The following is a 72,089-nucleotide window of genomic DNA, read 5'->3' as shown; positions in this document are numbered from 1 at the left end:
TTTTACTTAGAATCATCGTATCTGAATCCACTCGTTATGCTGCTACGGGCCTGATGACATAGATTTCATTGCTGAGTGATATTACATTGTAGGTAAGTACCACAACTTCTTTATCCATTTTTCGCTTTCTGCGATATTGAACTTGTACCGTAAACGAGGTTCTTGTAAACAGAGCCGTCCCAAACTTTGGGGTGGCTGTGTCTTTTTGTTTTAATTTCCCTAAGCTATAGGACCATAAGTGGAAGTGCCCTAGGCTCTGTTGCTTTGTTTTTTAGATGTTTCAGGAAACACCATACATTTCTCCAGAGTGGCTGTTGGCAATTTACATCCCGCCCATCAGCATAACAAGGCTCCCAGTTCTCCATGGCCTGTCCTGCCTTTCTGGATTTTACACTTTTTTCAGATGGCCCATTTGACCGGGGGGCAATGAGACTTCATTGTAGTGCAGATTTCCTTTGCAAGCTTGCTTGGTTGGCCAAAAAGTGCGTATGCGTTTTTTCCTCAATATATTCAGGAAAAAACGCATACGCCCTTTTTGGCCAAGTGCATCATTGTGGACGTTCTGCCTCTTTTGCTATGCTTTACATGCAATTCCAGTCTACCTCCTGAAATCGGTTTCCTGCAATTCTGCCCCGCTTTCAAGTCCTCTTGGCAGCCTTACTTCAATATATTTTTGGACGATAGCTGTCATTTATAACTCTGCAGGTTTGTGCATTACAGTGCCCCTGAGCTCCTTTCTTCAACTCGCTTTCTTGTGAGCTGGCCGCAACACTGCAGCCTTGCTTCAGGCCCTAGGGTGGTTCCGGCATGGCACGCTGAGCCTTTGGTTAATTCCTCTTCCTGGTGGGAAATGAGAGTTAAATTTGCCCGTCCAGACACCTCCAGCTAGTCTCTCATTGGTTCTCCCTATTCCTGTTCATTTTCCGCAGAAATTGCAAACTTGGCCAAACAGGAGGTTAAAGGCACTGACTCTCCAAGTGGGGAGAGTGTTAGTAAAGCGTCTGGAATGTTGCACCCGAGTACCAGGGGATGAAAATTGACACATTTGAACACGTTTCCCGATCACATGGTGGATCATACTCTGGGTTCCACATGCATGTTTTAGCTGAAGGAAGAATCCCTTAAACCTGGAGAGTTGAGACCCATGGAATGGGTACCATGCAATATGACTTCAAAGGGTCTGCATTTGCTCACCGATTCTCACCAATCCTATCACTGCTGCGTTTATGCCACTGTACACACGCTTGATTCTCTTTCGGAGACATATAAATCCATAGGTTTTAAGATTCTTACTAGTCAGGTATATTCTTAGGCATTTAATATGGCGCGTTGAGTCCACTTCATTGAGCAAGGTGTGGCTCTGGTCTATTATATATTTGGCTTATGGAATGGTATCTGTGCTAATTTCAAACGCTGGTTTTATGCAGCACCCCAACTCACCTTTCCCCTTAAGCAAGCATAAGTTCGTTTTCTACATTTGAGACCCTGTTCTGTTTTGTAATTCAGTTCCTGGGTAGCCAAGTTTACATTCCGTGTAGTAGTGATAATTTATGATGTTTCTTTTTCTGTTTGAATTATTTCACTTAGAATCATCGTACCTGAATCCACTCATTATGCTACTATGGGCCTGATGACATCGATTTCATTGCTGAGTGATATTGCATTGTAGGTAAGTACCACAACTTCTTTATCCATTTTTCACTTTCTGTGATATTGAACTTGAACCGTAAACGAAGTTCTTGTAAACAGAGCCGTCCCAAACTTTGGGGTGGCTGTGTCTTTTTGATTTTAATTTCCCTAAGCTATAGGACCATAAGTAGAAGTGCCCTAGGCTCTGTTGCTTCGTTTTTTATATGTTTCAGGAAACACCATACACTTCTCCAGAGTGGCTGTTGGCAATTTACATCCCGCCCATCAGCATAACAAGGCTCCCAGTTCTCCATGGCCTGTCCTGCCTTTCTGGATTTTACACTTTTTTCAGATGGCCCTTTTGACCGCGGGGCAGTGAGACTTCATTGTAGTGCAGATTTCCTTTGCAAGCTTGCTTGGTTGGCCAAAAAGGGCGTATGCGTTTTTTCCTGAATATATTCAGGAAAAAACGCATACGCCCTTTTTGGCCAAGTGCATCATTGTGGACGTTCTGCCTCTTTTCCTATGCTTTACATGCAATTCCAGTCTACCTCCTGAAATCGGTTTCCTGCAATTCTGCCCCACTTTCACGTCCTCTTGGCAGCCTTACTTCAATATATTTTTGGACGATAGCTGTCATTTATAACTCTGCAGGTTTGTGAATGACAGTGCCCCTGAGCTCCTTTCTTCAACTCGCTTTCTTGTGAGCTGGCCACAACACCGCAGGATTGCTTCAGGCCCTAGTGTGGTTCCGGCATGGCAAGCTGAGCCTTTGGTTAATTCCTCTTCCTGATGGGAAATGAGAGTTAAATTTGCCCGTCCAGACACCTCCAGCTAGTCTCCCATTGGTTCTCCCTATTCCTGTTCATTTTCCACAGAAATTGCAAACTGGGTCAACAGGAGTTTAAAGGCACTGACTCTCCAATTGGGGAGAGTGTTAGTAAAGCGTCTGGAATGTTGCACCCGAGTACCAGGGCACGAAATCTGAGTCATATTTTAACACGTTTCCCGATCACACGGTGGATCATACTCTGGGTTCCACATGCATGTTTTAGCTGAAGGAAGAATCCCTTAAACCTGGACAGTTGAGACCCATGGAATGGGTACCATGCAATATGACTTCAAAGGGTCTGCATTTGCTCACTGATCCTCACCAATCCTATCACTGCTGCGTTTATGCCACTGTACACATGTTTGATTCTCTTTCGGAGACATATAAATCCATAGGTTTTAAGATTCTTTCTAGTCAGGTATATTCTTACGCGTTTAATATGGGGTGTTGAGTCAACTTCGTTGAGCAAGGTGTAGCTCTTTTCTATTACATATTTGGCTTATGGAACGGTATCTGTGCTAATTTCAATGTCTGGTTTTATGCAGCACCCCAACTCACCTTTCCCCTTAAGGAAGCATAAGTTGGTTTTCTACATTTGAGACCCTGTTCTGTTTTGTAATTCAGTTCCTGTGTAGCCAAGTTTACATTCCGTGTAGTAGTGATATCTTATGATGTTTCTTTTTCTGTGTGACTTATTTCACTTAGAATCATCGTACCTGAATCCACTCGTTATGCTGCTATGGGCCTGATGACATAGATTTCATTGCTGAGTGATATTACATTGTAGGTAAGTACCACAACTTCTTTATCCATTTTTCACTTTCTGTGATATTAAACTTGTACCGTAAACTAGGTTCTTGTAAACAGAGCTGTCCCAAACTTTGGGGTGGCTGTGTCTTTTTGATTTTAATTTCCCTAAGCTATAGGACCATAAGTGGAAGTGCCCTAGGCTCTGTTGCTTTGTTTTTTAGATGTTTCAGGAAACACCATACACTTCTCCAGAGTGGCTGTTGGCAATTTACATCCCGCCCATCAGCATAACAAGGCTCCCAGTTCTCCATGGCCTGTCCTGTCTTTCTGGATTTTATACATTTTTCAGATGGCCCTTTTGACCGGGGGGTAGTGAGACTTCATTGTAGTGCAGATTTCCTTTGCAAGCTTGCTTGGTTAGCCAAAAACGGCGTATGCGTTTTTTCCTGAATATATTCAGGAAAAAACGCATACGCCCTTTTTGGCCAAGTGCATCATTGTGGACGTTCTGCCTCTTTTCCTATGCTTTACATGCAATTCCAGTCTACCTCCTGAAATCGGTTTCCTGCAATTCTTCCCCGCTTTCAAATCCTCTTGGCAGCCTTACTTCAATATATTTTTGGACGATAGCTGTCATTTATAACTCTGCATGTTTGTGAATTACAGTGCCCCTGAGCTCCTTTCTTCAACTCATTTTCTTGTGAGCTGGCCGCAACACCGCAGGATTGCTTCAGGCCCAAGTGTGGTTCCAGAATGGCACGCTGAGCCTTTGGTTAATTCCTCTTCCTGGTGGGAAATGAGAGTTAAATTTGCCCGTCCAGACACCTCCAGCTAGTCTCTCATTGGTTCTCCCTATTCCTGTTCATTTTCCACAGAAATTGCAAACTGGGCCAAACAGGAGGTTAAAGGCACTGACTCTCCAAGTGGGGAGAGTGGAGAGTGTTAGTAAAGCGTCTGGAATGTTGCACCCGAGTACCGGGGGATGAAAACTGAGACACATTTGAACACGTTTCCCGATCACACGGTGGATCATACTCTGGTTTCCACATGCATGTTTTAGCTGAAGGAAGAATCCCTTAAACCTGGAGAGTTGAGACCCATGGAATGGGTACCATGCAATATGACTTCAAAGGGTCTGCATTTGCTCACCGATTCTCACCAATCCTATCACTGCTGCGTTTATGCCACTGTACACACGCTTGATTCTCTTTCGGAGACATATAAATCCATAGGTTTTAAGATTCTTACTAGTCAGGTATATTCTTAGGCATTTAATATGGGGCGTTGAGTCCACTTCATTGAGCAAGGTGTGGCTCTGGTCTATTATATATTTGGCTTATGGAATGGTATCTGTGCTAATTTCAAACGCTGGTTTTATGCAGCACCCCAACTCACCTTTCCCCTTAAGCAAGCATAAGTTCGTTTTCTACATTTGAGACCCTGTTCTGTTTTGTAATTCAGTTCCTGGGTAGCCAAGTTTACATTCCGTGTAGTAGTGATAATTTATGATGTTTCTTTTTCTGTTTGAATTATTTCACTTAGAATCATCGTACCTGAATCCACTCATTATGCTACTATGGGCCTGATGACATCGATTTCATTGCTGAGTGATATTGCATTGTAGGTAAGTACCACAACTTCTTTATCCATTTTTCACTTTCTGTGATATTGAACTTGAACCGTAAACGAAGTTCTTATAAACAGAGCCGTCCCAAACTTTGGGGTGGCTGTGTCTTTTTGATTTTAATTTCCCTAAGCTATAGGACCATAAGTAGAAGTGCCCTAGGCTCTGTTGCTTCGTTTTTTATATGTTTCAGGAAACACCATACACTTCTCCAGAGTGGCTGTTGGCAATTTACATCCCGCCCATCAGCATAACAAGGCTCCCAGTTCTCCATGGCCTGTCCTGCCTTTCTGGATTTTACACTTTTTTCAGATGGCCCTTTTGACCGCGGGGCAGTGAGACTTCATTGTAGTGCAGATTTCCTTTGCAAGCTTGCTTGGTTGGCCAAAAAGGGCGTATGCGTTTTTTCCTGAATATATTCAGGAAAAAACGCATACGCCCTTTTTGGCCAAGTGCATCATTGTGGACGTTCTGCCTCTTTTCCTATGCTTTACATGCAATTCCAGTCTACCTCCTGAAATCGGTTTCCTGCAATTCTGCCCCACTTTCACGTCCTCTTGGCAGCCTTACTTCAATATATTTTTGGACGATAGCTGTCATTTATAACTCTGCAGGTTTGTGAATGACAGTGCCCCTGAGCTCCTTTCTTCAACTCGCTTTCTTGTGAGCTGGCCACAACACTGCAGGATTGCTTCAGGCCCTAGTGTGGTTCCGGCATGGCAGGCTGAGCCTTTGGTTAATTCCTCTTCCTGATGGGAAATGAGAGTTAAATTTGCCCGTCCAGACACCTCCAGCTAGTCTCTCATTGGTTCTCCCTATTCCTGTTCATTTTCCACAGAAATTGCAAACTGGGTCAACAGGAGTTTAAAGGCACTGACTCTCCAATTGGGGAGAGTGTTAGTAAAGCGTCTGGAATGTTGCACCCGAGTACCAGGGCACGAAATCTGAGTCATATTTTAACACGTTTCCCGATCACACGGTGGATCATACTCTGGGTTCCACATGCATGTTTTAGCTGAAGGAAGAATCCCTTAAACCTGGACAGTTGAGACCCATGGAATGGGTACCATGCAATATGACTTCAAAGGGTCTGCATTTGCTCACTGATCCTCACCAATCCTATCACTGCTGCGTTTATGCCACTGTACACATGTTTGATTCTCTTTCGGAGACATATAAATCCATAGGTTTTAAGATTCTTTCTAGTCAGGTATATTCTTACGCGTTTAATATGGGGTGTTGAGTCAACTTCGTTGAGCAAGGTGTAGCTCTTTTCTATTACATATTTGGCTTATGGAACGGTATCTGTGCTAATTTCAATGTCTGGTTTTATGCAGCACCCCAACTCACCTTTCCCCTTAAGGAAGCATAAGTTGGTTTTCTACATTTGAGACCCTGTTCTGTTTTGTAATTCAGTTCCTGTGTAGCCAAGTTTACATTCCGTGTAGTAGTGATATCTTATGATGTTTCTTTTTCTGTGTGACTTATTTCACTTAGAATCATCGTACCTGAATCCACTCGTTATGCTGCTATGGGCCTGATGACATAGATTTCATTGCTGAGTGATATTACATTGTAGGTAAGTACCACAACTTCTTTATCCATTTTTCACTTTCTGTGATATTAAACTTGTACCGTAAACTAGGTTCTTGTAAACAGAGCTGTCCCAAACTTTGGGGTGGCTGTGTCTTTTTGATTTTAATTTCCCTAAGCTATAGGACCATAAGTGGAAGTGCCCTAGGCTCTGTTGCTTTGTTTTTTAGATGTTTCAGGAAACACCATACACTTCTCCAGAGTGGCTGTTGGCAATTTACATCCCGCCCATCAGCATAACAAGGCTCCCAGTTCTCCATGGCCTGTCCTGTCTTTCTGGATTTTATACTTTTTTCAGATGGCCCTTTTGACCGGGGGGTAGTGAGACTTCATTGTAGTGCAGATTTCCTTTGCAAGCTTGCTTGGTTAGCCAAAAACGGCGTATGCGTTTTTTCCTGAATATATTCAGGAAAAAACGCATACGCCCTTTTTGGCCAAGTGCATCATTGTGGACGTTCTGCCTCTTTTCCTATGCTTTACATGCAATTCCAGTCTACCTCCTGAAATCGGTTTCCTGCAATTCTTCCCCGCTTTCAAATCCTCTTGGCAGCCTTACTTCAATATATTTTTGGACGATAGCTGTCATTTATAACTCTGCATGTTTGTGAATTACAGTGCCCCTGAGCTCCTTTCTTCAACTCATTTTCTTGTGAGCTGGCCGCAACACCGCAGGATTGCTTCAGGCCCAAGTGTGGTTCCAGAATGGCACGCTGAGCCTTTGGTTAATTCCTCTTCCTGGTGGGAAATGAGAGTTAAATTTGCCCGTCCAGACACCTCCAGCTAGTCTCTCATTGGTTCTCCCTATTCCTGTTCATTTTCCACAGAAATTGCAAACTGGGCCAAACAGGAGGTTAAAGGCACTGACTCTCCAAGTGGGGAGAGTGGAGAGTGTTAGTAAAGCGTCTGGAATGTTGCACCCGAGTACCGGGGGATGAAAACTGAGACACATTTGAACACGTTTCCCGATCACACGGTGGATCATACTCTGGTTTCCACATGCATGTTTTAGCTGAAGGAAGAATCCCTTAAACCTGGAGAGTTGAGACCCATGGAATGGGTACCATGTAATATGACTTCAAAGGGTCTGCATTTGCTCACCGATCCTCACGAATCCTATCACTGCTGCATTTATGCCGCTGTACACATGCTTGATTCTCTTTCGGAGACATATAAATCCATAGGTTTTAAGATTCTTACTTGTCAGGTATATTCTTAGGCGTTTAATATGGGGTGTGAGTCCACTTCGTTGAGCAAGGAGTAGCTCTTGTCTATTACATATTTGGCTTATGGAACGGTATCTGTGCTAATTTCAATCTCTGGTTTTATGCAGCACCCCAACTCACCTTTCCCCTTAAGCAAGCATAAGTTGGTTTTCTACATTTGAGACCCTGTTCTGTTTTGTAATTCAGTTCCTGTGTAGCCAAGTTTACATTCCGTGTAGTAGTGATATCTTATGATGTTTCTTTCTCTCAGTGACTTATTTAACTTAGAATCATCGTATCTGAATCCACTCGTTATGCTGCTACGGGCCTGATGACATAGATTTCATTGCTGAGTGATATTACATTGTAGGTAAGTACCACAACTTCTTTATCCATTTTTCGCTTTCTGCGATATTGAACTTGTACCGTAAACGAGGTTCTTGTAAACAGAGCCGTCCCAAACTTTGGGGTGGCTGTGTCTTCTTGTTTTAATTTCCCTAAGCTATAGGACCATAAGTGGAAGTGCCCTAGGCTCTGTTGCTTTGTTTTTTAGATGTTTCAGGAAACACCATACATTTCTCCAGAGTGGCTGTTGGCAATTTACATCCCGCCCATCAGCATAACAAGGCTCCCAGTTCTCCATGGCCTGTCCTGCCTTTCTGGATTTTACACTTTTTTCAGATGGCCCATTTGACCGGGGGGCAATGAGACTTCATTGTAGTGCAGATTTCCTTTGCAAGCTTGCTTGGTTGGCCAAAAAGCGCGTATGCGTTTTTTCCTCAATATATTCAGGAAAAAACGCATACGCCCTTTTTGGCCAAGTGCATCATTGTGGACGTTCTGCCTCTTTTGCTATGCTTTACATGCAATTCCAGTCTACCTCCTGAAATCGGTTTCCTGCAATTCTGCCCCGCTTTCAAGTCCTCTTGGCAGCCTTACTTCAATATATTTTTGGACGATAGCTGTCATTTATTACTCTGCAGGTTTGTGCATTACAGTGCCCCTGAGCTCCTTTCTTCAACTCGCTTTCTTGTGAGCTGGCCGCAACACTGCAGCCTTGCTTCAGGCCCTAGTGTGGTTCCGGCATGGCACGCTGAGCCTTTGGTTAATTCCTCTTCCTGGTGGGAAATGAGAGTTAAATTTGCCCGTCCAGACACCTCCAGCTAGTCTCTCATTGGTTCTCCCTATTCCTGTTCATTTTCCGCAGAAATTGCAAACTTGGCCAAACAGGAGGTTAAAGGCACTGACTCTCCAAGTGGGGAGAGTGTTAGTAAAGCGTCTGGAATGTTGCACCCGAGTACCAGGGGACGAAAATTGACACATTTGAACACGTTTCCCGATCACATGGTGGATCATACTCTGGGTTCCACATGCATGTTTTAGCTGAAGGAAGAATCCCTTAAACCTGGAGAGTTGAGACCCATGGAATGGGTACCATGCAATATGACTTCAAAGGGTCTGCATTTGCTCACCGATTCTCACCAATCCTATCACTGCTGCGTTTATGCCACTGTACACACGCTTGATTCTCTTTCGGAGACATATAAATCCATAGGTTTTAAGATTCTTACTAGTCAGGTATATTCTTAGGCATTTAATATGGGGCGTTGAGTCCACTTCATTGAGCAAGGTGTGGCTCTGGTCTATTATATATTTGGCTTATGGAATGGTATCTGTGGTAAATTAATCGCTGGTTTTATGCAGAACCCCAACTCACCTTTCGCCTTAAGCAAGCATAATTTGGTTTTCTACATTTGAGACCCTGTTCTGTGTTGTAATTCAGTTCCTGGGTAGCCAAGTTTACATTCCGTGTAGTAGTGATATCTTATTATGTTTGTTTTTCTGTGCGACTTATTTCACTTAGAATCATCGTACCTGAATCCACTCATTATGCTGCTACGGGCCTGATGACATAGATTTCATTGCTGAGTGATATTGCATTGTACGTAGGTACCACAACTTCTTTATCCATTTTTCACTTTCTGTGATATTGAACTTGTACTGTAAACGAGGTTCTTGTAAACAGAGCTGTCCCAAACTTTGGGGTGGCTGTGTCTTTTTGATTTTAATTTCCCTAAGCTATAGGACCATAAGTGGAAGTGCCCTAGGCTCTGTTGCTTTGTTTTTTAGATGTTTCAGGAAACACCATACACTTCTCCAGAGTGGCTGTTGGCAATTTACATCCCGCCCATCAGCATAACAAGGCTCCCAGTTCTCCATGGCCTGTCCTGCCTTTCTGGATTTTATACTTTTTTCAGATGGCCCTTTTGACCGGGGGGGCAGTGAGACTTCATTGTAGTACAGATTTCCTTTGCAAGCTTGCTTGGTTGGCCAAAAAGGGCGTATGATTTTTTCCTGAAGAAAAAACGCATATGCCCTTTTTGGCCAAGTGCATCATTGTGGACGTTCTGCCTCTTTTCCTGTGGTTTACATGCAAATCCCGTCTACCTCCTGAAATCGGTTCCCTGCAATTCTGCCCCGCTTTCAAGTCCTCTTGGCAGCCTTACTTCAATATATTTTTGGACGATAGCTGTCATTTATAACTCTGCAGGTTTGTGAATGACAGTGCCCCTGAGCTCCTTTCTTCAACTCGCTTTCTTGTGAGCTGGCCGCAACACCGCAGCATTGCTTCAGGCCCTAGTGTGGTTCCGGCATGGCACGCTGAGCCTTTGGTTAATTCCTCTTCCTGGTGGGAAATGAGAGTTAAATTTGCCCGTCCAGACACCTCCAGCTAGTCTCTCATTGGTTCTCCCTATTCCTGTTCAGTTTTCCGCAGAAATTGCAAACTGGGCCAAACAGGAGGTTAAAGGCACTGACTCTCCAAGTGGGGAGAGTGTTAGTAAAGCGTCTGGAATGTTGCACCCGAGTACCAGAGGACAAAAACTGACACATTTGAACATGTTTACAGATCACACGGTGGATCATACTCTGCGTTCCACATGCATGTTTTAGCTGAAGGAAGAATCCCTTAAACCTGGAGAGTTGAGACCCATGGAATGGGTACCATGGAATATGACTTCAAAGGGTCTGCATTTGTCCACCGAACCTCACCAATCCTATCACTGCTGCGTTTATGCCGCTGTACACACGCTTGATTCTCTTTCGGAGACATATAAATCCATAGGTTTTAAGATTCTTCCTAGTCAGGTATATTCTTAGGCGTTTAATATGGGGTGTAGAGTCCACTTCGTTGATCAAGGAGTAGCTCTTGTCTATTACATATTTGGCTTATGGAACGGTATCTGTGCTAATTTCAATCTCTGGTTTTATGCAGCACCCCAACTCACCTTTCCCCTTAAGCAAGCATAAGTTGGTTTTCTACATTTGAGACCCTGTTCTGTTTTGTAATTCAGTTCCTGTGTAGCCAAGTTTACATTCCGTGTAGTAGTGATATCTTATGATGTTTCTTTTTCTGTGTGACTTATTTCACTTAGAATCATCGTACCTGAATCCACTCATTATGCTACTATGGGCCTGATAACATCGATTTCATTGCTGAGTGATATTTCATTGTAGGTAAGTACCACAACTTCTTTATCCATTTTTCACTTTCTGTGATATTGAACTTGTACCGTAAACGAGGTATTGTAAACAGAGCCGTCCCAAACTTTGGGGTGGCTGTGTCTTTTTGATTTTAATTTCCCTAAGCTATAGGACCATAAGTGGAAGTGTCCTAGGCTCTGTTGCTTCGTTTTTTAGATGTTTCAGGAAACACCATACACTTGTCCAGAGTGGCTGTTGGCAATTTACATCCCACCCATCAGCATAACAAGGCTCCCAGTTCTCCATAGCCTGTCCTGCCTTTCTGGGTTTTACACATTTTTCAGATGGCCCTTTTGACCGGGGGGCAGTGAGACTTCATTGTAGTGCAGATTTCCTTTGCAAGCTTGCTTGGTTGGCCAAAAAGTGCGTATGCGTTTTTTCCTGAATATATTCAGGAAAAAACGCATACGCCCTTTTTGGCCAAGTGCATCATTGTGGACGTTCTGCCTCTTTTCCTATGCTTTACATGCAATTCCAGTCTACCTCCTGAAATCGGATTCCTGCAATTCTGCCCCGCTTTCAAGTCCTCTTGGCAGCCTTACTTCAATATATTTTTGGACAATAGCTGTCATTTATAACTCTGCAGGTTTGTGAATTACAGTGCCCCTGAGCTCCTTTCTTCAACTCGCTTTCTTGTGAGCTGGCCGCAACACCGCAGCATTGCTTCAGGCCCTAGTGTGGTTCTGGCATGGCACGCTGAGCCTTTGGTTAATTCCTCTTCCTGGTGGGAAATGAGAGTTAAATTTGCCCGTCCAGACACCTCCAGCTAGTCTCTCATTGGTTCTCCCTATTCCTGTTCATTTTCCGCAGAAATTGCAAACTGGGCCAAACAGGAGGTTAAAGGCACTGACTCTCCAAGTGGGGAGAGTGTTAGTAAAGCGTCTGGAATGTTGCACCCGAGTACCAGGGGACGAAACCTGAGACACATTTGAACACGTTTCCCGATCACACGGTGGATCATACTCTGGGTACCACATGCATGTTTTAGCTGAAGGAAGAATCCCTTAAACCTGGAGAGTTGAGACCCATGGAATGGGTACCATGAAATATGACTTCAAAGGGTCTGTATTGGCTCAGCGCACCTCACCAATCCTATCACTGCTGCGTTTATGCCACTGTACACACACTTGATTCCCTTTCGGAGACATATAAATCCATAAGATTTAAGATTCTTACTAGTCAGGTATATTCTCAGGCGTTTAATATGGGGTGTTGAGTCCACTTCGTTGAGCAAGGAGTAGCTCTTGTGTATTACATGTTTGGCTTATGGAACGGTATCTGTGCTAATTTCAATCTTTGGTTTTATGCAGCACGCCAACTCACCTTTCCTCTTAATCAAGCATAAGTTGGTTTTCTACATTTGAGACCCTGTTCTGTTTTGTAATTCAGTTCCTGTGTAGCCAAGTTTACATTCCGTGTAGTAGTGATATCCTATGATGTTTCTTTTTCTGTGTGACTTATTTCACTTAGAATCATTGTACCTGAATCCACTCATTATGCTGCTATGGGCCTGATGACATAGATTTCATTGCTGAGTGATATTGCATTGTACGTAAGTACCACAACTTCTTTATCCATTTTTCGCTTTCAGTGATATTGAACTTTTACCGTAAACTAGGTTCTTGTAAACAGAGCCATCCCAAACTTTGGGGTGGCTGTGTCTTTTTGATTTTAATTTCCCTAAGCTATAGGACCATAAGTGGAAGTGCCCTAGGCTCTGTTGCTTTGTTTTTTAGATGTTTCAGGAAACACCATACACTTCTCCAGAGTGGCTGTTGGCAATTTACATCCCGCCCATCAGCATAACAAGGCTCCCAGTTCTCCATGGCTTGTCCTGCCTTTCTGGATTTTACACTTTTTTCAGATGGCCCTTTTGACCGGGGGGCAGTGAGACTTCATTGTAGTGCAGATTTCCTTTGCATGCTTTCTTGGTTGGCCAAAAAGTGCGTATGCGTTTTTTCCTCAATATATTCAGGAAAAAACGCATACGCCCTTTTTGGCCAAGTGCATCATTGTGGACGTTCTGCCTCTTTTCCTGTGGTTTACATGCAAATCCCGTCTACCTCCTGAAATCGGTTCCCTGCAATTCTGCCCCGCTTTCAAGTCCTCTTGGCAGCCTTACTTCAATATATTTTTGGACGATAGCTGTCATTTATAACTCTGCAGGTATGTGAATGACAGTGCCCCTGAGCTCCTTTCTTCAACTCGCTTTCTTGTGAGCTGGCCGCAACACCGCTGCATTGCTTTAGTCCCTAGTGTGGTTCAGGCATGGCACGCTGAGCCTTTGGTTAATTCCTCTTCCTGGTGGGAAATGAGAGTTAAATTTGCCCGTCCAGACACCTCCAGCTAGTCTCTCATTGGTTCTCCCTATTCCTGTTCAGTTTTCCGCAGAAATTGCAAACTGGGCCAAACAGGAGGTTAAAGGCACTGACTCTCCAAGTGGGGAGAGTGTTAGTAAAGCGTCTGGAATGTTGCACCCGAGTACCAGAGGACAAAAACTGACACATTTGAACATGTTTACCGATCACACGGTGGATCATACTCTGTGTTCCACATGCATGTTTTAGCTGAAGGAAGAATCCCTTAAACCTGGAGAGTTGAGACCCATGGAATGGGTACCATGGAATATGACTTCAAAGGGTCTGCATTTGTCCACCGAACCTCACCAATCCTATCACTGCTGCGTTTATGCCGCTGTACACACGCTTGATTCTCTTTCGGAGACATATAAATCCATAGGTTTTAAGATTCTTACTAGTCAGGTATATTCTTAGGCGTTTAATATGGGGTGTAGAGTCCACTTCGTTGATCAAGGAGTAGCTCTTGTCTATTACATATTTGGCTTATGGAACGGTATCTGTGCTAATTTCAATCTCTGGTTTTATGCAGCACCCCAACTCACCTTTCCCCTTAAGCAAGCATAAGTTGGTTTTCTACATTTGAGACCCTGTTCTGTTTTGTAATTCAGTTCCTGTGTAGCCAAGTTTACATTCCGTGTAGTAGTGATATCTTATGATGTTTCTTTTTCTGTGTGACTTATTTCACTTAGAATCATCGTACCTGAATCCACTCATTATGCTACTATGGGCCTGATAACATCGATTTCATTGCTGAGTGATATTTCATTGTAGGTAAGTACCACAACTTCTTTATCCATTTTTCACTTTCTGTGATATTGAACTTGTACCGTAAACGAAGTTCTTGTAAACAGAGCCGTCCCAAACTTTGGGGTGGCTGTGTCTTTTTGATTTTAATTTCCCTAAGCTATAGGACCATAAGTGGAAGTGTCCTAGGCTCTGTTGCTTCGTTTTTTAGATGTTTCAGGAAACACCATACACTTCTCCAGAGTGCCTGTTGGCAATTTACATCCCGCCCATGAGCATAACAAGGCTCCCAGTTCACCATGCTCTGTCCTGCCTTTCTGGATTTTACACTTTTTTCAGATGGCCCTTTTGACCACGGGACAGTGAGACTTCATTGTAGTGCAGATTTCATTGCAAGCTTGCTTGGTTGGCCAAAAAGGGCGTATGCGTTTTTTCCTGAATATATTCAGGAAAAAACGCATACGCCCTTTTTGGCTAAGTGCATCATTGTGGACGTTCTGCCTCTTTTCCTATGCTTTACATGCAATTCCAGTCTACCTCCTGAAATCGGTTTCCTGCAATTCTGCCCCGCTTTCAAGTCCTCTTGGCAGCCTTACTTCAATATATTTTTGGATGATAGCTGTCATTTATAACTCTGCAGGTATGTGAATGACAGTGCCCCTGAGCTCCTTTCTTCAACTCGCTTTCTTGTGAGCTGGCCGCAACACCGCAGCATTGCTTCAGGCCCTAGTGTGGTTCCGGCATGGCACGCTGAGACTTTGGTTAATTCCTCTTCCTGGTGGGAAATGAGAGTTAAATTTGCCCGTCCAGACACCTCCAGCTAGTCTCTCATTGGTTCTCCCTATTCCTGTTCATTTTCCGCAGAAATTGCAAACTGGGCCAAACAGGAGGTTAAAGGCACTGACTCTCCAAGTGGGGAGAGTGTTAGTAAAGCGTCTGGAATGTTGCACCCGAGTACCAGGGGACGAAAACTGACACAATTGAACACGTTTCCCTATCACACGGTGGATCATACTCTGGGTTCCACATGCATGTTTTAGCTGAAGGAAGAATCCCTTAAACCTGGAGAGTTGAGACCCATGGAATGGGTACCATGCAATATGACTTCAAAGGGTCTGCATTTGTCCACTGAACCTCACCAATAATATCACTGCTCTGTTTATGCCGCTGTACACACGCTTGATTCTCTTTCGGAGACATATAAATCCATAGGTTTTAAGATTCTTACTAGTCAGGTATATTCTTAGGAGTTTAATATGGGGCGTTGAGTCCACTTCGTTGAGCAAGGAGTAGCTCTTGTCTATTACATATTTGGCTTATGGAACGGTATCTGTGCTAATTTCAATCTCTGGTTTTATGCAGCACCCCAACTCACCTTTCCCCTTAAGCAAGCATAAGTTGGTTTTCTACATTTGAGACCCTGTTCTGTTTTGTAATTCAGTTCCTGTGTAGCCAAGTTTACATTCCGTGTTGTAGTGATAACTTATGATGTTTCTTTTTCTGTGTGACTTATTTCACTTAGAATCATCGTACCTGAATCCACTCATTATGCTGCTATGGGCCTGATGACATAGATTTCATTGCTGAGTGATATTGCATTGTACGTAAGTACCACAACTTCTTTATCCATTTTTCACTTTCTGTGATTTTGAACTTGTACTGTAAACGAGGTTCTTGTAAACAGAGCCGTCCCAAACTTTGGGGTGGCTGTGTCTTTTTGATTTTAATTTCCCTAAGCTATAGGACCATAAATGGAAGTGCCCTAGGCTCTGTTGCTTTGTTTTTTAGATGTTTCAGGAAACACCATACACTTCTCCAGAGTGCCTGTTGGCAATTTTCATCTCGCCCATCAGCATAACAAGGCTCCCAATTCTCCATGGCTTGTCCTGCCTTTCTGGATTTTACACTTTTTTCAGATGGCCCTTTTGTCCGGGGGGCAGTGAGACTTCATTGTAGTGCAGATTTCCTTTGCAAGCTTGCTTGGTTGGCCAAAAAGGGCGTATGCGTTTTTTCCTGAATGTATTCAGGAAAAAACGCATACGCCCTTTTTGGCCAAGTGCATCATTGTGGACGTTCTGCCTCTTTTCCTATGCTTTACATGCAATTCCAGTCTACCTCCTGAAATCGGTTTCCTGCAATTCTGCCCCGCTTTCAAGTCCTCTTGGCAGCCTTACTTCAATATATTTTTGGACGATAGCTGTCATTTATAACTCTGCAGGTATGTGAATGACAGTGCCCCTGAGCTCCTTTCTTCAACTCGCTTTCTTGTGAGCTGGCCGCAACACCGCAGCCTTGCTTCAGGCCCTAGTGTGGTTCCGGCATGGCACGGTGAGCCTTTGGTTAATTCCTCTTCCTGGTGGGAAATGAGAGTTAAATTTGCCCGTCCAGACACCTCCAGCTAGTCTCTCATTGGTTCTCCCTATTCCTGTTCATTTTCCGCAGAAATTGCAAACTGGGCCAAACAGGAGGTTAAAGGCACTGACTCTCCAAGTGGGGAGAGTGTTAGTAAAGCATCTGGAATGTTGCACCCGAGTACCAGGGGACGAAAACTGACACAATTGAACACGTTTCCCGATCACACGGTGGATCATACTCTGGGTTCCACATGCATGTTTTAGCTGAAGGAAGAATCCCTTAAACCTGGAGAGTTGAGACCCATGGAATGGGTACCATGGAATATGACTTCAAAGGGTCTGCATTTGTCCACCGAACCTCACCAATCCTATCACTGCTGCGTTTATGCCGCTGTACACACGCTTGATTCTCTTTCGGAGACATATAAATCCATAGGTTTTAAGATTCTTCCTAGTCAGGTATATTCTTAGGCGTTTAATATGGGGTGTAGAGTCCACTTCGTTGATCAAGGAGTAACTCTTGTCTATTACATATTTGGCTTATGGAACGGTATCTGTGCTAATTTCAATCTCTGGTTTTATGCAGCACCCCAACTCACCTTTCCCCTTAAGCAAGCATAAGTCGGTTTTCTACATTTGAGACCCTGTTCTGTTTTGTAATTCAGTTCCTGTGTAGCCAAGTTTACATTCCATGTGGTAGAGATATCTTATGATGTTTCTTTTTCTGTGTGACTTATTTCACTTAGAATCATCGTACCTGAATCCACTCATTATGCTGCTATGGGCCTGATGACATAGATTTCATTGCTGAGTGATATTGCATTGTACGTAAGTACCACAACTTCTTTATCCATTTTGCGCTTTCTGTGATATTGAACTTGTACCGTAAACGAGGTTCTTATAAACAGAGCTGTCCCAAACATTTGGGTGGTTGTGTCTTTTTGATTTTAATTTCCCTAAGCTATAGGACCATAAGTGGAAGTGCCCTAGGCTCTGTTGCTTTGTTTTTTAGATGTTTCAGGAAACACCATACACTTCTCCAGAGTGCCTGTTGGCAATTTACATCCCGCCCATGAGCATAACAAGGCTCCCAGTTCTCCATGGCCTGTCCTGCCTGTCTGGATTTTACACTTTTTTCAGATGGCCCTTTTGACCAGGGGACAGTGAGACTTCATTGTAGTGCAGATTTCCTTTGCAAGCTTGCTTGGTTGGCCAAAAAGGGCGTATGCGTTTTTTCCTGAATGTATTCAGGAAAAAACGCATACGCCCTTTTTGGCCAAGTGCATCATTGTGGACGTTCTGCCTCTTTTCCTATGCTTTACATGCAATTCCAGTCTACCTCCTGAAATCGGTTTCCTGCAATTCTGCCCCGCTTTCAAGTCCTCTTGGCAGCCTTACTTCAATATATTTTTGGACGATAGCTGTCATTTATAACTCTGCAGGTTTGTGAATGACAGTGCCCCTGAGCTCCTTTCTTCAACTCGCTTTCTTGTGAGCTGGCCGCAACACCGCAGCCTTGCTTCAGGCCCTAGTGTGGTTCCGGCATGGCACGCTGAGCCTTTGGTTAATTCCTCTTCCTGGTGGGAAATGAGAGTTAAATTTGCCCGTCCAGACACCTCCAGCTAGTCTCTCATTGGTTCTCCCTATTCCTGTTCATTTTCCGCAGAAATTGCAAACTGGGCCAAACAGGAGGTTAAAGGCACTGACTCTCCAAGTGGGGAGAGTGTTAGTAAAGCATCTGGAATGTTGCACCCGAGTACCAGGGGACGAAAACTGACACAATTGAACACGTTTCCCGATCACACGGTGGATCATACTCTGGGTTCCACATGCATGTTTTAGCTGAAGGAAGAATCCCTTAAACCTGGAGAGTTGAGACCCATGGAATGGGTACCATGGAATATGACTTCAAAGGGTCTGCATTTGTCCACCGAACCTCACCAATCCTATCACTGCTGCGTTTATGCCGCTGTACACACGCTTGATTCTCTTTCGGAGACATATAAATCCATAGGTTTTAAGATTCTTCCTAGTCAGGTATATTCTTAGGCGTTTAATATGGGGTGTAGAGTCCACTTCGTTGATCAAGGAGTAGCTCTTGTCTATTACATATTTGGCTTATGGAACGGTATCTGTGCTAATTTCAATCTCTGGTTTTATGCAGCACCCCAACTCACCTTTCCCCTTAAGCAAGCATAAGTCGGTTTTCTACATTTGAGACCCTGTTCTGTTTTGTAATTCAGTTCCTGTGTAGCCAAGTTTACATTCCATGTGGTAGAGATATCTTATGATGTTTCTTTTTCTGTGTGACTTATTTCACTTAGAATCATCGTACCTGAATCCATTCATTATGCTGCTACGGGCCTGATGACATACATTTCATTGCTGAGTGATATTGCATTGTACGTATGTACCACAAATTCTTTATCCATTTTGCGCTTTCTGTGATATTGAACTTGTACCATAAACGAGGTTCTTGTAAACAGAGCTGTCCCAAATATTTGGGTGGTTGTGTCTTTTTGATTTTAATTTCCCTAAGCTATAGGACCATAAGTGGAAGTGCCCTAGGCTCTGTTGCTTTGTTTTTTAGATGTTTCAGGAAACACCATACACTTCTCCAGAGTGCCTGTTGGCAATTTACATCCCGCCCATGAGCATAACAAGGCTCCCAGTTCACCATGGCCTGTCCTGCCTTTCTGGATTTTACACTTTTTTCAGATGGCCCTTTTGACCAGGGGACAGTGAGACTTCATTGTAGTGCAGATTTCATTGCAAGCTTGCTTGGTTGGCCAAAAAGGGCATATGCGTTTTTTCCTGAATGTATTCAGGAAAAAACGCATACGCCCTTTTTGGCCAAGTGCATCATTGTGGACGTTCTGCCTCTTTTCCTATGCTTTACATGCAATTCCAGTCTACCTCCTGAAATCGGTTTCCTGCAATTCTGCCCCGCTTTCAAGTCCTCTTGGCAGCCTTACTTCAATATATTTTTGGACGATAGCTGTCATTTATAACTCTGCAGGTTTGTGAATGACAGTGCCCCTGAGCTCCTTTCTTCAACTCGCTTTCTTGTGAGCTGGCCGCAACACCGCAGCATTGCTTCAGGCCCTAGTGTGGTTCCGGCATGGCACGCTGAGCCTTTGGTTAATTCCTCTTCCTGGTGGGAAATGAGAGTTAAATTTGCCCGTCCAGACACCTCCAGGTAGTCTCTCATTGGTTCTCCCTATTCCTGTTCATTTTCCGCAGAAATTGCAAACTGGGCCAAACAGGAGGTTAAAGGCACTGACTCTCCAAGTGGGGAGAGTGTTAGTAAAGCATCTGGAATGTTGCACCCGAGTACCAGGGGGCGAAAACTGACACAATTGAACACGTTTCCCGATCACATGGTGGATCATACTCTGGGTTCCACATGCATGTTTTAGCTGAAGGAAGAATCCCTTAAACCTGGAGAGTTGAGACCCATGGAGTGGGTACCATGCAATATGACTTCAAAGGGTCTGCATTTGTCCACCGAACCTCACCAATAATATCACTGCTGCGTTTATGCCGCTGTACACACGCTTGATTCTCTTTCAGAGACATATAAATCCATAGGTTTTAAGATTCTTCCTAGTCAGGTATATTCTTAGGCGTTTAATATGGGGTGTAGAGTCCACTTCGTTGATCAAGGAGTAGCTCTTTTCTATTACATATTTGGCTTATGGAACGGTATCTGTGCTAATTTCAATCTCTGGTTTTATGCAGCACCCCAACTCACCTTTCCCCTTAAGCAAGCATAAGTCGGTTTTCTACATTTGAGACCCTGTTCTGTTTTGTAATTCAGTTCCTGTGTAGCCAAGTTTACATTCCATGTGGTAGAGATATCTTATGATGTTTCTTTTTCTGTGTGACTTATTTCACTTAGAATCATCGTACCTGAATCCACTCATTATGCTGCTACGGGCCTGATGACATAGATTTCATTGCTGAGTGATATTGCATTGTACGTAAGTACCACAACTTCTTTATCCATTTTGCGCTTTCTGTGATATTGAACTTGTACCGTAAACGAGGTTCTTGTAAACAGAGCTGTCCCAAACATTTGGGTGGTTGTGTCTTTTTGATTTTAATTTCCCTAAGCTATAGGACCATAAGTGGAAGTGCCCTAGGCTCTGTTGCTTTGTTTTTTAGATGTTTCAGGAAACACCATACACTTCTCCAGAGTGCCTGTTGGCAATTTACATCCCGCCCATGAGCATAACAAGGCTCCCAGTTCTCCATGGCCTGTCCTGCCTTTCTGGATTTTACACTTTTTTCAGATGGCCCTTTTGACCAGGGGACAGTGAGACTTCATTGTAGTGCAGATTTCCTTTGCAAGCTTGCTTGGTTGGCCAAAAAGGGCGTATGCGTTTTTTCCTGAATGTATTCAGGAAAAAACGCATATGCCCTTTTTGGCCAAGTGCATCATTGTGGACGTTCTGCCTCTTTTCCTATGCTTTACATGCAATTCCAGTCTATCTCCTGAAATCGGTTTCCTGCAATTCTGCCCCGCTTTCAAGTCCTCTTGGCAGCCTTACTTCAATATATTTTTGGACGATAGCTGTCATTTATAACTCTGCAGGTTTGTGAATTACAGTGCCCCTGAGCTCCTTTCTTCAACTCGCTTTCTTGTGAGCTGGCCGCAACACCGCAGCCTTGCTTCAGGCCCTAGTGTGGTTCCGGCATGGCACGCTGAGCCTTTGGTTAATTCCTCTTCCTGGTGGGAAATGAGAGTTAAATATGCCCGTCCAGACACCTCCAGCTAGTCTCTCATTGGTTCTCCCTATTCCTGTTCATTTTCCGCAGAAATTGCAAACTGGGCCAAACAGGAGGTTAAAGGCACTGACTCTCCAAGTGGGGAGAGTGTTAGTAAAGCATCTGGAATGTTGCACCCGAGTACCAGGGGACGAAAACTGACACAATTGAACACGTTTCCCGATCACACGGTGGATCATACTCTGGGTTCCACATGCATGTTTTAGCTGAAGGAAGAATCCCTTAAACCTGGATAGTTGAGACCCATGGAATGGGTACCATGGAATATGACTTCAAAGGGTCTGCATTTGTCCACCGAACCTCACCAAGCCTATCACTGCTGCGTTTATGCCGCTGTACACACGCTTGATTCTCTTTCGGAGACATATAAATCCATAGGTTTTAAGATTCTTCCTAGTCAGGTATATTCTTAGGCGTTTAATATGGGGTGTAGAGTCCACTTCGTTGATCAAGGAGTAGCTCTTGTCTATTACATATTTGGCTTATGGAACGGTATCTGTGCTAATTTCAATCTCTGGTTTTATGCAGCACCCCAACTCACCTTTCCCCTTAAGCAAGCATAAGTCGGTTTTCTACATTTGAGACCCTGTTCTGTTTTGTAATTCAGTTCCTGTGTAGCCAAGTTTACATTCCATGTGGTAGAGATATCTTATGATGTTTCTTTTTCTGTGTGACTTATTTCACTTAGAATCATCGTACCTGAATCCACTCATTATGCTGCTACGGGCCTGATGACATAGATTTCATTGCTGAGTGGTATTGCATTGTACGTAAGTACCACAACTTCTTTATCCATTTTGCGCTTTCTGTGATATTGAACTTGTACCGTAAACGAGGTTCTTGTAAACAGAGCTGTCCCAAACATTTGGGTGGTTGTGTCTTTTTGATTTTAATTTCCCTAAGCTATAGGACCATAAGTGGAAGTGCCCTAGGCTCTGTTGCTTTGTTTTGTAGATGTTTCAGGAAACACCATACACTTCTCCAGAGTGCCTGTTGGCAATTTACATCCCGCCCATCAGCATAACAAGGTTCCCAGTTCTCCATGGCCTGTCCTGCCTTTCTGGATTTTACACTTTTTTCAGATGGCCCTTTTGACCAGGGGACAGTGAGACTTCATTGTAGTGCAGATTTCCTTTGCAAGCTTGCTTGGTTGGCCAAAAAGGGCGTATGCGTTTTTTCCTGAATGTATTCAGGAAAAAACGCATACGCCCTTTTTGGCCAAGTGCATCATTGTGGACGTTCTGCCTCTTTTCCTATGCTTTACATGCAATTCCAGTCTACCTCCTGAAATCGGTTTCCTGCAATTCTGCCCCGCTTTCAAGTCCTCTTGGCAGCCTTACTTCAATATATTTTTGGACGATAGCTGTCATTTATAACTCTGCAGGTTTGTGAATGACAGTGCCCCTGAGCTCCTTTCTTCAACTCGCTTTCTTGTGAGCTGGCCGCAACACCGCAGCCTTGCTTCAGGCCCTAGTGTGGTTCCGGCATGGCACGCTGAGCCTTTGGTTAATTCCTCTTCCTGGTGGGAAATGAGAGTTAAATTTGCCCGTCCAGACACCTCCAGCTAGTCTCTCATTGGTTCTCCCTATTCCTGTTCATTTTCCGCAGAAATTGCAAACTGGGCCAAACAGGAGGTTAAAGGCACTGACTCTCCACGTGAGGAGAGTGTTAGTAAAGCATCTGGAATGTTGCACCCGAGTACCAGGGGACGAAAACTGACACAATTGAACACGTTTCCTGATCACACGGTGGATCATACTCTGGGTTCCACATGCATGTTTTAGCTGAAGGAAGAATCCCTTAAACCTGGAGAGTTGAGACCCATGGAATGGGTACCATGGAATATGACTTCAAAGGGTCTGCATTTGCTCACTGAACCTCACCAATCTTAGCACTGCTGCATTTATGCCACTGTGCACACGCTTGATTCTCTTTCGGAGACATATAAATCCATAGGTTTTAAGATTCTTCCTAGTCAGGTATATTCTTAGGCGTTTAATATGGGGTGTTGAGTCCACTTCGTTGAGCAAGGAGTAGCTCTTGTCTATTACATATTTGGCTTATGGAACGGTATCTGTGCTAATTTCAATCTTTGGTTTTATGCAGCACCCCAACTCACCTTTACTCTTAAGCAAGCATAAGTCGGTTTTCTACATTTGAGACCCTGTTCTGTTTTGTAATTCAGTTCCTGTGTAGCCAAGTTTACATTCCATGTGGTAGAGATATCTTATGATGTTTCTTTTTCTGTGTGACTTATTTCACTTAGAATCATCGTACCTGAATCCACTCATTATGCTGCTACGGGCCTGATGACATAGATTTCATTGCTGAGTGATATTGCATTGTACGTAAGTACCACAACTTCTTTATCCATTTTGCGCTTTCTGTGATATTGAACTTGTACCGTAAACGAGGTTCTTGTAAACAGAGCTGTTCCAAAGATTGTGGTGGTTGTGTCTTTTTGATTTTAATTTCCCTAAGCTATAGGACCATAAGTGGAAGTGCCCTAGGCTCTGTTGCTTTGTTTTTTAGATGTTTCAGGAAACACCATACACTTCTCCAGAGTGCCTGTTGGCAATTTACATCCCGCCCATGAGCATAACAAGGCTCCCAGTTCTCCATGGCCTGTCCTGCCTTTCTGGATTTTACACTTTTTTCAGATGGCCCTTTTGACCGGGGGGCAGTGAGACTTCATTGTAGTGCAGATTTCCTTTGCAAGCTTGCTTGGTTGGCCAAAAAGGGCATATGCGTTTATTCCTGAATATATTCAGGAAAAAACGCATATGCCCTTTTTGGCCAAGTGCATCATTGTGAACGTTCTGCCTCTTTTCCTATGCTTTACATGCAATTCCAGTCTACCTCCTGAAATCGGTTTCCTGCAATTCTGCCCCGCTTTCAAGTCCTCTTGGCAGCCTTACTTCAATATATTTTTGGACGATAGCTGTCATTTATAACTCTGCAGGTTTGTGAATGACAGTGCCCCTGAGCTCCTTTCTTCAACTGGCTTTCTTGTGAGCTGGCCGCAACACCGCAGCCTTGCTTCAGGCCCTAGTGTGGTTCCGGCATGGCACGCTGAGCCTTTGGTTAATTCCTCTTCCTGGTGGGAAATGAGAGTTAAATTTGCCCGTCCAGACACCTCCAGCTAGTCTCTCATTGGTTCTCCCTATTCCTGTTCATTTTCCGCAGAAATTGCAAACTGGGCCAAACAGGAGGTTAAAGGCACTGACTCTCCAAGTGGGGAGAGTGTTAGTAAAGCATCTGGAATGTTGCACCCGAGTACCAGGGGACGAAAACTGACACAATTGAACACGTTTCCCGATCACACGGTGGATCATACTCTGGGTTCCACATGCATGTTTTAGCTGAAGGAAGAATCCCTTAAACCTGGAGAGTTGAGACCCATGGAATGGGTACCATGGAATATGACTTCAAAGGGTCTGCATTTGTCCACCGAACCTCACCAATCCTATCACTGCTGCGTTTATGCCGCTGTACACACGCTTGATTCTCTTTCGGAGACATATAAATCCATAGGTTTTAAGATTCTTCCTAGTCAGGTATATTCTTAGGCGTTTAATAAGGGGTGTAGAGTCCACTTCGTTGATCAAGGAGTAGCTCTTGTCTATTACATATTTGGCTTATGGAACGGTATCTGTGCTAATTTCAATCTCTGGTTTTATGCAGCACCCCAACTCACCTTTCCCCTTAAGCAAGCATAAGTCGGTTTTCTACATTTGAGACCCTGTTCTGTTTTGTAATTCAGTTCCTGTGTAGCCAAGTTTACATTCCGTGTAGTAGTGATATCTTATGATGTTTCTTTTTCTGTGTGACTTATTTCACTTAGAATCATCGTACCTGAATCCACTCATTATGCTGCTATGGGCCTGATGACATAGATTTCATTGCTGAGTGATATTGCATTGTACGTAAGTACCACAACTTCTTTATCCATTTTTCACTTTCTGTGATTTTGAACTTGTACTGTAAACGAGGTTCTTGTAAACAGAGCCTTCCCAAACTTTGGGGTGGCTGTGTCTTTTTGAATTTAATTTCCCTAAGCTATAGGACCATAAGTGGAAGTGCCCTAGGCTCTGTTGCTTTGTTTTTTAGATGTTTCAGGAAACACCATACACTTCTCCAGAGTGGCTGTTGGCAATTTACATCCCGCCCATCAGCATAACAAGGCTCCCAGTTCTCCATGGCCTGTCCTGCCTTTCTGGATTTTACACTTTTTTCAGATGGCCCTTTTGACCGGGGGGCAGTGAGACTTCATTTTCGTGCAGATTTCCTTTGTAAGCTTGCTTGGTTGACCAAAAAGGGCGTATGCGTTTTTTCCTGAATATATTCAGGAAAAAACGCATACGCCCTTTTTGGCCAAGTGCATCATTGTGGACGTTCTGCCTCTTTTCCTATGCTTTACATGCAATTCCAGTCTACCTCCTGAAATCGGTTTCCTGCAATTCTGCCCCGCTTTCAAGTCCTCTTGGCAGCCTTACTTCAATATATTTTTGGACGGTAGCTGTCATTTATAACTCTGCAGGTACGTGAATGACAGTGCCCCTGAGCTCCTTTCTTCAACTCGCATTCTTGTGAGGTGGCCGCAACACCGCAGCATTGCTTTAGGCCCTAGTGTGGTTCAGGCATGGCACGCTGAGCCTTTGGTTAATTCCTCTTCCTGGTGGGAAATGAGAGTTAAATTTGCCCGTCCAGACACCTCCAGCTAGTCTCTCATTGGTTCTCCCTATTCCTGTTCATTTTCCGCAGAAATTGCAAACTGGGCCAAAGAGGAGGTTAAAGGCACTGACTCTCCAAGTTGGGGGAGTGTTAGTAAAGCGTCTGGAATGTTGCACCCGAGTACCAGGAGACGAAAACTGACACATTTGAACAAGTTTCCCGATCACACGGTGGATCATACTCTGGGTTCCACATGCATGTTTTAGCTGAAGGAAGAATCCCTTAAACCTGGAGAGTTGAGACCCATGGAATGGGTACCATGGAATATGACTTCAAAGGGTCTGCATTTGGCCACCGAACCTCACCAATCCTATCACTGCTGCGTTTATGCCGCTGTACACACGCTTGATTCTCTTTCGGAGACATATAAATCCATAGGTTTTAAGATTCTTCCTAGTCAGGTATATTCTTAGGCGTTTAATATGGGGTGTAGAGTCCACTTCGTTGAGCAAGGAGTAGCTCTTGTCTATTACATATTTGGCTTATGGAACGGTATCTGTGCTAATTTCAATCTCTGGTTTTATGCAGCACCCCAACTCAGCTTTCGCCTTAAGCAAGCATAAGTTGGTTTTCTACATTTGAGACCCTGTTCTGTTTTGTAATTCAGTTCCTGTGTAGCCAAGTTTACATTCCGTGTAGTAGTGATATCTTATGATGTTTCTTTTTCTGTGTGACTTATTTCACTTAGAATCATCGTACCTGAATCCACTCATTATGCTGCTATGGGCCTGATGACATAGATTTCATTGCTGAGTGATATTGCATTGTACGTAAGTACCACAACTTCTTTATCCATTTTTCACTTTCTGTGATTTTGAACTTATACTGTAAACGAGGTTCTTGTAAACAGAGCCTTCCCAAACTTTGGGGTGGCTGTGTCTTTTTGAATTTAATTTCCCTAAGCTATAGGACCATAAGTGGAAGTGCCCTAGGCTCTGTTGCTTTGTTTTTTAGATGTTTCAGGAAACACCATACACTTCTCCAGAGTGGCTGTTGGCAATTTACATCCCGCCCATCAGCATAACAAGGCTCCCAGTTCTCCATGGCCTGTCCTGCCTTTCTGGATTTTACACTTTTTTCAGATGGCCCTTTTGACCGGGGGGCAGTGAGACTTCATTGTAGTGCAGATTTCCTTTGCAAGCTTGCTTGGTTGGCCAAAAAGGGCGTATGCGTTTTTTCCTGAATATATTCAGGAAAAAACGCATACGCCCTTTTTGGCCAAGTGCATCATTGTGGACGTTCTGCCTCTTTTCCTATGCTTTACATGCAATTCCAGTCTACCTCCTGAAATCGGTTTCCTGCAATTCTGCCCCGCTTTCAAGTCCTCTTGGCAGCCTTACTTCAATATATTTTTGGACAATAGCTGTCATTTATAACTCTGCAGGTTTGTGAATGACAGTGCCCCTGAGCTCCTTTCTTCAACTCGCTTTCTTGTGAGCTGGCCGCAACACCGCAGCCTTGCTTCAGGCCCTAGTGTGGTTCCGGCATGGCACGCTGAGCCTTTGGTTAATTCCTCTTCCTGGTGGGAAATGAGAGTTAAATTTGCCCGTCCAGACACCTCCAGCTAGTCTCTCATTGGTTCTCCCTATTCCTGTTCATTTTCCGCAGAAATTGCAAACTGGGCCAAACAGGAGGTTAAAGGCACTGACTCTCCAAGTGGGGAGAGTGTTAGTAAAGCGTCTGGAATGTTGCACCCGAGAACCAGGGGACGAAAACTGAGACACATTTGAACACGTTTCCTGATCACATGGTGGATCATACTCTGGGTTCCACATGCATGTTTTAGCTGAAGGAAGAATCCCTTAAACCTGGAGAGTTGAGACCCATGGAATGGGTACCATGGAATATGACTTCAAAGGGTCTGCATTTGGCCACCGAACCTCACCAATCCTATCACTGCTGCGTTTATGCCGCTGTACACACGCTTGATTCTCTTTCGGAGACATATAAATCCATAGGTTTTAAGATTCTTCCTAGTCAGGTATATTCTTAGGCGTTTAATATGGGGTGTAGAGTCCACTTCGTTGAGCAAGGAGTAGCTCTTGTCTATTACATATTTGGCTTATGGAACGGTATCTGTGCTAATTTCAATCTCTGGTTTTATGCAGCACCCCAACTCAGCTTTCGCCTTAAGCAAGCATAAGTTGGTTTTCTACATTTGAGACCCTGTTCTGTTTTGTAATTCAGTTCCTGTGTAGCCAAGTTTACATTCCGTGTAGTAGTGATATCTTATGATGTTTCTTTTTCTGTGTGACTTATTTCACTTAGAATCATCGTACCTGAATCCACTCATTATGCTGCTATGGGCCTGATGACATAGATTTCATTGCTGAGTGATATTGCATTGTACGTAAGTACCACAACTTCTTTATCCATTTTTCACTTTCTGTGATTTTGAACTTATACTGTAAATGAGGTTCTTGTAAACAGAGCCTTCCCAAACTTTGGGGTGGCTTTGTCTTTTTGAATTTAATTTCCCTAAGCTATAGGACCATAAGTGGAAGTGCCCTAGGCTCTGTTGCTTTGTTTTTTAGATGTTTCAGGAAACACCATACACTTCTCCAGAGTGGCTGTTGGCAATTTACATCCCGCCCATCAGCATAACAAGGCTCCCAGTTCTCCATGGCCTGTCCTGCCTTTCTGGATTTTACACTTTTTTCAGATGGCCCTTTTGACCGGGGGGCAGTGAGACTTCATTGTAGTGCAGATTTCCTTTGCAAGCTTGCTTGGTTGGCCAAAAAGGGCGTATGCGTTTTTTCCTGAATATATTCAGGAAAAAACGCATACGCCCTTTTTGGCCAAGTGCATCATTGTGGACGTTCTGCCTCTTTTCCTATGCTTTACATGCAATTCCAGTCTACCTCCTGAAATCGGTTTCCTGCAATTCTGCCCCGCTTTCAAGTCCTCTTGGCAGCCTTACTTCAATATATTTTTGGACAATAGCTGTCATTTATAACTCTGCAGGTTTGTGAATGACAGTGCCCCTGAGCTCCTTTCTTCAACTCGCTTTCTTGTGAGCTGGCCGCAACACCGCAGCCTTGCTTCAGGCCCTAGTGTGGTTCCGGCATGGCACGCTGAGCCTTTGGTTAATTCCTCTTCCTGGTGGGAAATGAGAGTTAAATTTGCCCGTCCAGACACCTCCAGCTAGTCTCTCATTGGTTCTCCCTATTCCTGTTCATTTTCCGCAGAAATTGCAAACTGGGCCAAACAGGAGGTTAAAGGCACTGACTCTCCAAGTGGGGAGAGTGTTAGTAAAGCGTCTGGAATGTTGCACCCGAGAACCAGGGGACGAAAACTGAAACACATTTGAACACGTTTCCCGATCACATGGTGGATCATACTCTGGGTTCCACATGCATGTTTTAGCTGAAGGAAGAATCCCTTAAACCTGGAGAGTTGAGACCCCTGGAATGGGTACCATGCAATATGACTTCAAAGGGTCTGCATTTGCTCACTGAACCTCACCAATCCTAGCACTACTGCATTTATGCCACTGTACACACGCTTGATTCTCTTTCGGAGACATATAAATCCATAGGTTTTAAGATTCTTACTAGTCAGGTATATTCTTAGGCGTTTAATATGGGGTGTAGAGTCCACTTCGTTGAGCAAGGAGTAGCTCTTGTCTATTACATATTTGGCTTATGGAACGGTATCTGTGCTAATTTCAATCTTTGGTTTTATGCAGCACCCCAACTCACCTTTACTCTTAAGCAAGCATAAGTCGGTTTTCTACATTTGAGACCCTGTTCTGTTTTGTAATTCAGTTCCTGTGTAGCCAAGTTTACATTCCATGTGGTAGAGATATCTTATGATGTTTCTTTTTCTGTGTGACTTATTTCACTTAGAATCATCGTACCTGAATCCACTCATTATGCTGCTACGGGCCTGATGACATAGATTTCATTGCTGAGTGATATTGCATTGTACGTAAGTACCACAACTTCTTTATCCATTTTGCGCTTTCTGTGATATTGAACTTGTACCGTAAACGAGGTTCTTGTAAACAGAGCTGTTCCAAAGATTGTGGTGGTTGTGTCTTTTTGATTTTAATTTCCCTAAGCTATAGGACCATAAGTGGAAGTGCCCTAGGCTCTGTTGCTTTGTTTTTTAGATGTTTCAGGAAACACCATACACTTCTCCAGAGTGGCTGTTGGCAATTTACATCCCGCCCATCAGCATAACAAGGCTCCCAGTTCTCCATGGCCTGTCCTGCCTTTCTGGATTTTACACTTTTTTCAGATGGCCCTTTTGACCGGGGGGCAGTGAGACTTCATTGTAGTGCAGATTTCCTTTGCAAGCTTGCTTGGTTGGCCAAAAAGGGCGTATGCGTTTTTTCCTGAATATATTCAGGAAAAAACGCATACGCCCTTTTTGGCCAAGTGCATCATTGTGGACGTTCTGCCTCTTTTCCTTTGCTTTACATGCAATTCCAGTCTACCTCCTGAAATCGGTTTCCTGCAATTCTGCCCCGCTTTCAAGTCCTCTTGGCAGCCTTACTTCAATATATTTTTGGACGGTAGCTGTCATTTATAACTCTGCAGGTACGTGAATGACAGTGCCCCTGAGCTCCTTTCTTCAACTCGCATTCTTGTGAGGTGGCCGCAACACCGCAGCATTGCTTTAGGCCCTAGTGTGGTTCAGGCATGGCACACTGAGCCTTTGGTTAATTCCTCTTCCTGGTGGGAAATGAGAGTTAAATTTGCCCGTCCAGACACCTCCAGCTAGTCTCTCATTGGTTCTCCCTATTCCTGTTCATTTTCCGCAGAAATTGCAAACTGGGCCAAAGAGGAGGTTAAAGGCACTGACTCTCCAAGTTGGGAGAGTGTTAGTAAAGCGTCTGGAATGTTGCACCCGAGTACCAGGAGACGAAAGCTGACACATTTGAACAAGTTTCCCGATCACACGGTGGATCATACTCTGGGTTCCACATGCATGTTTTAGCTGAAGGAAGAATCCCTTAAACCTGGAGAGTTGAGACCCATGGAATGGGTACCATGGAATATGACTTCAAAGGGTCTGCATTTGGCCACCGAACCTCACCAATCCTATCACTGCTGCGTTTATGCCGCTGTACACACGCTTGATTCTCTTTCGGAGACATATAAATCCATAGGTTTTAAGATTCTTCCTAGTCAGGTATATTCTTAGGCGTTTAATATGGGGTGTAGAGTCCACTTCGTTGAGCAAGGAGTAGCTCTTGTCTATTACATATTTGGCTTATGGAACGGTATCTGTGCTAATTTCAATCTCTGGTTTTATGCAGCACCCCAACTCAGCTTTCGCCTTAAGCAAGCATAAGTTGGTTTTCTACATTTGAGACCCTGTTCTGTTTTGTAATTCAGTTCCTTTGTAGCCAAGTTTACATTCCGTGTAGTAGTGATATCTTATGATGTTTCTTTTTCTGTGTGACTTATTTCACTTAGAATCATCGTACCTGAATCCACTCATTATGCTGCTATGGGCCTGATGACATAGATTTCATTGCTGAGTGATATTGCATTGTACGTAAGTACCACAACTTCTTTATCCATTTTTCACTTTCTGTGATTTTGAACTTGTACTGTAAACGAGGTTCTTGTAAACAGAGCCTTCCCAAACTTTGGGGTGGCTGTGTCTTTTTGAATTTAATTTCCCTAAGCTATAGGACCATAAGTGGAAGTGCCCTAGGCTCTGTTGCTTTGTTTTTTAGATGTTTCAGGAAACACCATACACTTCTCCAGAGTGGCTGTTGGCAATTTACATCCCGCCCATCAGCATAACAAGGCTCCCAGTTCTCCATGGCCTGTCCTGCCTTTCTGGATTTTACACTTTTTTCAGATGGCCCTTTTGACCGGGGGGCAGTGAGACTTCATTGTAGTGCAGATTTCCTTTGCAAGCTTGCTTGGTTGGCCAAAAAGGGCGTATGCGTTTTTTCCTGAATATATTCAGGAAAAAACGCATACGCCCTTTTTGGCCAAGTGCATCATTGTGGACGTTCTGCCTCTTTTCCTATGCTTTACATGCAATTCCAGTCTACCTCCTGAAATCGGTTTCCTGCAATTCTGCCCCGCTTTCAAGTCCTCTTGGCAGCCTTACTTCAATATATTTTTGGACAATAGCTGTCATTTATGACTCTGCAGGTTTGTGAATGACAGTGCCCCTGAGCTCCTTTCTTCAACTCGCTTTCTTGTGAGCTGGCCGCAACACCGCAGCCTTGCTTCAGGCCCTAGTGTGGTTCCGGCATGGCACGCTGAGCCTTTGGTTAATTCCTCTTCCTGGTGGGAAATGAGAGTTAAATTTGCCCGTCCAGACACCTCCAGCTAGTCTCTCATTGGTTCTCCCTATTCCTGTTCATTTTCCGCAGAAATTGCAAACTGGGCCAAACAGGAGGTTAAAGGCACTGACTCTCCAAGTGGGGAGAGTGTTAGTAAAGCATCTGGAATGTTGCACCCGAGTACCAGGGGACGAAAACTGACACAATTGAACACGTTTCCCGATCACACGGTGGATCATACTCTGGGTTCCACATGCATGTTTTAGCTGAAGGAAGAATCCCTTAAACCTGGAGAGTTGAGACCCATGGAATGGGTACCATGGAATATGACTTCAAAGGGTCTGCATTTGGCCACCGAACCTCACCAATCCTATCACTGCTGCGTTTATGCCACTGTACACACGCTTGATTCTCTTTCGGAGACATATAAATCCATAGGTTTTAAGATTCTTCCTAGTCAGGTATATTCTTAGGCGTTTAATATGGGGTGTAGAGTCCACTTCGTTGAGCAAGGAGTAGCTCTTGTCTATTACATATTTGGCTTATGGAACGGTATCTGTGCTAATTTCAATCTCTGGTTTTATGCAGCACCCCAACTCACCTTTGGCCTTAAGCAAGCATAAGTTGGTTTTCTACATTTGAGACCCTGTTCTGTTTTGTAATTCAGTTCCTGTGTAGCCAAGTTTACATTCCGTGTAGTAGTGATATCTTATGATGTTTCTTTTTCTGTGTGACTTATTTCACTTAGAATCATCGTACCTGAATCCACTCATTATGCTGCTATGGGCCTGATGACATAGATTTCATTGCTGAGTGATATTGCATTGTACGTATGTACCACAACTTCTTTATCCATTTTTCACTTTCTGTGATTTTGAACTTGTACTGTAAAGAAGGTTCTTGTAAACAGAGCCTTCCCAAACTTTGGGGTGGCTGTGTCTTTTTGATTTTAATTTCCCTAAGCTATAGGACCATAAGTGGAAGTGCCCTAGGCTCTGTTGCTTTGTTTTTTAGATGTTTCAGGAAACACCATACACTTCTCCAGAGTGGCTGTTGGCAATTTACATCCCGCCCATGAGCATAACAAGGCTCCCAGTTCTCCATGGCCTGTCCTGCCTTTCTGGATTTTACACTTTTTTCAGATGGCCCTTTTGACCGGGGGGCTGTGAGACTTCATTGTAGTGCAGATTTCCTTTGCAAGCTTGCTTGGTTGGCCAAAAAGGGCGTATGCGTTTTTTCCTGAATATATTCAGGAAAAAACGCATACGCCCTTTTTGGCCAAGTGCATCATTGTGGACGTTCTGCCTCTTTTCCTATGCTTTACATGCAATTCCAGTCTACCTCCTGAAATCGGTTTCCTGCAATTCTGCCCCGCTTTCAAGTCCTCTTGGCAGCCTTACTTCAATATATTTTTGGACTATAGCTATCATTTATAACTCTGCAGGTATGTGAATGACAGTGCCCCTGAGCTCCTTTCTTCAACTCGCTTTCTTGTGAGCTGGCCGCAACACCGCAGGATTGCTTCAGGCCCTAGTGTGGTTCCGGCATGGCACGCTGAGCCTTTGGTTAATTCCTCTTCCTGGTGGGTAATGAGAGTTAAATTTGCCCGTCCAGACACCTCCAGCTAGTCTCTCATTGGTTCTCCCTATTCCTGTTCATTTTCCGCAGAAATTGCAAACTGGGCCAAACAGGAGGTTAAAGGCACTGACTCTCCAAGTGGGGAGAGTGTTAGTAAAGCGTCTGGAATGTTGCACCCGAGTACCAGGGGACGAAAACTGAGACACATTTGAACACGTTTCCCGATCACATGGTGGATCATACTCTGGGTTCCACATGCATGTTTTAGCTGAAGGAAGAATCCCTTAAACCTGGAGAGTTGAGACCCATGGAGTGGGTACCATGCAATATGACTTCAAAGGGTCTGCATTTGCTCACTGAACCTCACCAATCCTAGCACTGCTGCATTTATGCCACTGTACACACGCTTGATTCTCTTTCGGAGACATATAAATCCATAGGTTTTAAGATTCTTACTAGTCAGGTATATTCTTAGGCGTTTAATATGGGGTGTAGAGTCCACTTCGTTGAGCAAGGAGTAGCTCTTGTCTATTACATATTTGGCTTATGGAACGGTATCTGCGCTAATTTCAATCTTTGGTTTTATGCAGCACCCCAGCTCACCTTTACTCTTAAGCAAGCATAAGTCGGTTTTCTACATTTGAGACCCTGTTCTGTTTTGTAATTCAGTTCCTGTGTAGCCAAGTTTACATTCCGTGTAGTAGTGATATCTTATGATGTTTCTTTTTCTGTGTGACTTATTTCACTTAGAATCATCGTACCTGAATCCACTCATTATGCTGCTATGGGCCTGATGACATAGATTTCATTGCTGAGTGATATTGCATTGTACGTAAGTACCACAACTTCTTTATCCATTTTTCACTTTCTGTGATTTTGAACTTGTACTGTAAACGAGGTTCTTGTAAACAGAGCCTTCCCAAACTTTGGGGTGGCTGTGTCTTTTTGAATTTAATTTCCCTAAGCTATAGGACCATAAGTGGAAGTGCCCTAGGCTCTGTTGCTTTGTTTTTTAGATGTTTCAGGAAACACCATACACTTCTCCAGAGTGGCTGTTGGCAATTTACATCCCGCCCATCAGCATAACAAGGCTCCCAGTTCTCCATGGCCTGTCCTGCCTTTCTGGATTTTACACTTTTTTCAGATGGCCCTTTTGACCGGGGGGCAGTGAGACTTCATTGTAGTGCAGATTTCCTTTGCAAGCTTGCTTGGTTGGCCAAAAAGGGCGTATGCGTTTTTTCCTGAATATATTCAGGAAAAAACGCATACGCCCTTTTTGGCCAAGTGCATCATTGTGGACGTTCTGCCTCTTTTCCTATGCTTTACATGCAATTCCAGTCTACCTCCTGAAATCGGTTTCCTGCAATTCTGCCCCGCTTTCAAGTCCTCTTGGCAGCCTTACTTCAATATATTTTTGGACAATAGCTGTCATTTATGACTCTGCAGGTTTGTGAATGACAGTGCCCCTGAGCTCCTTTCTTCAACTCGCTTTCTTGTGAGCTGGCCGCAACACCGCAGCCTTGCTTCAGGCCCTAGTGTGGTTCCGGCATGGCACGCTGAGCCTTTGGTTAATTCCTCTTCCTGGTGGGAAATGAGAGTTAAATTTGCCCGTCCAGACACCTCCAGCTAGTCTCTCATTGGTTCTCCCTATTCCTGTTCATTTTCCGCAGAAATTGCAAACTGGGCCAAACAGGAGGTTAAAGGCACTGACTCTCCAAGTGGGGAGAGTGTTAGTAAAGCATCTGGAATGTTGCACCCGAGTACCAGGGGACGAAAACTGACACAATTGAACACGTTTCCCGATCACACGGTGGATCATACTCTGGGTTCCACATGCATGTTTTAGCTGAAGGAAGAATCCCTTAAACCTGGAGAGTTGAGACCCATGGAATGGGTACCATGGAATATGACTTCAAAGGGTCTGCATTTGGCCACCGAACCTCACCAATCCTATCACTGCTGCGTTTATGCCGCTGTACACACGCTTGATTCTCTTTCGGAGACATATAAATCCATAGGTTTTAAGATTCTTACTAGTCAGGTATATTCTTAGGCGTTTAATATGGGGTGTAGAGTCCACTTCGTTGAGCAAGGAGTAGCTCTTGTCTATTACATATTTGGCTTATGGAACGGTATCTGCACTAATTTCAATCTTTGGTTTTATGCAGCACCCCAACTCACCTTTACTCTTAAGCAAGCATAAGTCGGTTTTCTACATTTGAGACCCTGTTCTGTTTTGTAATTCAGTTCCTGTGTAGCCAAGTTTACATTCCATGTGGTAGAGATATCTTATGATGTTTCTTTTTCTGTGTGACTTATTTCACTTACAATCATCGTACCTGAATCCACTCATTATGCTGCTACGGGCCTGATGACATAGATTTCATTGCTCAGTGATATTGCATTGTAAGTAAGTACCACAACTTCTTTATCCATTTTGCGCTTTCTGTGATATTGAACTTGTACTGTAAACGAGGTTCTTGTAAACAGAGCTGTTCCAAAGATTGGGGTGGTTGTGTCTTTTTGATTTTAATTTCCCTAAGCTATAGGACCATAAGTGGAAGTGCCCTAGGCTCTGTTGCTTTGTTTTTTAGATGTTTCAGGAAACACCATACACTTCTCCAGAGTGGCTGTTGGCAATTTACATCCCGCCCATCAGCATAACAAGGCTCCCAGTTCTCCATGGCCTGTCCTGCCTTTCTGGATTTTACACTTTTTTCAGATGGCCCTTTTGACCGGGGGGCAGTGAGACTTCATTGTAGTGCAGATTTCCTTTGCAAGCTTGCTTGGTTGGCCAAAAAGGGCGTATGCGTTTTTTCCTGAATATATTCAGGAAAAAACGCATACGCCCTTTTTGGCCAAGTGCATCATTGTGGACGTTCTGCCTCTTTTCCTATGCTTTACATGCAATTCCAGTCTACCTCCTGAAATCGGTTTCCTGCAATTCTGCCCCGCTTTCAAGTCCTCTTGGCAGCCTTACTTCAATATATTTTTGGACGATAGCTGTCATTTATAACTCTGCAGGTTTGTGAATGACAGTGCCCCTGAGCTCCTTTCTTCAACTCGCTTTCTTGTGAGCTGGCCGCAACACCGCAGCCTTGCTTCAGGCCCTACTGTGGTTCCGGCATGGCACGCTGAGCCTTTGGTTAATTCCTCTTCCCGGTGGGAAATGAGAGTTAAATTTGCCCGTCCAGACACCTCCAGCTAGTCTCTCATTGGTTCTCCCTATTCCTGTTCATCTTCCGCAGAAATTACAAACTGGGCCAAACAGGAGGTTAAAGGCACTGACTCTCCAAGTGGGGAGAGTGTTAGTAAAGCGTCTGGAATGTTGCACCCGAGTACCAGGGGACGAAAACTGAGACACCTTTGAACACGTTTCCCGATCACACGGTGGAGGATACTCTGGGTTCCACATGCATGTTTTAGCTGAAGGAAGAATCCCTTAAACCTGGAGAGTTGAGATCCATGGAATGGGTACCATGCAATATGACTTCAAAGGGTCTGCATTTGCTCACCGAACCTCACCAATCCTATCACTGCTGCATTTATGCCGCTGTACACACGCTTGATTCTCTTTCGGAGCATATAAATCCATAGGTTTTAAGATTCTTACTAGTCAGGTATATTCTTAGGAGTTTAATATGGGGTGTTGAGTCCACTTCGTTGAGCAAGGAGTAGCTCTTGTCTATTACATATTTGGCTTATGGAACGGTATCTGTGCTAATTTCAATCTCTGGTTTTATGCAGACCCCCAACTCACCTTTCACCTTAAGCAAGCATAAGTTGGTTTTCTACATTTGAGACCCTGTTCTGTTTTGTAATTCAGTTCCTGTGTAGCCAAGTTTACATTCCATGTAGTAGTGATGTCTTATGATGTTTCTTTTTCTCTGTGACTTATTTCACTTAGAATCATCGTACCTGAATCCACTCATTATGCTGCTACGGGCCTCATGACATAGATTTCATTGCTGAGTGATATTGCATTGTACGTAAGTACCACAACTTCTTTATCCATTTTTCGCTTTCTGCGATATTGAACTTGTACCGTAAACGAGGTTCTTGTAAACAGAGCCGTCCCAAACTTTGGGGTGGCTGTGTCTTTTTGATTTTAATTTCCCTAAGCTATAGGACCATAAGTGGAAGTGCCCTAGGCTCTGTTGCTTTGTTTTTTAGATGTTTCAGGAAACACCATACACTTCTCCAGAGTGGCTGTTGGCAATTTACATCCCACCCATCAGCATAACAAGGCTCCCAGTTCTCCATGGCCTGTCCTGCCTTTCTGGATTTTACACTTTTTTCAGATGGCCCTTTTGACCGGGGGGCAGTGAGACTTCATTTTAGTGCAGATTTCCTTTGTAAGCTTGCTTGGTTGACCAAAAAGGGCGTATGCGTTTTTTCCTGAATATATTCAGGAAAAAACGCATACGCCCTTTTTGGCCAAGTGCATCATTGTGGACGTTCTGCCTCTTTTCCTATGCTTTACATGCAATTCCAGTCTACCTCCTGAAATCGGTTTCCTGCAATTCTGCCCCGCTTTCAAGTCCTCTTGGCAGCCTTACTTCAATATATTTTTGGACGATAGCTGTCATTTATAACTCTGCAGGTTTGTGAATGACAGTGCCCCTGAGTTCTTTTCTTCAACTCGCTTTCTTGTGAGCTGGCCGCAACACCGCAGGATTGCTTCAGGCCCTACTGTGGTTCCGGCATGGCACGCTGAGCCTTTGGTTAATTCCTCTTCCTGGTGGGAAATGAGAGTTAAATTTGCCTGTCCAGACACCTCCAGCTAGTCTCTTATTGGTTCTCCCTATTCCTGTTCATTTTCTGCAGAAATTGCAAACTGGGCCAAACAGGAGGTTAAAGGCACTGACTCTCCAAGTGGGGAGAGTGTTAGTAAAGCATCTGGAATGTTGCACCCGAGTACCAGGGGACGAAAACTGACACAATTGAACACGTTTCCTGATCACACGGTGGATCATACTCTGGGTTCCACATGCATGTTTTAGCTGAAGGAAGAATCCCTTAAACCTGGAGAGTTGAGACCCATGGAATGGGTACCATGGAATATGACTTCAAAGGGTCTGCATTTGCTCACCGAACCTCACCAATCCTATCACTGCTGCGTTTATGCCGCTGTACACACGCTTGATTCTCTTTCGGAGACATATAAATCCATAGGTTTTAAGATTCTTCCTAGTCAGGTATATTCTTAGGCGTTTAATATGGGGTGTAGAGTCCACTTCGTTGATGAAGGAGTAGCTCTTGTCTATTACATATTTGGCTTATGGAACGGTATCTGTGCTAATTTCAATCTCTGGTTTTATGCAGCACCCCAACTCACCTTTCCCCTTAAGCAAGCATAAGATGGTTTTCTACATTTGAGACCCTGTTCTGTTTTGTAATTCAGTTCCTGTGTAGCCATGTTTACATTCCGTGTAGTAGTGATATCTTATGATGTTTCTTTTTCTGTGTGACTTATTTCACTTAGAATCATCGTACCTGAATCCACTCATTATGCTGCTATGGGCCTGATGACATAGATTTCATTGCTGAGTGATATTGCATTGTACGTAAGTACCACAACTTCTTTATCCATTTTTCACTTTCTATGATTTTGTACTTGTACTGTAAACGAGGTTCTTGTAAACAGAGCCGTCCCAAACACTGGGGTGGCTGTGTCTTTTTGATTTTAATTTCCCTAAGCTATAGGACCATAAATGGAAGTGCCCTAGGCTCTGTTCCTTTGTTATTTAGATGATTCAGGAAACACCATACACTTCTCCAGAGTGGCTGTTGGCAATTTACATCCCGCCCATCAGCATAACAAGGCTCCCAATTCTCCATGGCTTGTCCTGCCTTTCTGGATTTTACACTTTTTTCAGATGGCCCTTTTGACCGGGGGGCAGTGAGACTTCATTGTAGTGCAGATTTCCTTTGCAAGCTTGCTTGGTTGGCCAAAAAGGGCGTATGCGTTTTTTCCTGAATGTATTCAGGAAAAAACGCATACGCCCTTTTTGGCCAAGTGCATCATTGTGGATGTTCTGCCTCTTTTCCTATGCTTTACATGCAATTCCAGTCTACCTCCTGAAATCGGTTTCCTGCAATTCTGCCCCGCTTTCAAGTCCTCTTGGCAGCCTTACTTCAATATATTTTTGGACGATAGCTGTCATTTATAACTCTGCAGGTATGTGAATGACAGTGCCCCTGAGCTCCTTTCTTCAACTCGCTTTCTTGTGAGCTGGCCGCAACACCGCAGCATTGCTTCAGGCCCTAGTGTGGTTCCGGCATGGCACACTGAGCCTTTGGTTAATTCCTCTTCCGGGTGGGAAATGAGAGTTAAATTTGCCCGTCCAGACACCTCCAGCTAGTCTCTCATTGGTTCTCCCTATTCCTGTTCATTTTCCGCAGAAATTGCAAACTGGGCCAAACAGGAGGTTAAAGGCACTGACTCTCCAAGTGGGGAGAGTGTTAGTAAAGCGTCTGGAATGTTGCACCCGAGTACCAGGGGACGAAAACTGACACAATTGAACACGTTTCCCGATCACACGGTGGATCATACTCTGGGTTCCACATGCATGTTTTAGCTGAAGGAAGAATCCCTTAAACCTGGAGAGTTGAGACCCATGGAGTGGGTACCATGCAATATGACTTCAAAGGGTCTGCATTTGTCCACCGAACCTCACCAATAATATCACTGCTGCGTTTATGCCGCTGTACACACGCTTGATTCTCTTTCTGAGACATATAAATCCATAGGTTTTAAGATTCTTACTAGTCAGGTATATTCTTAGGCGTTTAATATGGGGTGTAGAGTCCACTTCGCTGAGCAAGGAGTAGCTCTTTTCTATTACATATTTGGCTTATGGAACGGTATCTGTGCTAATTTCAATCTCTGGTTTTATGCAGCACCCCAACTCACCTTTCCCCTTAAGCAAGCATAAGTCGGTTTTCTACATTTGAGACCCTGTTCTGTTTTGTAATTCAGTTCCTGTGTAGCCAAGTTTACATTCCATGTGGTAGAGATATCTTATGATGTTTCTTTTTCTGTGTGACTTATTTCACTTAGAATCATCGTACCTGAATCCACTCATTATGCTGCTATGGGCCTGATGACATAGATTTCATTGCTGAGTGATATTGCATTGTACGTAAGTACCACAACTTCTTTATCCATTTTTCACTTTCTGTGATTTTGAACTTATACTGTAAACGAGGTTCTTGTAAACAGAGCCTTCCCAAATTTTGGGGTGGCTGTGTCTTTTTGATTTTAATTTCCCTAAGCTATAGGACCATAAGTGGAAGTGCCCTAGGCTCTGTTGCTTTGTTTTTTAGATGTTTCAGGAAACACCATACACTTCTCCAGAGTGGCTGTTGGCAATTTACATCCCGCCCATCAGCATAACAAGGCTCCCAGTTCTCCATGGCCTGTCCTGCCTTTCTGGATTTTACACTTTTTTCAGATGGCCCTTTTGACCGGGGGGCAGTGAGACTTCATTGTAGTGCAGATTTCCTTTGCAAGCTTGCTTGGTGGGCCAAAAAGGGCGTATGCGTTTTTTCCTGAATATATTCAGGAAAAAACGCATACGCCCTTTTTGGCCAAGTGCATCATTGTGGACGTTCTGCCTCTTTTCCTTTGCTTTACATGCAATTCCAGTCTACCTCCTGAAATCGGTTTCCTGCAATTCTGCCCAGCGTTCAAGTCCTCTTGGCAGCCTTACTTCAATATATTTTTGGACGATAGCTGTCATTTATAACTCTGCAGGTTTGTGAATGACAGTGCCCCTTAGCTCCTTTTTTCAACTCGCTTTCTTGTGAGCTGGCCGCAACACCGCAGCATTGCTTCAGGCCCTAGTGTGGTTCCGGCATGACATGCTGAGCCTTTGGTTAATTCCTCTTCCTGGTGGGAAATGAGAGTTAAATTTCCCCGTCCAGACACCTCCAGCTAGTCTCTCATTGGTTCTCCCTATTCCTGTTCATTTTCCGCAGAAATTGCAAACTGGGCCAAACAAGAGGTTAAAGGCACTGACTCTCCAAGTGGGGAGAGTGTTAGTAAAGCGTCTGGAATGTTGCACCCGAGTACCGGGGGATGAAAACTGACACAATTAAACACGATTCCCGATCACACGGTGGATCATACACTGGGTTCCACACGCATGTTTTAGCTGAAGGAAGAATCCCTTAAACCTGGAGAGTTGAGACCCATGGAATGGGTACCATGCAATATGACTTGAAAGGGTCTGCATTTGCTCACCGAACCTCACCAATCCTATCACTGCTGCGTTTATGACACTGTACACACGCTTGATTCTCTTTCGGAGACATATAAATCCATAGGTTTTAAGATTCTTTCTAGTCAGGTATATTCTTACGCGTTTAATATGGGGTGTAGTGTCCACTTCGTTGAGCAAGGAGTAGCTCTTGTCTATTAAATATTTGGCTTATGGAACGGTATCTGTTCTAATTTCAATCTCTGGTTTTATGCAGCACCCCAACTCACCTTTCGCCTTAAGCAAGCATAAGTTGGTTTTCTACATTTGAGTCCCTGTTCTGTTTTGTAATTCAGTTCCTGTGTAGCCAAGTTTACATTCCTTGTAGTAGTGATATCTTATGATATTTGTTTTTCTGTGTGACTTATTTCACTTAGAATCATCGTACCTGAATCCACTCATTATGCTGCTACGGGCCTGATGACATAGATTTCATTACTGAGTGATATTGCATTGTACGTAAGTACCACAACTTCTTTATCCATTTTTCGCTTTCTGTGATATTGAACTTGGACCATAAACGAGGTTCTTGTAAACAGAGCTGTCCCTAACTTTGGGGTGGCTGAGTCTTTTTGATTTTAATTTCCCTAAGCTATAGGACCATAAGTGGAAGTGCCCTAGGCTCTGTTGCTTTGTTTTTTAGATGTTTCAGGAAACACCATACACTTCTCCAGAGTGGCTGTTGGCAATTTACATCCCGCCCATCAGCATAACAAGGCTCCCAGTTCTCCATGGCCTGTCCTGCCTTTCTGGATTTTACACTTTTTTAAGATGGCCCTTTTGACCGGGGAGCAGTGAGACTTCATTGTAGTGCAGATTTCCTTTGCAAGCTTGCTTGGTTGGCCAAAAAGGGCGTATGCGTTTTTTCCTGAATATATTCAGGAAAAAACGCATACGCCCTTTTTGGCCAAGTGCATCATTGTGGACGTTCTGCCTCTTTTCCTATGCTTTACATGCAATTCCAGTCTACCTCCTGAAATCGGTTTCCTGCAATTCTGCCCCGCTTTCAAGTCCTCTTGGCAGCCTTACTTCAATATATTTTTGGACGATAGCTATCATTTATAACTCTGCAGGTATGTGAATGACAGTGCCCCTGAGCTCCTTTCTTCAACTCGCTTTCTTGTGAGCTGGCCGCAACACCGCAGGATTGCTTCAGGCCCTAGTGTGGTTCCGGCATGGCACGTTGAGCCTTTGTTTAATTCCTCTTCCTGGTGGGAAATGAGAGTTAAATTTGCCCGTCCAGACACCTCCAGCTAGTCTCTCATTGGTTCTCCCTATTCCTGTTCATTTTCCGCAGAAATTGCAAACTGGGCCAAACAGGAGGTTAAAGGCACTGACTCTCCAAGTGGGGAGAGTGTTAGTAAAGTGTCTGGAATGTTGCACCCGAGTACCAGGGGACGAAAACTGAGACACATTTGAACACGTTTCCCGATCACATGGTGGATCATACTCTGGGTTCCACATGCATGTTTTAGCTGAAGGAAGAATCCCTTAAACCTGGAGAGTTGAGACCCCTGCAATGGGTACCATGCAATATGACTTCAAAGGGTCTGCATTTGCTCACCGAACCTCACCAATCCTATCACTGCTGCATTTATGCCGCTGTACACACGCTTGATTCTCTTTCGGAGCATATAAATCCATAGGTTTTAAGATTCTTACTAGTCAGGTATATTCTTAGGAGTTTAATATGGGGTGTTGAGTCCACTTCGTTGAGCAAGGAGTAGCTCTTGTCTATTACATATTTGGCTTATGGAACGGTATCTGTGCTAATTTCAATCTCTGGTTTTATGCAGACCCCCAACTCACCTTTCCCCTTAAGCAAGCATAAGTTGGTTTTCTACATTTGAGACCCTGTTCTGTTTTGTAATTCAGTTCCTGTGTAGCCAAGTTTACATTCCATGTAGTAGTGATGTCTTATGATGTTTTATTTTCTCTGTGACTTATTTCACTTAGAATCATCGTACCTGAATCCACTCATTATGCTGCTACGGGCCTCATGACATAGATTTCATTGCTGAGTGATATTGCATTGTACGTAAGTACCACAACTTCTTTATCCATTTTTCACTTTCTGTCATTTTGAACTTGTACTGTAAACGAGGTTCTTGTAAACAGAGCCGTCCCATACTTTGGGGTGGCTGTGTCTTTTTGATTTTAATTTCCCTAAGCTATAGGACCATAAGTGGAAGTGCCCTAGGCTCTGTTGCTTTGTTTTTTAGATGTTTCAGGAAACACCATACACTTCTCCAGAGTGGCTGTTGGCAATTTACATCCTGCCCATCAGCATAACAAGGCTCCCAGTTCTCCATGGCCTGTCCTGCCTTTCTGGATTTTACACTTTTTTCAGATGGCCCTTTTGACCGGGGGGCAGTGAGACTTCATTGTAGTGCAGATTTCCTTTGCAAGCTTGCTTGGTTGGCCAAAAAGGGCGTATGCGTTTTTTCCTGAATATATTCAGGAAAAAACGCATACGCCCTTTTTGGCCAAGTGCATCATTGTGGACGTTCTGCCTCTTTTCCTATGCTTTACATGCAATTCCAGTCTACCTCCTGAAATCGGTTTCCTGCAATTCTGCCCCGCTTTCAAGTCCTCTTGGCAGCCTTACTTCAATATATTTTTGGACGATAGCTGTCATTTATAACTCTGCACGTTTGTGAATGACAGTGCCCCTGAGCTCCTTTTTTCAACTCGCTTTCTGGTGAGCTGGCCGCAACACCGCAGCCTTGCTTCAGGCCCTAGTGTGGTTCCGGCATGGCATGCTGAGCCTTTGGTTAATTCCTCTTCCTGGTGGGAAATGAGAGTTAAATTTGCCCGTCCAGACACCTCCAGCTAGTCTCTCATTGGTTCTCCCTATTCCTGTTCATTTTCCGCAGAAATTGCAAACTGGGCCAAACAGGAGGTTAAAGGCACTGACTCTCCAAGTGGGGAGAGTGTTAGTAAAGCGTCTGGAATGTTGCACCCGAGTACCAGGGGACGAAAACTGAGACATATTTGAACACGTTTCCCGATCACATGGTGGATCATACTCTGGGTTCCACATGCATGTTTTAGCTGAAGGAAGAATCCCTTAAACCTGGAGAGTTGAGACCCATGGAATGGGTACCATGGAATATGACTTCAAAGGGTCTGCATTTGGCCACCAAACCTCACCAATCCTATCACTGCTGCATTTATGCCGCTGTACACACGCTTGATTCTCTTTCGGAGACATATAAATCCATAGGTTTTAAGATTCTTCCTAGTCAGGTATATTCTTAGGCGTTTAATATGGGGTGTAGAGTCCACTTCATTGATCAAGGAGTAGCTCTTGTCTATTACATATTTGGCTTATGGAACGGTATCTGTGCTAATTTCAATCTCTGGTTTTATGCAGCACCCCAACTCACCTTTCCCCTTAAGCAAGCATAAGTTGGTTTTCTACATTTGAGACCCTGTTCTGTTTTGTAATTCAGTTCCTGTGTAGCCAAGTTTACATTCCGTGTAGTAGTGATATCTTATGATGTTTCTTTTTCTGTGTGACTTATTTCACTTAGAATCATCGTACCTGAATCCACTCATTATGCTGCTATGGGCCTGATGACATAGATTTCATTGCTGAGTGATATTGCATTGTACGTATGTACCACAACTTCTTTATCCATTTTTCACTTTCTGTGATTTTGAACTTGTACTGTAAAGAAGGTTCTTGTAAACAGAGCCGTCCCAAACTTTGGGGTGGCTGTGTCTTTTTGATTTTAATTTCCCTAAGCTATAGGACCATAAGTGGAAGTGCCCTAGGCTCTGTTGCTTTGTTTTTTAGATGTTTCAGGAAACACCATACACTTCCCCAGAGTGGCTGTTGGCAATTTACATCCCGCCCATGAGCATAACAAGGCTCCCAGTTCTCCATGGCCTGTCCTGCCTTTCTGGATTTTACACTTTTTTCAGATGGCCTTTTTGACCGGGGAGCTGTGAGACTTCATTGTAGTGCAGATTTCCTTTGCAAGCTTGCTTGGTTGGCCAAAAAGGGCGTATGCGTTTTTTCCTGAATATATTCAGGAAAAAACGCATACGCCCTTTTTGGCCAAGTGCATCATTGTGGACGTTCTGCCTCTTTTCCTATGCTTTACATGCAATTCCAGTCTACCTCCTGAAATCGGTTTCCTGCAATTCTGCCCCGCTTTCAAGTCCTCTTGGCAGCCTTACTTCAATATCTTTTTGGACGATAGCTGTCATTTATAACTCTGCAGGTATGTGAATGACAGTGCCCCTGAGCTCCTTTCTTCAACTCGCTTTCTTGTGAGCTGGCCGCAACACTGCAGGATTGCTTCAGGCCCTAGTGTGGTTCCGGCATGGCACGCTGAGCCTTTGTTTAATTCCTCTTCCTGGTGGGAAATGAGAGTTAAATTTGCCCGTCCAGACACCTCCAGCTAGTCTCTCATTGGTTCTCCCTATTCCTGTTCATTTTCCGCAGAAATTGCAAACTGGGCCAAACAGGAGGTTAAAGGCACTGACTCTCCAAGTGGGGAGAGTGTTAGTAAAGCGTCTGGAATGTTGCACCCGAGTACCAGGGGACGAAAACTGAGACACATTTGAACACATTTCCCGATCACATGGTGGATCATACTCTGGGTTCCACATGCATGTTTTAGCTGAAGGAAGAATCCCTTAAACCTGGAGAGTTGAGACCCATGGAATGGGTACCATGGAATATGACTTCAAAGGGTCTGCATTTATCCACCGAACCTCACCAATCCTATCACTGCTGCGTTTATGCCGCTGTACACACGCTTGATTCTCTTTCGGAGACATATAAATCCATAGGTTTTAAGATTCTTCCTAGTCAGGTATATTCTTAGGCGTTTAATATGGGGTGTAGAGTCCACTTCGTTGATCAAGGAGTAGCTCTTGTCTATTACATATTTGGCTTATGGAACGGTATCTGTGCTAATTTCAATCTCTGGTTTTATGAAGCACCCCAACTCACCTTTCCCCTTAAGCAAGCATAAGTTGGTTTTCTACATTTGAGACCCTGTTCTGTTTTGTAATTCAGTTCCTGTGTAGCCAAGTTTACATTCCATGTGGTAGAGATATCTTATGATGTTTCTTTTTCTGTGTGACTTATTTCACTTAGAATCATCGAACCTGAATCCACTCATTATGCTGCTACGGGCCTGATGACATAGATTTCATTGCTGAGTGATATTGCATTGTACGTAAGTACCACAACTTCTTTATCCATTTTGCGCTTTCTGTGATATTGAACTTGTACCGTAAACGAGGTTCTTGTAAACAGAGCTGTCCCAAACATTTGGGTGGTTGTGTCTTTTTGATTTTAATTTCCCTAAGCTATAGGACCATAAGTGGAAGTGCCCTAGGCTCTGTTGCTTTGTTTTTTAGATGTTTCAGGAAACACCATACACTTCTCCAGAGTGCCTGTTGGCAATTTACATCCCGCCCATGAGCATAACAAGGCTCCCAGTTCTCCATGGCCTGTCCTGCCTTTCTGGATTTTACACTTTTTTCAGATGGCCCTTTTGACCGGGGGGCAGTGAGACTTCATTGTAGTGCAGATTTCCTTTGCAAGCTTGCTTGGTTGGCCAAAAAGGGCGTATGCGTTTTTTCCTGAATATATTCAGGAAAAAACGCATACGCTCTTTTTGGCCAAGTGCATCATTGTGGACGTTCTGCCTCTTTTCCTTTGCTTTACATGCAATTCCAGTCTACCTCCTGAAATCGGTTTCCTGCAATTCTGCCCCGCTTTCAAGTCCTCTTGGCAGCCTTACTTCAATATATTTTTGGACGGTAGCTGTCATTTATAACTCTGCAGGTACGTGCATGACAGTGCCCCTGAGCTCCTTTCTTCAACTCGCATTCTTGTGAGGTGGCCGCAACACCGCAGCATTGCTTTAGGCCCTAGTGTGGTTCAGGCATGGCACAATGAGCCTTTGGTTAATTCCTCTTCCTGGTGGGAAATGAGAGTTAAATTTGCCCGTCCAGACACCTCCAGCTAGTCTCTCATTGGTTCTCCCTATTCCTGTTCATTTTCCGCAGAAATTGCAAACTGGGCCAAACAGGAGGTTAAAGGCACTGACTCTCCAAGTTGGGAGAGTGTTAGTAAAGCGTCTGGAATGTTGCACCCGAGTACCAGGAGACGAAAACTGACACATTTGAACAAGTTTCCCGATCACACGGTGGATCATACTCTGGGTTCCACATGCATGTTTTAGCTGAAGGAAGAATCCCTTAAACCTGGAGAGTTGAGACCCATGGAATGGGTACCATGGAATATGACTTCAAAGGGTCTGCATTTGGCCACCGAACCTCACCAATCCTATCACTGCTGCGTTTATGCCGCTGTACACATGCTTGATTCTCTTTCGGAGACATATAAATCCATAGGTTTTAAGATTCTTCCTAGTCAGGTATATTCTTAGGCGTTTAATATGGGGTGTAGAGTCCACTTCGTTGAGCAAGGAGTAGCTCTTGTCTATTACATATTTGGCTTATGGAACGGTATCTGTGCTAATTTCAATCTCTGGTTTTATGCAGCACCCCAACTCAGCTTTCGCCTTAAGCAAGCATAAGTTGGTTTTCTACATTTGAGACCCTGTTCTGTTTTGTAATTCAGTTCCTGTGTAGCCAAGTTTACATTCCGTGTAGTAGTGATATCTTATGATGTTTCTTTTTCTGTGTGACTTATTTCACTTAGAATCATCGTACCTGAATCCACTCATTATGCTGCTATGGGCCTGATGACATAGATTTCATTGCTGAGTGATATTGCATTGTACGTATGTACCACAACTTCTTTATCCATTTTTCACTTTCTGTGATTTTGAACTTGTACTGTAAAGAAGGTTCTTGTAAACAGAGCCGTCCCAAACTTTGGGGTGGCTGTGTCTTTTTGATTTTAATTTCCCTAAGCTATAGGACCATAAGTGGAAGTGCCCTAGGCTCTGTTGCTTTGTTTTTTAGATGTTTCAGGAAACACCATACACTTCTCCAGAGTGGCTGTTGGCAATTTACATCCCGCCCATGAGCATAACAAGGCTCCCAGTTCTCCATGGCCTGTCCTGCCTTTCTGGATTTTACACTTTTTTCAGATGGCCCTTTTGACCGGGGGGCTGTGAGACTTCATTGTAGTGCAGATTTCCTTTGCAAGCTTGCTTGGTTGGCCAAAAAGGGCGTATGCGTTTTTTCCTGAATATATTCAGGAAAAAACGCATACGCCCTTTTTGGCCAAGTGCATCATTGTGGACGTTCTGCCTCTTTTCCTATGCTTTACATGCAATTCCAGTCTACCTCCTGAAATCGGTTTCCTGCAATTCTGCCCCACTTTCAAGTCCTCTTGGCAGCCTTACTTCAATATATTTTTGGACGATAGCTGTCATTTATAACTCTGCATGTTCGTGAATGACAGTGCCCCTGAGCTCCTTTCTTCAACTCGCTTTCTTGTGAGCTGGCCGCAACACCGCAGGATTGTTTCAGGCCCTAGTGTGGTTCCGGCATGGCACATTGAGCCTTTGTTTAATTCCTCTTCCTGGTGGGAAATGAGAGTTAAATTTGCCCGTCCAGACACCTCCAGCTAGTCTCTCATTGGTTCTCCCTATTCCTGTTCATTTTCCACAGAAATTGCAAACTGGGCCAAACAGGAGGTTAAAGGCACTGACTCTCCAAGTGGGGAGAGTGTTAGTAAAGCATCTGGAATGTTGCACCCGAGTACCAGGGGACGAAAACTGAGACACATTTGAACACGTTTCCCGATCACATGGTGGATCATACTCTGGGTTCCACATGCATGTTTTAGCTGAAGGAAGAATCCCTTAAACCTGGAGAGTTGAGACCCCTGCAATGGGTACCATGCAATATGACTTCAAAGGGTCTGCATTTGCTCACCGAACCTCACCAATCCTATCACTGCTGCATTTATGCCGCTGTACACACGCTTGATTCTCTTTCGGAGCATATAAATCCATAGGTTTTAAGATTCTTACTAGTCAGGTATATTCTTAGGAGTTTAATATGGGGTGTTGAGTCCACTTCGTTGAGCAAGGAGTAGCTCTTGTCTATTACATATTTGGCTTATGGAACGGTATCTGTGCTAATTTCAATCTCTGGTTTTATGCAGACCCCCAACTCACCTTTCCCCTTAAGCAAGCATAAGTTGGTTTTCTACATTTGAGACCCTGTTCTGTTTTGTAATTCAGTTCCTGTGTAGCCAAGTTTACATTCCATGTAGTAGTGATGTCTTATGATGTTTCTTTTTCTCTGTGACTTATTTCACTTAGAATCATCGTACCTGAATCCACTCATTATGCTGCTACGGGCCTCATGACATAGATTTCATTGCTGAGTGATATTGCATTGTACGTAAGTACCACAACTTCTTTATCCATTTTTCGCTTTCTGCGATATTGAACTTGTACCGTAAACGAGGTTCTTGTAAACAGAGCCGTCCCAAACATTGGGGTGGCTGTGTCTTTTTGATTTTAATTTCCCTAAGCTATAGGACCATAAATGGAAGTGCCCTAGGCTCTGTTCCTTTGTTATTTAGATGATTCAGGAAACACCATACACTTCTCCAGAGTGCCTGTTGGCAATTTACATCCCGCCCATCAGCATAACAAGGTTCCCAGTTCTCCATGGCCTGTCCTGCCTTTCTGGATTTTACACTTTTTTCAGATGGCCCTTTTGACCAGGGGACAGTGAGACTTCATTGTAGTGCAGATTTCCTTTGCAAGCTTGCTTGGTTGGCCAAAAAGGGCGTATGCGTTTTTTCCTGAATGTATTCAGGAAAAAACGCATACGCCCTTTTTGGCCAAGTGCATCATTGTGGACGTTCTGCCTCTTTTCCTATGCTTTACATGCAATTCCAGTCTACCTCCTGAAATCGGTTTCCTGCAATTCTGCCCCGCTTTCAAGTCCTCTTGGCAGCCTTACTTCAATATATTTTTGGACGATAGCTGTCATTTATAACTCTGCAGGTATGTGAATTACAGTTCCCCTGAGCTCCTTTCTTCAACTCGCTTTCTTGTGAGCTGGCCGCAACACCGCAGCATTGCTTCAGGCCCTAGTGTGGTTCCGGCATGGCACACTGAGCCTTTGGTTAATTCCTCTTCCGGGTGGGAAATGAGAGTTAAATTTGCCCGTCCAGACACCTCCAGCTAGTCTCTCATTGGTTCTCCCTATTCCTGTTCATTTTCCGCAGAAATTGCAAACTGGGCCAAACAGGAGGTTAAAGGCACTGACTCTCCAAGTGGGGAGAGTGTTAGTAAAGCGTCTGGAATGTTGCACCCGAGTACCAGGGGACGAAAACTGACACAATTGAACACGTTTCCCGATCACACGGTGGATCATACTCTGGGTTCCACACGCATGTTTTAGCTGAAGGAAGAATCCCTTAAACCTGGAGAGTTGAGACCCATGGAATGGGTACCATGCAATATGACTTCAAAGGGTCTGCATTTGCTCACCGAACCTCACCAATCCTATCACTGCTGCGTTTATGCCACTGTACACACGCTTGATTCTCTTTCGGAGACATATAAATCCATAGGTTTTAAGATTCTTTCTAGTCAGGTATATTCTTACGCGTTTAATATGGGGTGTAGAGTCCACTTCGTTGAGCAAGGAGTAGCTCTTGTCTATTAAATATTTGGCTTATGGAACGGTATCTGTTCTAATTTCAATCTCTGGTTTTATGCAGCACCCCAACTCACCTTTCGCCTTAAGCAAGCATAAGTTGGTTTTCTACATTTGAGACCCTGTTCTGTTTTGTAATTCAGTTCCTGTGTAGCCAAGTTTACATTCCTTGTAGTAGTGATATCTTATGATGTTTGTTTTTCTGTGTGACTTATTTCACTTAGAATCATCGTACCTGAATCCACTCATTATGCTGCTACGGGCCTGATGACATAGATTTCATTGCTGAGTGATATTGCATTGTACGTAAGTACCACAACTTCTTTATCCATTTTGCGCTTTCTGTGATATTGAACTTGGACCATAAATGAGGTTCTTGTAAACAGAGCTGTCCCTAACTTTGGGGTGGCTGAGTCTTTTTGATTTTAATTTCCCTAAGCTATAGGACCATAAGTGGAAGTGCCCTAGGCTCTGTTGCTTTGTTTTTTAGATGTTTCAGGAAACACCATACACTTCTCCAGAGTGGCTGTTGGCAATTTACATCCCGCCCATCAGCATAACAAGGCTCCCAGTTCTCCATGGCCTGTCCTGCCTTTCTGGATTTTACACTTTTTTCAGATGGCCCTTTTGACCGGGGGGCAGTGAGACTTCATTGTAGTGCAGATTTCCTTTGCAAGCTTGCTTGGTTGGCCAAAAAGGGCGTATGCGTTTTTTCCTGAATATATTCAGGAAAAAACGCATACGCCCTTTTTAGCCAAGTGCATCATTGTGGACGTTCTGCCTCTTTTCCTATGCTTTACATGCAATTCCAGTCTACCTCCTGAAATCGGTTTCCTGCAATTCTGCCCCGCTTTCAAGTCCTCTTGGCAGCCTTACTTCAATATATTTTTGGACGATAGCTATCATTTATAACTCTGCAGGTATGTGAATGACAGTGCCCCTGAGCTCCTTTCTTCAACTCGCTTTCTTGTGAGCTGGCCACAACACCGCAGGATTGCTTCAGGCCCTAGTGTGGTTCCGGCATGGCACGCTGAGCCTTTGTTTAATTCCTCTTCCTGGTGGGAAATGAGAGTTAAATTTGCCCGTCCAGACACCTCCAGCTAGTCTCTCATTGGTTCTCCCTATTCCTGTTCATTTTCCGCAGAAATTGCAAACTGGGCCAAACAGGAGGTTAAAGGCACTGACTCTCCAAGTGGGGAGAGTGTTAATAAAGCGTCTGGAATGTTGCACCCGAGTACCAGGGGACGAAAACTGAGACACATTTGAACACGTTTCCCGATCACATGGTGGATCATACTCTGGGTTCCACATGCATGTTTTAGCTGAAGGAAGAATCCCTTAAACCTGGAGAGTTGAGACCCCTGCAATGGGTACCATGCAATATGACTTCAAAGGGTCTGCATTTGCTCACCGAACCTCACCAATCCTATCACTGCTGCATTTATGCCACTGTACACACGCTTGATTCTCTTTCTGAGACATATAAATCCATAGGTTTTAAGATTCTTACTAGTCAGGTATATTCTTAGGCGTTTAATATGGGGTGTAGAGTCCACTTCGTTGAGCAAGGAGTAGCTCTTGTCTATTACATATTTGGCTTATGGAACGGTATCTGTGCTAATTTCAATCTCTGGTTTTATGCAGCACCCCAACTCACCTTATCCCTCAAGGAAGCATAAGTTGGTTTTCTACATTTGAGACCCTGTTCTGTTTTGTAATTCAGTTCCTGTTTAGCCAAGTTTACATTCCGTGTAGTAGTGATATCTTATGATGTTTCTTTTTCTGTGTGACTTATTTCACTTAGAATCATCGTACCTGAATCCACTCATTATGCAGCTACGGGCCTGATGACATAGATTTCATTGCTGAGTGATATTGCGTCGTACGTAAGTACCACCACTTCTTTATCCATTTTTCGCTTTCTGCGATATTGAACTTGTACCGTAAACGAGGTTCTTGTAAACAGAGCCGTCCCAAACTTTGGGGTGGCTGTGTCTTTTTGATTTTAATTTCCCTAAGCTATAGGACCATAAGTGGAAGTGCCCTAGGCTCTGTTGCTTTGTTTTTTAGATGTTTCAGGAAACACCATACACTTCTCCAGAGTGGCTGTTGGCAATTTACATCCCGCCCATCAGCATAACAAGGCTCCCAGTTCTCTGTGGCCTGTCCTGCCTTTCTGGATTTTACACTTTTTTCAGATGGTCCTTTTGACTGGAGGGCAGTGAGACTTCATTGTAGTGCAGAATTCCTTTGCAATCTTGCTTGGTTGGCCAAAAAGTACGTATGCGTTTTTTCCTGAATATATTCAGGAAAAAACGCATACGCCCTTTTTGGCCAAGTGCATCATTGTGGACGTTCTTCCGCTTTTCCTATGCTTTACATGCAATTCCAGTCTACCTCCTGAAATCGGTTTCCTGCAATTCTGCCCCCGATTCAAGTCCTCTTGGCAGCCTTACTTCAATATATTTTTGGACGATAGCTGTCATTTATAACTCTGCAGGTTTGTGAATGACAGTGCCCCTGAGCTCCTTTCTTCAACTCGCTTTCTTGTGAGCTGGTCGCAACACCGCAGGATTGCTTCAGGCCCTAGTGTGGTTCCGGCATGGCACGCTGAGCCTTTGGTTAATTCCTCTTCCTGGTGGGAAATGAGAGTTAATTTTGCCCGTCCAGACACCTCCAGCTAGTCTCTCATTGGTTCTCCCTATTCCTGTTCATTTTCCACAGAAATTGCAAACTGGGCCAAACAGGAGGTTAAAGGCACTGACTCTCCAAGTGGGGAGAGTGTTAGTAAAGCGTCTTCAATGTTGCACCCGAGTACCGGGGGACGAAAACTGAGACACATTTGAACACGTTTCCCGATCACACGGTGGATCATACTTTGGGTACCACATGCATGTTTTAGCTGAAGGAAGAATCCCTTAAACCTGGAGAGTTGAGACCCATTGAATGGGTACCATGTAATATGACTTCAAAGGGTCTGCATTTGCTCACCGATCCTCACCAATCCTATCACTGCTGCGTTTATGCCGCTGTACACACGCTTGATTCTCTTTCGGAGACATATAAATCCATAGCTTTTAAGATTCTTACTAGTCAGGTATATTCTTAGGCGTTTAATATGGGGTGTTGAGTCCACTTCGTTGAGCAAGGAGTAGTACTTGTCTTTACATATTTGGCTTATGGAACGGTATCTGTGCTAATTTCAATCTCTGGTTTTATGCAGCACCCCAACTCACCTTATCCCTTAAGGAAGCATAAGTCGGTTTTCTACATTTGAGACCCTGTTCTGTTTTGTAATTCAGTTCCTGTGTAGCCAAGTTTACATTCCATGTGGTAGAGATATCTTATGATGTTTCTTTTTCTGTGTGACTTATTTCACTTAGAATCATCATACCTGAATCCACTCATTATGCTGCTATGGGCCTGATGACATAGATTTCATTGCTGAGTGATATTGCATTGTACGTAAGTACCACAACTTCTTTATCCATTTTTCACTTTCTGTGATTTTGAACTTATACTGTAAACGAGGTTCTTGTAAACAGAGCCTTCCCAAATTTTGGGGTGGCTGTGTCTTTTTGATTTTAATTTCCCTAAGCTATAGGACCATAAGTGGAAGTGCCCTAGGCTCTGTTGCTTTGTTTTTTAGATGTTTCAGGAAACACCATACACTTCTCCAGAGTGGCTGTTGGCAATTTACATCCCGCCCATCAGCATAACAAGGCTCCCAGTTCTCCATGGCCTGTCCTGCCTTTCTGGATTTTACACTTTTTTCAGATGGCCCTTTTGACCGGGGGGCAGTGAGACTTCATTGTAGTGCAGATTTCCTTTGCAAGCTTGCTTGGTTGGCCAAAAAGGGCGTATGCGTTTTTTCCTGAATATATTCAGGAAAAAACGCATACGCCCTTTTTGGCCAAGTGCATCATTGTGGACGTTCTGCCTCTTTTCCTATGCTTTACATGCAATTCCAGTCTACCTCCTGAAATCGGTTTCCTGCAATTCTGCCCCGCTTTCAAGTCCTCTTGGCAGCCTTACTTCAATATATTTTTGGACAATAGCTGTCATTTATAACTCTGCAGGTTTGTGAATGACAGTGCCCCTGAGCTCCTTTCTTCAACTCGCTTTCTTGTGAGCTGGCCGCAACACCGCAGCCTTGCTTCAGGCCCTAGTGTGGTTCCGGCATGGCACGCTGAGCCTTTGGTTAATTCCTCTTCCTGGTGGGAAATGAGAGTTAAATTTGCCCGTCCAGACACCTCCAGCTAGTCTCTCATTGGTTCTCCCTATTCCTGTTCATTTTCCGCAGAAATTGCAAACTGGGCCAAACAGGAGGTTAAAGGCACTGACTCTCCAAGTGGGGAGAGTGTTAGTAAAGCATCTGGAATGTTGCACCCGAGTACCAGGGGACGAAAACTGACACAATTGAACACGTTTCCCAATCACACGGTGGATCATACTCTGGGTTCCACATGCATGTTTTAGCTGAAGGAAGAATCCCTTAAACCTGGAGAGTTGAGACCCATGGAATGGGTACCATGGAATATGACTACAAAGGGTCTGCATTTGGCCACCGAACCTCACCAATCCTATCACTGCTGCGTTTATGCCGCTGTACACACGCTTGATTCTCTTTCGGAGACATATAAATCCATAGGTTTTAAGATTCTTCCTAGTCAGGTATATTCTTAGGCGTTTAATATGGGGTGTAGAGTCCACTTCGTTGAGCAAGGAGTAGCTCTTGTCTATTACATATTTGGCTTATGGAACTGTATCTGTGCTAATTTCAATCTCTGGTTTTATGCAGCACCCCAACTCACCTTTCACCTTAAGCAAGCATAAGTTGGTTTTCTACATTTGAGACCCTGTTCTGTTTTGTAATTCAGTTCCTGTGTAGCCAAGTTTACATTCCGTGTAGTAGTGATATCTTATGATGTTTCTTTTTCTGTGTGACTTATTTCACTTAGAATCATCGTACCTGAATCCACTCATTATGCTGCTATGGGCCTGATGACATAGATTTCATTGCTGAGTGATATTGCATTGTACGTATGTACCACAACTTCTTTATCCATTTTTCACTTTCTGTGATTTTGAACTTGTACTGTAAAGAAGGTTCTTGTAAACAGAGCCGTCCCAAACTTTGGGGTGGCTGTGTCTTTTTGATTTTAATTTCCCTAAGCTATAGGACCATAAGTGGAAGTGCCCTAGGCTCTGTTGCTTTGTTTTTTAGATGTTTCAGGAAACACCATACACTTCTCCAGAGTGGCTGTTGGCAATTTACATCCCGCCCATGAGCATAACAAGGCTCCCAGTTCTCCATGGCCTGTCCTGCCTTTCTGGATTTTACACTTTTTTCAGATGGCCCTTTTGACCGGGGGGCTGTGAGACTTCATTGTAGTGCAGATTTCCTTTGCAAGCTTGCTTGGTTGGCCAAAAAGGGCGTATGCGTTTTTTCCTGAATATATTCAGGAAAAAACGCATACGCCCTTTTTGGCCAAGTGCATCATTGTGGACGTTCTGCCTCTTTTCCTATGCTTTACATGCAATTCCAGTCTACCTCCTGAAATCGGTTTCCTGCAATTCTGCCCCGCTTTCAAGTCCTCTTGGCAGCCTTACTTCAATATATTTTTGGACGATAGCTGTCATTTATAACTCTGCAGGTTTGTGAATGACAGTGCCCCTGAGCTCCTTTCTTCAACTCGCTTTCTTGTGAGCTGGCCGCAACACCGCAGGATTGCTTCAGGCCCTAGTGTGGTTCCGGCATGGCACGCTGAGCCTTTGGTCAATTCCTCTTCCTGGTGGGTAATGAGAGTTAAATTTGCCCGTCCAGACACCTCCAGCTAGTCTCTCATTGGTTCTCCCTATTCCTGTTCATTTTCCGCAGAAATTGCAAACTGGGCCAAACAGGAGGTTAAAGGCACTGACTCTCCAAGTGGGGAGAGTGTTAGTAAAGCGTCTGGAATGTTGCACCCGAGTACCAGGGGACGAAAACTGAGACACATTTGAACACGTTTCCCGATCACATGGTGGATCATACTCTGGGTTCCACATGCATGTTTTAGCTGAAGGAAGAATCCCTTAAACCTGGAGAGTTGAGACCCATGGAGTGGGTACCATGCAATATGACTTCAAAGGGTCTGCATTTGCTCACCGAACCTCACCAATCCTATCACTGCTGCATTTATGCCGCTGTACACACGCTTGATTCTCTTTCGGAGCATATAAATCCATAGGTTTTAAGATTCTTACTAGTCAGGTATATTCTTAGGAGTTTAATATGGGGTGTTGAGTCCACTTCGTTGAGCAAGGAGTAGCTCTTGTCTATTACATATTTGGCTTATGGAACGGTATCTGTGCTAATTTCAATCTCTGGTTTTATGCAGACCCCCAACTCACCTTTCCCCTTAAGCAAGCATAAGTTGGTTTTCTACATTTGAGACCCTGTTCTGTTTTGTAATTCAGTTCCTGTGTAGCCAAGTTTACATTCCATGTAGTAGTGATGTCTTATGATGTTTCTTTTTCTCTGTGACTTATTTCACTTAGAATCATCGTACCTGAATCCACTCATTATGCTGCTACGGGCCTCATGACATAGATTTCATTGCTGAGTGATATTGCATTGTACGTAAGTACCACAACTTCTTTATCCATTTTTCGCTTTCTGCGATATTGAACTTGTACCGTAAACGAGGTTCTTGTAAACAGAGCCGTCCCAAACATTGGGGTGGCTGTGTCTTTTTGATTTTAATTTCCCTAAGCTATAGGACCATAAATGGAAGTGCCCTAGGCTCTGTTCCTTTGTTATTTAGATGATTCAGGAAACACCATACACTTCTCCAGAGTGGCTGTTGGCAATTTACATCCCGCCCATCAGCATAACAAGGCTCCCAATTCTCCATGGCTTGTCCTGCCTTTCTGGATTTTACACTTTTTTCAGATGGCCCTTTTGACCGGGGGGCAGTGAGACTTCATTGTAGTGCAGATTTCCTTTGCAAGCTTGCTTGGTTGGCCAAAAAGGGCGTATGCGTTTTTTCCTGAATGTATTCAGGAAAAAACGCATACGCCCTTTTTGGCCAAGTGCATCATTGTGGATGTTCTGCCTCTTTTCCTATGCTTTACATGCAATTCCAGTCTACCTCCTGAAATCGGTTTCCTGCAATTCTGCCCCGCTTTCAAGTCCTCTTGGCAGCCTTACTTCAATATATTTTTGGACGATAGCTGTCATTTATAACTCTGCAGGTATGTGAATTACAGTTCCCCTGAGCTCCTTTCTTCAACTCGCTTTCTTGTGAGCTGGCCGCAACACCGCAGCATTGCTTCAGGCCCTAGTGTGGTTCCGGCATGGCACACTGAGCCTTTGGTTAATTCCTCTTCCGGGTGGGAAATGAGAGTTAAATTTGCCCGTCCAGACACCTCCAGCTAGTCTCTCATTGGTTCTCCCTATTCCTGTTCATTTTCCGCAGAAATTGCAAACTGGGCCAAACAGGAGGTTAAAGGCACTGACTCTCCAAGTGGGGAGAGTGTTAGTAAAGCGTCTGGAATGTTGCACCCGAGTACCAGGGGACGAAAACTGACACAATTGAACACGTTTCCCGATCACACGGTGGATCATACTCTGGGTTCCACACGCATGTTTTAGCTGAAGGAAGAATCCCTTAAACCTGGAGAGTTGAGACCCATGGAATGGGTACCATGCAATATGACTTCAAAGGGTCTGCATTTGCTCACCGAACCTCACCAATCCTATCACTGCTGCGTTTATGCCACTGTACACACGCTTGATTCTCTTTCGGAGACATATAAATCCATAGGTTTTAAGATTCTTTCTAGTCAGGTATATTCTTACGCGTTTAATATGGGGTGTAGAGTCCACTTCGTTGAGCAAGGAGTAGCTCTTGTCTATTAAATATTTGGCTTATGGAACGGTATCTGTTCTAATTTCAATCTCTGGTTTTATGCAGCACCCCAACTCACCTTTCGCCTTAAGCAAGCATAAGTTGGTTTTCTACATTTGAGACCCTGTTCTGTTTTGTAATTCAGTTCCTGTGTAGCCAAGTTTACATTCCTTGTAGTAGTGATATCTTATGATGTTTGTTTTTCTGTGTGACTTATTTCACTTAGAATCATCGTACCTGAATCCACTCATTATGCTGCTACGGGCCTGATGACATAGATTTCATTGCTGAGTGATATTGCATTGTACGTAAGTACCACAACTTCTTTATCCATTTTGCGCTTTCTGTGATATTGAACTTGGACCATAAATGAGGTTCTTGTAAACAGAGCTGTCCCTAACTTTGGGGTGGCTGAGTCTTTTTGATTTTAATTTCCCTAAGCTATAGGACCATAAGTGGAAGTGCCCTAGGCTCTGTTGCTTTGTTTTTTAGATGTTTCAGGAAACACCATACACTTCTCCAGAGTGGCTGTTGGCAATTTACATCCCGCCCATCAGCATAACAAGGCTCCCAGTTCTCCATGGCCTGTCCTGCCTTTCTGGATTTTACACTTTTTTAAGATGGCCCTTTTGACCGGGGAGCAGTGAGACTTCATTGTAGTGCAGATTTCCTTTGCAAGCTTGCTTGGTTGGCCAAAAAGGGCGTATGCGTTTTTTCCTGAATATATTCAGGAAAAAACGCATACGCCCTTTTTGGCCAAGTGCATCATTGTGGACGTTCTGCCTCTTTTCCTATGCTTTACATGCAATTCCAGTCTACCTCCTGAAATCGGTTTCCTGCAATTCTGCCCCGCTTTCAAGTCCTCTTGGCAGCCTTACTTCAATATATTTTTGGACGATAGCTATCATTTATAACTCTGCAGGTATGTGAATGACAGTGCCCCTGAGCTCCTTTCTTCAACTCGCTTTCTTGTGAGCTGGCCACAACACCGCAGGATTGCTTCAGGCCCTAGTGTGGTTCCGGCATGGCACGCTGAGCCTTTGGTTAATTCCTCTTCCTGGTGGGAAATGAGAGTTAAATTTGCCCGTCCAGACACCTCCAGCTAGTCTCTCATTGGTTCTCCCTATTCCTGTTCATTTTCCGCAGAAATTGCAAACTGGGCCAAACAGGAGGTTAAAGGCACTGACTCTCCAAGTGGGGAGAGTGTTAGTAAAGCGTCTGGAATGTTGCACCCGAGTACCAGGGGACGAAAACTGAGACACATTTGAACACGTTTCCCGATCACATGGTGGATCATACTCTGGGTTCCACATGCATGTTTTAGCTGAAGGAAGAATCCCTTAAACCTGGAGAGTTGAGACCCCTGCAATGGGTACCATGCAATATGACTTCAAAGGGTCTGCATTTGCTCACCGAACCTCACCAATCCTATCACTGCTGCATTTATGCCACTGTACACACGCTTGATTCTCTTTCTGAGACATATAAATCCATAGGTTTTAAGATTCTTACTAGTCAGGTATATTCTTAGGCGTTTAATATGGGGTGTAGAGTCCACTTCGTTGAGCAAGGAGTAGCTCTTGTCTATTACATATTTGGCTTATGGAACGGTATCTGTGCTAATTTCAATCTCTGGTTTTATGCAGCACCCCAACTCACCTTATCCCTCAAGGAAGCATAAGTTGGTTTTCTACATTTGAGACCCTGTTCTGTTTTGTAATTCAGTTCCTGTTTAGCCAAGTTTACATTCCGTGTAGTAGTGATATCTTATGATGTTTCTTTTTCTCTGTGACTTATTTCACTTAGAATCATCGTACCTGAATCCACTCATTATGCAGCTACGGGCCTGATGACATAGATTTCATTGCTGAGTGATATTGCGTCGTACGTAAGTACCACCACTTCTTTATCCATTTTTCGCTTTCTGCGATATTGAACTTGTACCGTAAACGAGGTTCTTGTAAACAGAGCCTTCCCAAACTTTGGGGTGGCTGTGTCTTTTTTATTTTAATTTCCCTAAGCTATAGGACCATAAGTGGAAGTGCCCTAGGCTCTGTTGCTTTGTTTTTTAGATGTTTCAGGAAACACCATACACTTCTCCAGAGTGGCTGTTGGCAATTTACATCCCGCCCATCAGCATAACAAGGCTCCCAGTTCTCTGTGGCCTGTCCTGCCTTTCTGGATTTTACACTTTTTTCAGATGGTCCTTTTGACTGGAGGGCAGTGAGACTTCATTGTAGTGCAGAATTCCTTTGCAATCTTGCTTGGTTGGCCAAAAAGTACGTATGCGTTTTTTCCTGAATATATTCAGGAAAAAACGCATACGCCCTTTTTGGCCAAGTGCATCATTGTGGACGTTCTTCCGCTTTTCCTATGCTTTACATGCAATTCCAGTCTACCTCCTGAAATCGGTTTCCTGCAATTCTGCCCCCGATTCAAGTCCTCTTGGCAGCCTTACTTCAATATATTTTTGGACGATAGCTGTCATTTATAACTCTGCAGGTTTGTGAATGACAGTGCCCCTGAGCTCCTTTCTTCAACTCGCTTTCTTGTGAGCTGGTCGCAACACCGCAGGATTGCTTCAGGTCCTAGTGTGGTTCCGGCATGGCACGCTGAGCCTTTGGTTAATTCCTCTTCCTGGTGGGAAATGAGAGTTAATTTTGCCCGTCCAGACACCTCCAGCTAGTCTCTCATTGGTTCTCCCTATTCCTGTTCATTTTCCACAGAAATTGCAAACTGGGCCAAACAGGAGGTTAAAGGCACTGACTCTCCAAATGGGGAGAGTGTTAGTAAAGCTTCTGCAATGTTGCACCCGAGTACCGGGGGACGAAAACTGAGACACATTTGAACACGTTTCCCGATCACACGGTGGATCATACTTTGGGTACCACATGCATGTTTTAGCTGAAGGAAGAATCCCTTAAACCTGGAGAGTTGCGACCCATTGAATGGGTACCATGTAATATGACTTCAAAGGGTCTGCATTTGCTCACCGATCCTCACTAATCCTATCACTGCTGCGTTTATGCCGCTGTACACACGCTTGATTCTCTTTCGGAGACATATAAATCCATAGCTTTTAAGATTCTTACTAGTCAGGTATATTCTTAGGCGTTTAATATGGGGTGTTGAGTCCACTTCGTTGAGCAAGGAGTAGTACTTGTCTATTACATATTTGGCTTATGGAACGGTATCTGTGCTAATTTCAATCTCTGGTTTTATGCAGCACCCCAACTCACCTTATCCCTTAAGGAAGCATAAGTCGGTTTTCTACATTTGAGACCCTGTTCTGTTTTGTAATTCAGTTCCTGTGTAGCCAAGTTTACATTCCATGTGGTAGAGATATCTTATGATGTTTCTTTTTCTGTGTGACTTATTTCACTTAGAATCATCATACCTGAATCCACTCATTATGCTGCTATGGGCCTGATGACATAGATTTCATTGCTGAGTGATATTGCATTGTACGTAAGTACCACAACTTCTTTATCCATTTTTCACTTTCTGTGATTTTGAACTTATACTGTAAACGAGGTTCTTGTAAACAGAGCCTTCCCAAATTTTGGGGTGGCTGTGTCTTTTTGATTTTAATTTCCCTAAGCTATAGGACCATAAGTGGAAGTGCCCTAGGCTCTGTTGCTTTGTTTTTTAGATGTTTCAGGAAACACCATACACTTCTCCAGAGTGGCTGTTGGCAATTTACATCCCGCCCATCAGCATAACAAGGCTCCCAGTTCTCCATGGCCTGTCCTGCCTTTCTGGATTTTACACTTTTTTCAGATGGCCCTTTTGACCGGGGGGCAGTGAGACTTCATTGTAGTGCAGATTTCCTTTGCAAGCTTGCTTGGTTGGCCAAAAAGGGCGTATGCGTTTTTTCCTGAATATATTCAGGAAAAAACGCATACGCCCTTTTTGGCCAAGTGCATCATTGTGGACGTTCTGCCTCTTTTCCTTTGCTTTACATGCAATTCCAGTCTACCTCCTGAAATCGGTTTCCTGCAATTCTGCCCAGCGTTCAAGTCCTCTTGGCAGCCTTACTTCAATATATTTTTGGACGATAGCTGTCATTTATAACTCTGCATGTTTGTGAATGACACTGCCGCTGAGCTCCTTTCTTCAACTCGCTTTCTTGTGAGCTGGCTGCAACACCGCAGCATTGCTTCAGGCCCTAGTGTGGTTCCGGCATGGCACACTGAGCCTTTGGTTAATTCCTCTTCCGGGTGGGAAATGAGAGTTAAATTTGCCCGTCCAGACACCTCCAGCTAGTCTCTCATTGGTTCTCCCTATTCCTGTTCATTTTCCGCAGAAATTGCAAACTGGGCCAAACAGGAGGTTAAAGGCACTGACTCTCCAAGTGGGGAGAGTGTTAGTAAAGCGTCTGGAATGTTGCACCCGAGTACCAGGGGACGAAAACTGAGACACATTTGAACACGTTTCCCGATCACATGGTGGATCATACTCTGGGTTCCACATGCATGTTTTAGCTGAAGGAAGAATCCCTTAAACCTGGAGAGTTGAGACCCCTGCAATGGGTACCATGCAATATGACTTCAAAGGGTCTGCATTTGCTCACCGAACCTCACCAATCCTATCACTGCTGCATTTATGCCACTGTACACACGCTTGATTCTCTTTCTGAGACATATAAATCCATAGGTTTTAAGATTCTTACTAGTCAGGTATATTCTTAGGCGTTTAATATGGGGTGTAGAGTCCACTTCGTTGAGCAAGGAGTAGCTCTTGTCTATTACATATTTGGCTTATGGAACGGTATCTGTGCTAATTTCAATCTCTGGTTTTATGCAGCACCCCAACTCACCTTATCCCTCAAGGAAGCATAAGTTGGTTTTCTACATTTGAGACCCTGTTCTGTTTTGTAATTCAGTTCCTGTTTAGCCAAGTTTACATTCCGTGTAGTAGTGATATCTTATGATGTTTCTTTTTCTCTGTGACTTATTTCACTTAGAATCATCGTACCTGAATCCACTCATTATGCAGCTACGGGCCTGATGACATAGATTTCATTGCTGAGTGATATTGCGTCGTACGTAAGTACCACCACTTCTTTATCCATTTTTCGCTTTCTGCGATATTGAACTTGTACCGTAAACGAGGTTCTTGTAAACAGAGCCTTCCCAAACTTTGGGGTGGCTGTGTCTTTTTGATTTTAATTTCCCTAAGCTATAGGACCATAAGTGGAAGTGCCCTAGGCTCTGTTGCTTTGTTTTTTAGATGTTTCAGGAAACACCATACACTTCTCCAGAGTGGCTGTTGGCAATTTACATCCCGCCCATCAGCATAACAAGGCTCCCAGTTCTCTGTGGCCTGTCCTGCCTTTCTGGATTTTACACTTTTTTCAGATGGTCCTTTTGACTGGAGGGCAGTGAGACTTCATTGTAGTGCAGAATTCCTTTGCAATCTTGCTTGGTTGGCCAAAAAGGGCGTATGCGTTTTTTCCTGAATATATTCAGGAAAAAACGCATACGCCCTTTTTGGCCAAGTGCATCATTGTGGACGTTCTTCCGCTTTTCCTATGCTTTACATGCAATTCCAGTCTACCTCCTGAAATCGGTTTCCTGCAATTCTGCCCCCGATTCAAGTCCTCTTGGCAGCCTTACTTCAATATATTTTTGGACGATAGCTGTCATTTATAACTCTGCAGGTTTGTGAATGACAGTGCCCCTGACCTCCTTTCTTCAACTCGCTTTCTTGTGAGCTGGCCGCAACACCGCAGGATTGCTTCAGGCCCTACTGTGGTTCCGGCATGGCATGCTGAGCCTTTGGTTAATTCCTCTTCCGGGTGGGAAATGAGAGTTAAATTTGCCCGTCCAGACACCTCCAGCTAGTCTCTCATTGGTTCTCCCTATTCCTGTTCATTTTCCGTATAAATTGCAAACTGGGCCAAACAGGAGGTTAAAGGCACTGACTCTCCAAGTGGGGAGAGTGTTAGTAAAGCGTCTGGAATGTTGCACCCGAGTACCGGGGGACGAAAACTGAGACACCTTTGAACACGTTTCCCAATCACACGGTGGATCATACTCTGGGTTCCACATGCATGTTTTAGCTGAAGGAAGAATCCCTTAAACCTGGAGAGTTGAGACCCATGGAATGGGTACCATGCAATATGACTTCAAAGGGTCTGCATTTGCTCACCGATCCTCACCAATCCTATCACTGCTGCGTTTATGCCACTGTACACACGCTTGATTCTCTTTCGGAGACATATAAATCCATAGGATTTAAGATTCTTACTAGTCAGGTATATTCTTAGGCGTTTAATATGGGGTGTTGAGTCCACTTCGTTGAGCAAGGAGTAGCTCTTGTCTATTACATATTTGGCTTATGGAACGGTATCTGTGCTAATTTCAATGTCTGGTTTTATGCAGCACCCCAACTCACCTTTCCCCTTCAGCAAGCATAAGATGGTTTTCTACATTTGAGACCCTGTTCTGTTTTGTAATTCAGTTCCTGTGTAGCCAAGTTTACATTCCGTGTAGTAGTGATATCTTATGATGTTTCTTTTTCTGTGTGACTTATTTCACTTCGAATCATCGTACCTGAATCCACTCATTATGCAGCTACGGGCCTGATGACATAGATTTCATTGCTGTGTGATATTGCATTGTACGTAAGTACCACAACTTCTTGATCCATTTTTCGCTTTCTGCGATATTGAACTTGTACCGTAAACGAGGTTCTTGTAAACAGAGCCGTCCCAAACTTTGGGGTGGCTGTGTCTTTTTGATTTTAATTTCCCTAAGCTATAGGACCATAAGTGGAAGTGCCCTAGGCTCTGTTGCTTTGTTTTTTAGATGTTTCAGGAAACACCATACACTTCTCCAGAGTGGCTGTTGGCAATTTACATCCCGCCCATCAGCATAACAAGGCTCCCAGTTCTCTGTGGCCTGTCCTGCCTTTCTGGATTTTACACTTTTTTCAGATGGTCCTTTTGACTGGAGGGCAGTGAGACTTCATTGTAGTGCAGAATTCCTTTGCAATCTTGCTTGGTTGTCCAAAAAGTGCGTATGCGTTTTTTCCTGAATATATTCAGGAAAAAACGCATACGCCCTTTTTGGCCAAGTGCATCATTGTGGACGTTCTGCCTCTTTTCCTATGCTTTACATGCAATTCCAGTCTACCTCCTGAAATCGGTTTCCTGCAATTCTGCCCCCGATTCAAGTCCTCTTGGCAGCCTTACTTCAATATATTTTTGGACGATAACTGTCATTTATACCTCTGCAGTTCTGTGAATGACAGTGCCCCTGAGCTCCTTTCTTCAACTCGCTTTCTTGTGAGCTGGCCGCAACACCGCATGATTGCTTCATGCCCTAGTGTGGTTCCGGCATGGCACGCTGAGCCTTTGGTTAATTCCTCTTCCTGGTGGGAAATGAGAGTTAAATTTGCCCGTCCAGACACCTCCAGCTAGTCTCTCATTGGTTCTCCCTATTCCTGTTCATTTTCCACAGAAATTGCAAACTGGGCCAAACAGGAGGTTAAAGGCACTGACTCTCCAAGTGGGGAGAGTGTTAGTAAAGCGTCTGCAATGTTGCACCCGAGTACCGGGGGACGAAAACTGAGACACATTTGAACACGTTTCCCGATCACACGGTGGATCATACTCTGGGTACCACATGCATGTTTTAGCTGAAGGAAGAATCCCTTAAACCTGGAGAGTTGAGACCCATTGAATGGGTACCATGTAATATGACTTCAAAGGGTCTGCATTTGCTCACCGATCCTCACCAATCCTATCACTGCTGCGTTTATGCCGCTGTACACACGCTTGATTCTCTTTCGGAGACATATAAATCCATAGGTTTTAACATTCTTACTAGTCAGGTATATTCTTAGGCGTTTAATATGGGGTGTTGAGTCCACTTCGTTGAGCAAGGAGTAGTTCTTGTCTATTACATATTTGGCTTATGGAACGGTATCTGTGCTAATTTCAATCTCTGGTTTTATGCAGCACCCCAACTCACCTTATCCCTTAAGGAAGCATAAGTTGGTTTTCTACATTTGAGACCCTGTTCTGTTTTGTAATTCAGTTCCTGTGTAGCCAAGTTTACATTCCGTGTAGTAGTGATATCTTATGATGTTTCTTTTTCTCTGTGACTTATTTCACTTCGAATCATCGTACCTGAGTCCACTCATTATGCTGCTACGGGCCTGATGACATAGATTTCATTGCTGAGTGATATTGCATTGTACGTAAGTACCACAAATTCTTTATCCATTTTTCGCTTTCTGTGATATTGAACTTGTACCGTAAATGAGGTTCTTGTAAACAGAGCCGTCCCAAATTTTGGGGTGGCTGTGTCTGTTTGATTTTAATTTCCCTAAGCTATAGGACCATAAGTGGAAGTGCCCTAGGCTCTGTTGCTTTGTTTTGTAGATGTTTCAGGAAACACCATACACTTCTCCAGAGTGGCTGTTGGCAATTTACATCCCACCCATGAGCATAATAAGGCTCCCAGGTCTCCATTGCCTGTCCTGCCTTTCTGGATTTTACACTTTTTTCAGATGGCCCTTTTGACCGGGGGGCAGTGAGACTTCATTGTAGTGCAGATTTCCTTTGCAAGCTTGCTTGCTTGGCCAAAAAGGGCCTATGTGTTTTTTCCTGAATATATTTAGGAAAGAACGCATACGCCCTTTTTGGCCAAGTGCATCATTGTGGACATTTTGCCTCTTTTCCTATGCTTTACATGCAATTCCAGTCTACCTCCTGAAATCGGTTTCCTGCAATTCTGCCCCGCTTTCAAGTCCTCTTGGCAGCCTTACTTCAATACATTTTTGGACGATAGCTGTCATTTATAACTCTGCAGGTTTGTGAATGACAGTGCCCCTGAGCTCCTTTCTTCAACTCGCTGTCTTGTGAGCTGGCCGCAACACCGCAGGATTGCTTCAGGCCCTAGTGTGGTTCCGGCATGGCACACTGAGCCTTTGTTTAATTCCACTTCCTGGTGGGAAATGAGAGTTAAATTTGCCCGTGCAGACACCTCCAGCTAGTCTCTCATTGGTTCTCCCTATTCCTGTTCATTTTCCGCAGAAATTGCAAACTGGGCCAAACAGGAGGTTAAAGGCACTGACTCTCCAAGTGGGGAGAGTGTTAGTAAAGCGTCTGGAATGTTGCACCCGAGTACCGGGGGATGAAAACTGACACAATTAAACACGTTTCCCGATCACACGGTGGATCATACTCTGGGTTCCACATGCATGTTTTAGCTGAAGGAAGAATCCCTTAAACCTGGAGAGTTGAGACCCATGGAATGGGTACCATGTAATATGACTTCAAAGGGTCTGCATTTGCTCACCGAACCTCACCAATCCTATCACTGCTGCCTTTATGACACTGTACACAGGCTTGATTCTCTTTCGGAGACATATAAATCCATAGGTTTTAAGATTCTTTCTAGTCAGGTATATTCTTACGCGTTTAATATGGGGTGTAGAGTCCACTTCGTTGAGCAAGGAGTAGCTCTTGTCTATTAAATATTTGGCTTATGGAACGGTATCTGTTCTAATTTCAATCTCTGGTTTTATGCAGCACGCCAACTCACCTTTCGCCTTAAGCAAGCATAAGTTGGTTTTCTACATTTGAGACCCTGTTCTGTTTTGTAATTCAGTTCCTGTGTAGCCAAGTTTACATTCCTTGTAGTAGTGATATCTTATGATGTTTGTTTTTCTGTGTGACTTATTTCACTTAGAATCATCGTACCTGAATCCACTCATTATGCTGCTACGGGCCTGATGACATAGATTTCATTGCTGAGTGATATTGCATTGTACGTAAGTACCACAACTTCTTTATCCATTTTTCGCTTTCTGTGATATTGAACTTGGACCATAAATGAGGTTCTTGTAAACAGAGCTGTCCCTAACTTTGGGGTGGCTGAGTCTTTTTGATTTTAATTTCCCTAAGCTATAGGACCATAAGTGGAAGTGCCCTAGGCTCTGTTGCTTTGTTTTTTAGATGTTTCAGGAAACACCATACACTTCTCCAGAGTGGCTGTTGGCAATTTACATCCCACCCATAAGCATAACAAGGCTCCCAGTTCTCCATGGCCTTTCCTGCCTTTCTGGATTTTACACTTTTTTCAGATGGCCCTTTTGACCGGGGGGCAGTGAGACTTCATTGTAGTGCAGATTTCCTTTGCAAGCTTGCTTGGTTGGCCAAAAAGTGCGTATGCGTTTTTTCCTGAATATATTCAGGAAAAAACGCATACGCCCTTTTTGGCCAAGTGCATCATTGTGGACGTTCTGCCTCTTTTCCTATGCTTTACATGCAATTCCAGTCTACCTCCTGAAATCGGTTTCCTGCAATTCTGCCCCGCTTTCAAGTCCTCTTGGCAGCCTTACTTCAATATATTTTTGGACGATAGCTATCATTTATAACTCTGCAGGTATGTGAATGACAGTGCCCCTGAGCTCCTTTCTTCAACTCGCTTTCTTGTGAGCTGGCCGCAACACCGCAGGATTGCTTCAGGCCCTAGTGTGGTTCCGGCATGGCACGCTGAGCCTTTGTTTAATTCCTCTTCCTGGTGGGAAATGAGAGTTAAATTTGCCCGTCCAGACACCTCCAGCTAGTCTCTCATTGGTTCTCCCTATTCCTGTTCATTTTCCGCAGAAATTGCAAACTGGGCCAAACAGGAGGTTAAAGGCACTGACTCTCCAAGTGGGGAGAGTGTTAGTAAAGAGTCTGGAATGTTGCACCCGAGTACCAGGGGACGAAAACTGAGACACATTTGAACAGGTTTCCCGATCACATGGTGGATCATACTCTGGGTTCCACATGCATGTTTTAGCTGAAGGAAGAATCCCTTAAACCTGGAGAGTTGAGACCCCTGCAATGGGTACCATGCAATATGACTTCAAAGGGTCTGCATTTGCTCACCGATCCTCACCAATCCTATCACTGTTGCATTTATTCCGCTGTACACACGCTTGATTCTCTTTCGGAGACATATAAATCCATAGGTTTTAAGATTCTTACTAGTCAGGTATATTCTTAGGCGTTTAATATGTGGTGTTGAGTCCACTTCGTTGAGCAAGGAGTAGCTCTTGTCTATTACATATTTGGCTTATGGAACGGTATCTGTGCTAATTTCAATGTCTGGTTTTATGCCGCACCCCAACTCACCTTTCCCCTTCAGCAAGCATAAGTTGGTTTTCTACATTTGAGACACTGTTCTGTTTTGTAATTCAGTTCCTGTGTAGCCAAGTTTACATTCCGTGTAGTAGTGATATCTTATGATGTTTCTTTCTCTGTGTGACTTATTTCACTTCGAATCATCGTACCTGAATCCACTCATTATGCAGCTACGGGCCTGATGACATAGATTTCATTGCTGTGTGATATTGCATTGTACGTAAGTACCACCACTTCTTTATCCATTTTTCGCTTTCTGCGATATTGAACTTGTACCGTAAACGAGGTTCTTGTAAACAGAGCCGTCCCAAACTTTGGGGTGGCTGTGTCTTTTTGATTTTAATTTCCCTAAGCTATAGGACCATAAGTGGAAGTGCCCTAGGCTCTGTTGCTTTGTTTTTTAGATGTTTCAGGAAACACCATACACTTCTCCAGAGTGGCTGTTGGCAATTTACATCCCGCCCATCAGCATAACAAGGCTCCCAGTTCTCCATGACCTGTCCTGCCTTTCTGGATTTTACACTTTTTTCAGATGGTCCTTTTGACTGGAGGGCAGTGAGACTTCATTGTAGTGCAGAATTCCTTTGCAATCTTGCTTGGTTGGCCAAAAAGTGCGTATGCGTTTTTTCCTGAATATATTCATGTAAAATCGCATACGCCCTTTTTGGCCAAGTGCATCATTGTGGACGTTCTGCCTCTTTTCCTATGCTTTACATGCAATTCCAGTCTACCTCCTGAAATCGGTTTCCTGCAATTCTGCCCCCGATTCAAGTCCTCTTGGCAGCCTTACTTCAATATATTTTTGGACGATAGCTGTCATTTATAACTCTGCAGGTTTGTGAATGACAGTGCCCCTGAGCTCCTTTCTTCAACTCGCTTTCTTGTGAGCTGGTCGCAACACCGCAGGATAGCTTCAGGCCCTAGTGTGGTTCTGGCATGGCACGCTGAGCCTTTGGTTAATTCCTCTTCCTGGTGGGAAATGAGAGTTAATTTTGCCTGTCCAGACACCTCCAGCTAGTCTTTCATTGGTTCTCCCTATTCCTGTTCATTTTCCGCAGAAATTGCAAACTGGGCCAAACAGGAGGTTAAAGACACTGACTCTCCAAGTGGGGAGAGTGTTAGTAAAGCGTCTGGAATGTTGCACCCGAGTACCGGGGGACAAAAACTGAG

Source organism: Pseudorca crassidens, chromosome 4, assembly GCF_039906515.1.
Source record: "Pseudorca crassidens isolate mPseCra1 chromosome 4, mPseCra1.hap1, whole genome shotgun sequence".
NCBI lineage: Eukaryota > Metazoa > Chordata > Mammalia > Artiodactyla > Delphinidae > Pseudorca > Pseudorca crassidens.
This window is presented reverse-complemented; position numbering follows the sequence as displayed.